Below are 72,089 nucleotides of genomic sequence, written 5' to 3'. Positions count from 1 at the left end.
TTTCTCACTTATTGTGCCATATATGACATCCTGTGTTGAGGTATGGGGAAATCCATATAAGACACATATAGGCTCTCGTTAAACTCCAGAAATGCATTATTAGTTCGGGAAGACACTAATAAACAATTAATTGAATCTTGGACCTGGAAATTCATAGATATTGTATACTTAAAAACATCAGAAATATTATTTCGAGTGAAGAACAAATTTTAATTAAAAGAAAAATAATTATAATTTCAGAGGATTATGTATGTTTGAAAGAGGTCGCGTGAGAACCTCCTTTCTGCGAGTCATTTTATGAAATGGACTTAGTGACGATTTAAAATTGTGTAAATCCCTGTTGTGCTTCAAAAAAATACACTGAAAGGTAAAATAATGAATGGTTCCAGTGAAAAATTACTCCTGTTACATTTTGTCTTGTTTTTATCTTTTGTATTACTTCTGTCATGTTTTGTTTTTTGTCTGGGTTTTTTTTTTCTTTTCTTATATCACTGGAGTCCTGGGTAACTTTATTTGCTTTTAAGGGATAGGCAAAAATAAGCCTTGGCTTCAACTTGGACCGATTTCCACTGCTGGTATTGTTAAAAAAAAAAAAAAAACAACGAAAAAACCATGTGTGTGAACCTCAAAGCGCTATAAACTGAAGGCACAAAATTCAACTTTTGCACTGAAACTGTAAATGAAATGATCCTTCATTCATTCATTCATTCATTTGATGTGAGTTCGTGTGCAGCCTGAGCTGCAGAACACTGGATTTCAAATCAGCGGAGGCAAAAGCAGTACAACAGGCTGCATGGACACGCCCCTTCCTGCCGCGCGGCGTTTCCATACCTGTACCACTGCAGTTGTGTCTCCAGCTGGCTGATCCTGGACTGGAGTTGCGGTACAGTCTGGGCCTGCTCCTGGATCAGCCGAACCCTCTGCAGCCCCAGGCTCAGGGCCTCCCTTGCCTCCTCTGCGCGCCTCCTGGGAGGAGATCAGCAGCCACAACATCCATCCCACTCCGAGAACATGGCGTAGGAAGAAGTACCGGCAACGGGTGTTCGGCCCCACCTGATATGAGCGTTCTCCTTCCTCAGCGAAGACTCCACCGCCTGCAGCCTCCTCACCTCCTGGTAGGCCCACTGCAGCTCCTCCTCCAGGCGCTGGCTGAACTTGATGGCCTCCTCCAGCTGCCCGTCCCGTCCGGAGCGGATCAGCCTCAGCTCCCTGAGAAGGGGGTCTCTGATGTCCCGCCTCCTGGCCGCCCTCCTCGCCCCGTCTGCCCCCGCACAGCTCAGCTGGCCCCTCAGTCTCTGAGTGGGCACCAGCTTCCCCTGAACCAGAGTGATGGAGGTCTTAGCGGGCGAGGAGGCGGGGCTCTGACGGGGCAAAGGGGTGGGGGTGCGGGTCTTCTCACGTCGGAGCGCCACCTGCAGGGCCAGGCAGCGAGCGTCGCTGCCCTGCAGCGCTGAGCGGAGGTCCTCCACCAGCTCCCGCAGCGCCGCAGCCTCGTCTGCGGACACAACGCAACCGTTATCAGCTCAACTCTGCCGATTAGGAGGCGTTTACATGGTATTTTGAAAACAATGCAGTGTTCCTGTCAGGCCACTGGTGGGTGCTGTTGGTGGTTTTTGTAATGAAACCACACAGACATGCAGCAAAAGAACAAAACACTATAAACCTTACGATGTGAGTACAGGGACATTTGTATGGACAGACGACCATGTTAGATTGTTATTACGATAACTGTCAAAATAAAACTATCAAGTCCCAGGAGAACACTGGGAGTCATGACACTCTGGAGGAAACATTGTTGTTATTGTCCACCTACTGAGCATGTGCAGAAGAGCTATTTACTACAGCTGTGGTAGGAATGTGCAGTAACAGCATTTCCATCGTGTACAAGGAGACAGAGCCAGACCGTTTTCAAAAAGTTGCATCTTCCCCCATTTCCGCAGAGATGGAGTTGGAGCTGGAGGGTTGTCAAAAAGTTGTCATTTCTCCCGATTCCATGGAGATAGAGCGTTTACCAAATGTGTTTTCCCCCATTTCCACGGAGACAGAGTTGGAGCATATTCAGAATGTTGTGTTTTTTTCCCCTGTTTCCATGGAGATGGAGCATTTTCGAAAAGTTCCATCTTCAGAGCCATTTTCAAAAAGCTGTGTTTTCAGTGGCCTCCAAGCACTGTTGTCGTGTAAACAGACACTCAAAACGCAAGAAAAGTAAAAAGTCAGCCAGTCAGTAAGTTAGTTAGTCAGTTAGTTAGTTAGTTGGTTTTATTTCAGCTGCATTCATACAAAGCAGCAAACAAGAACATTCTTACAAAAAAAAATGAAATGCCATTAAAATTGTTTAAATCCTACTTACAAGATCTTGGCTATTCTGTATCTGTAAGTAATCATGAATAAAAATCCCTCGTGGAGTTCCTGAGGGCTTCATCCTGCTACATGTTCCCTCAGGCTCAGGTCATAGAACAATACAACAGCTCTGAACCAACTTGTGCAGATGAAGCAGTTTTATTTATCGGTGTCAGAATCCACTTTTTACAAAAAATCTTACTTTTGGTCTATAAAGCTCTGAATGATCTCAGGCCTGAATGTATCTCAGAGTGACTTGTAGAATATAAAACCTCCCCTACAATGAAGTTCCCAGGAGGTTTACTGAGTGTTCCTAGAGTCAGAAAACACAATGTGAAGCAGCTTTAGTTCCTCCGCTCCTCACTTCTGGAACAAACCTCCCACTCACTTCTGTTAAATCAGAACTTAAAACATTATTATCAGGATTTCCACTCAACAAAAGATTTGATGTATTTTCTTACCGTTGTCTTAATGAAGCTTTTACTTTCTTAATCGCCTTATTTTAATGTATTTCTTTTATTTCTTTGTGAAGCACTGTGTATTGTGGTCTGTCAACGAGATAGACCACCTGCTCCGACCTGAGCTCTCCTCCAGTCACTGTACCTGGCTCGCGGGCGTCTGATGTCCGACCTTTCGCAGATCTGATCGCGGCTCCAGTCTTATCTTTCTCCATATCGAAGCTGACACACTTCCTCCGCCGGACGCGCGGCCACCGCAGCCGGATCTGCCGCTCCACCAGCTCCGTGTCCTCGGTAACTGGCAGCCGCCACGCGCACTCCCCGGCGCCTCCTCTGCGCGCACTGCGCACTCGGAAATACCCGCAAAGCCGCGAGTGAAAGTCTTTAAAAGAGAGTTGGCAGGGGAGCCCGCGGCAAACATCTGTAAACTCCTCATCCTCCTCTTCTTGTGCGCTCGGCGTGTTCTCGTGCGTCTCTCCTCCGGTGAGTCCCAGCACGGCGCAGAGCGCGGAGAAATCCCCCGCCGACACCGTGTCGTCCCGGTTGGGGTAGGCCAGGTGGTGGAAGACCTCCTGGAGGTACTGGTCTATCCCCGTGGCCAAGACAACGATCTCGTTCTCGGCGACGGGGTCGGGGTCGGAGCGGTGGTACTGGGCCAGTGCGCTCCGGAGCCACTCGCTTTTACGCGCGGCTCGCGGAGAGGGCAACAAGCGCGGCACGGCCAGAGCAGTGCGCTGCATGACCGAGCGTGCACCAAAGTGCGCTGTCTTCAACGCTGCTAAGCTAAATAAGCCTGTGGGGTGGGAAAAGGGTCATTCAAGTAAGGAAGCGAGGCTACAACGCATCGCGCTCTGTGTAAATCCAAAGAATCCTCGATTTGGAAGACTCCACCCTCCTGAGACCTGTGTGTGTGTGTGTGTGTGTGTGTGTGTGTGTGTGTGTGTGTGTGTGTGTGTGTGTGTGTGTGTGTGTGTGTGTGTGTGTGTGTGTGTGTGTGTGTGTGTGTGTGTGTGTGTGTGTGTGTGTGTGTGTGTGTGTGTGTGTGTGTGTGTGTCACTGTGCCAGAAGCTTAAATACGCAGGAAAGTGAGTTGTGGTTGTTTGTTGCCAAAGTGGATTAAATATCCTTTATAACCCAAAGGACTACACAGAGAGAACAAAGCAATTTTGATATCAGTGCCGAACAATGAGATGCCAGAAAACTGAGTCACTTTTCGATCTCATAACACTGGAAATGTTGCCAGTTTTGAGGGAGGTGATCTGATCTGCAAGGGTTTTTTTTCTTCTTCTTCTTCTGCCGTCTCACAACAACAGCAGCCAACAGTGAGTCACTGCAGGTTTCAGTTTGCTTCTTCAGCAGAGTCACTCTGACTCACAGCAGCAACAAAAGGATGTAAGATGATGCCTGCTCCTTCTGACACCACACACACTCACACACACCTTTCCCTCGAAGTCAAATGTTTATTTGTGAATTTGTTTCCAGGAAACAGAGCCTCTCCCCGCTGAGAGGTCTGACCTCTCCACCCATCACACAGCTGACACCAGAACAAGGAAGATTTTTGATTTCACTTTTGATTTTTGATGCACATTATTCAACTGAAACTGGTCATTGTGAGCGATTTTAAGAACTAATGAACACAGAAATTACAATTTTGATGTACCTGTAGTTTTTATGTAGTGAACAGTTGTATTTTAGTCATTTTGTGCCCCGTTTACAGAAGTAAATATATTGTTTTTGTCTTTTCATTTCAGAAGTGTGGTGCTTACATAAAAAACGACAGATGCTAATACTATGTAGTTTTCATATTGGGTCACTTGTGGGTGCTGTGGTTTTGTTTTTGTAATGAAACTACACACAAATGCTTGAAGAGAACAATGCACTATAAACATTAACAATGGCAGAACACGTGAAGTTGTATTGTTATTATGGTGACTGTCAACTATAAAACTTCACTGTCCATCTACTCACACACGAGTAAGAAAACGGAGCCCCAGTGTTTAAGAAAGTTTCATTTTCCCCATCTACTCGGAGGCCGACAGTTGAAAAGTTCCACCTTGGGAGCTGCTTTCAAAAAGTTTCGTTTTTAGGGGCTGTGTACTCAGGTTCCATTCTGTAGACTGGAGATGGAGCAACTGAGTATCAGTCTTACTTTAATAATAAAGCATGTTGCATCACTGGTGTGTGAGCCCTGAAACTCTTCAGCAGGCATCATGTAGCACAGATAGACATTATAAAGGACAGATGCTTCAGGCAGTGCTGGAGAGTGATGCAGCGCTGCCGCCATATTGGATGGGGCATCTCGCTCTCGGGCAGCACCAGAGCCGACGGGAGTTGAAAGAAGGAAGCTGAAGCGAGCCGACCAGTGGACCTTCCTCAGCCTTTTTCCGAAAGTAAACTGATGATGACTTGATATGCTGCATAAAGCTGTGAGCATCATGGATCTGCTTCTATTAAAATCTCCCTTCCTTTCCCTGTGTTTGGGCTGCACATTTGCACGTAAATGCAGCTACGCAGCTATTGTAACTGGGTATGTGTAAACATGGCCTCAGGCTCACCTGTGCAGTAATCATGCTGTCTAATCAGCATCTTGATAGGCCACACCTGTGAGGTGGGATGGATTATCTGGGCAAAGGAGAAGTGCTCACGAACACACATTTAGACAGATTGGTGAACAAGAAATAGGCCTTTTGTGTATATAGAAAGTGTTTTACATCTTTGAGCTCAGCTCATGAAAAATAGGAGCAAACACTAAAGTGTTGCATTTATATTGTTGTTCAGTGGAGTACAGTTGGACTCCACCTTGAAACCACCAGGTAGCTTAGCGGAGCCGCAGAGGCGACAGAGAGGAAGCAGTTCATTTGGCTGGAAAGGTAATAATTACAACTCATGAATGCAGCCCATTGTGCAGATCTGGAAGGAGGAACTCGGCCTCTTGAACCAACTTGTCAAACATGAGGGAATGAAGTCAGATGAAGCCCAGAGACTACTGAAGATAAGAATATCTCCAGATTCTATTTACACAGTGCAGCGGTGGGCGGCTGTTGAGTCACCTGAGCTGACAGCAGCTCCCAGAGTCAAACCTCAGACGGTGTTTTGGTCTGCAGCTCTGATCTGGATGTGTTTGAACAGCATTGACTCACCGGGCTTTTACCTCTGCTGAGGTGTGTCCCTGCACGGGCTCCTTCCTTTAAAGACCACAAATCTTCCACAGGACAAACAAATACACTCAGTGGAGGAGATGTTAAGAGTGACTTAACACTTGAGGCCTATTTTCAGGGACGTGCAGAGACAGGCACGGTGCTGCCGCTGGTAATCACCTCAGCCTCTCCAGCATGAGCTTCGAAATAGCATTTTTCCTACCAAGCTGGAGGGAGAAATTCTCTAATAAGACTGCAAAGGTAAAAGTAGGCACTGGAAATATGCAAAGCTGACTGTGGGACCTATTATCCAACAGGCCCATGCACAGAATATATATATTTTACATGCAAACTGCCTTTAAATTGCTAAATATATGGCAAATGACTTCCCTTTTAAAGCATGTTTTCACCTGCTCAATGGTCTCAAGTGTTTTGCACTGTTTCACAGTTGGGATGGATAAAAACAACACAATTGATAAATAATGGCTTTAAATCTCTTTCCTTGTCATATGGACTCAGTGTTACACACATTAAGCTTTTGTCTTGAATTCTCTGGAATCTAGGACTCGTATCGGCATTATGAGAGTATTGTATCAGTTTTATATTGATGTCACTTTGGTATCGTAGCCTTTGTATGTGGACGTCATCTGTAATTTATCAGCATCTTGCTGTTTGACATCTCCTTATGTCCCATGCTTTATTGTTCCCTTGACAGACTGCTTTAAATAAACTGTCCCTTTGTGGGATGAATAAAGTTGGAACTGAATTGTTAGTCAGTTAGTTAGTTACTGTTATTTCAGTTGCATTCATACAAAGCAGCAATCAAGAACATTATTACAAAAAAATGAACCACCCAGTAACCGACAATGGAATAAGCAGAAGCCTGTTGCTTATTTTGACCCTGAACCGTCACAGGGTTAAAGACAAAGATCAGTAATCAAATACAAAACTAAATGACATGAAATTTGAAAGGACTTTTCGGATAATAAGTAATAACAATTTCCAGTATAACTTTTATTTTTCATCTTAAACTCTTTTTGAAAACACACAGAGAATTATACCTTTTCAGTTCATCATTAAGTCTGTTGCCGGTTGAACTGGACATCGGTATGGTATTGATATTGTATCAGTATTGCATCGGCATCATATCAGTCTTGTATTAGTATCATATTAATATTGTATCGTTTCGTATTGTATCAGTATCTATGTCATATCAGTATTGTATCAATATTGGTGTATCAGCTAGAGTTTCACAGATTTTTCTTTATTTTCTATAAGAAATAGTATAACACTTTGAAGAATAAATAACTTACATTATTTCCATTTTACTTATCTTCGAGTCTGAACAATCTTTTATTTTGAAAAATGACCTCCTTGTCTCCGTTACATTTGTCTATGACTCACACTTGTGTCGGTCACGTGACACATTGGCGCTGATATTAAACCTACAAGCAGCAAAATGAGTAAAAAACAGTCATGTTTGTAAAGTTTCTTTGTAAAGGGCAAAAGACCCAGTGAGGAGACAGAAGAATTACATACAAGTAAGTCAAAAGGCACACTGTGGAGTCACGTTTATTAGTATATTTACAAAATACCACAGTTTTTGTGTTGGTCGTATGATTTTATTTTGTTATATCTGTCCGTGAAAATATTTTCTGGCATTAAACCAGTCCGTGGTGTAAAAAAGGTTGTGGACCACTGAGTTAAGGAATGGCTACGAATTATGTGGCCCCATAGGCTGTTCATATTTAACCCACTTGGGAATCAAGTAGCCCAGCCATCAACCATGTCGGGACCCACAGATGCATGTTGGCTGGACGTGATAATAACAAGATAAATAACCAGCTCGTTTGGCAGATTCTCGGTGCCATTTTCATTTCTGAGTTGAGTCGTCTAGTGTTTTTTAAATCAGGGACATCCTGGCACAGTACATACTTTAAAGTGTTCATTTTGTATGTATAGAAACAGAAATATCACCGCTACTTCGACACTAGCTTATGTCCTTCAGCGGGGACCCAGTCAAACCTGCAGCCACACATCCACTCACACCACCAAACTGAACCCGAGCTGCGAGTATCAGTCGTCACAAAAGTTTGCACAAGGACAAATGAAGCTGTAGCATGTGGGACCCTCCCTGTTCTCCTGACTGCAACAAACGCTCTCGTTTATGTGTGTGTGTGTGTGTGTGTGTGTGTGTGTGTGTGTGTGTGTGTGTGTGTGTGTGTGTGTGTGTGTGTGTGTGTGTGTGTGTGTGTGTGTGTGTGTGTGTGTGTGTACGTGCATGTTTGATGAGGTGATAATGTGCAGCCCAGTCTTACAGTCCTGCATCACCTCAGGAGAAAGTCCTCCAGCTGCTCCTGCTGCGGGTGAAAGGAGCTGAAAATGAAAGGACGAGAACTGTGAAGTCCTGCGGGGGAGGTCGAGGTCTCGAAGTCTGGAGCTGCGTGTGTGTGTGTGCGTGCCCCCGTGCACGTCCGAGTGTCCTGCTGTTCACCTCTGAGAAGAGGAGGAGGAGGAGGAGGAGGAGGAGGGAGGTGCAATCTGTATTGATAGGAGTTGGGTGAAGGCTTTGTGTTTTGTTACCATATGCTCTTCGCGGATCAACACACACACACACACACACACACACACACACACACACACACACACACACACACACACACACACACACACACACACACACACACACACACACACACACACACAGCTCTTTGAAGTGCTGACGCTGACCGATGCAGCTCTCCAGAAGGTTCGCTGTGCGACGGACCGGAGGTCTCTAAACCAGAAGACGCACGCTTAGCTCATTTTCTGGCTTTTGTCCATCCAGCCTCTCCTTTATTGACACACATGTGAGGGACTGACAAGAGGGGTTACGTCTCATTTCCTGAGCAGTTTCTGCATTCAAATGCACGGCTGTAAGGCGTGCAGGTGCAGAAGCTCCCACTGTGTTTTTCCTGGACGCTGAAAGTTTGATTAAGTTTGATTAAGGCCCCGTTCACGGGTCGTTTTCAAGTGAACACGTAAAACTTTGATTGCATTTTGGGTATCTGTTTACACGACAAAGATCGAACGGCGCCCGTGAAAATGCAACTTTGTGAAACTGGCTCCCAAGATGGAACTTTTTGAGAACACTTGGGCTCTGTCATCATCTAAACGGGGGAAATTGCAACTATTTGAAAATGCTCAAGCTCAGATTCCATGTAGATGGCAGTAACACTGCAACTGCAAACAGCAAACAACAGCCCACACGTGCGCGTGTGTGTGTGTGTGTGTGTGTGTGTGTGTGTGTGTGTGTGTGTGTGTGTGTGTGTGTGTGTGTGTGTGTGTGTGTGTGTGTGTGTGTGTGTGTGTGTGTGTGTGTGTGTGTGTGTGTGTGTGTCTGTGTGTTCCCCAGGCCTTCAGAGGTAGGGCTATGTGCTATCAAAAATGATCCCTCAACGATAAGCAATAACATCGTCGTAGTTTCAGATGAACGGAGGTTTTCATGTAAAAGTACGTCTCCAGCTAAATTAAAGTGTTTCAGTCTTTCAAAAGGGAGGAAAACTTCATCAAACAAAACAAACATTTTCAGGGTAAAAACTTAAAGTAAAGTGACGTATGTTCGCTAGCTTGCTTCCATGGCAACCAAAATAAATTTGGACGTAAATGAATAATGTAATACAATGTAGAGCATCTTTGAGTGTCTAGAAAAGCGCTATATAAAACCAATGCATTATTAAAGGTATTTATTGTTGTTTTAATGCATCATAAAGAACACATGTTTCGTTGAAATCCGCTGACCTCGACTTTCCACCCCACGGCTGATTTTCTCTTTCAGCAGCTCTTAACTAAGTTTCAGTACTCAGGATTGACGAGTAACTAAAGGTTAATGCATGTCCTTCTAAAAACAAAAAAAGTGGTATCGGTGCATCCTGAGTTGTGTTCTATCCTCAGTCGTTTCCAACCACCACGTTCTCGCTCCCGATCCCTCCGAAGACCATTCCTTTCAGTGTTGAACAACGTCATGAAGCAGATTTTGTGTCCAGTTTCCATTCTGGGAGTCCATCTCAATGGCGCTCTCTCATTCATGTCTCCCACTGTGGGAGGAATGTACCGCTCCCTCATGTCGGACTTGCAGGTTGGTTTTCCATGTAGGCTTCCTCCGTGTTCTTGGAGTGGATCCCAGTTTTTTCTGCATTCCTGTTACACAACTTGTTTTTGTTTTTTTTTTAATCTGTGAGGAGTTTTTGCAGCTTTGAAGGCAAAACTGTCAATTTGTTGTCAGTCTCTGTCCTCACACTCACCTGGGGTCGTGAACTTTGAGTCCGGACCGAAGGAGGTCGTGGATACAGGCGGATGGAATCACCTTCGTTCACGTGACTCAACGAAGTGAGGAAACTTCGGCTCCGTTTGCGTAACATTTTAAGTGAAAGCGCATTGTTTTAGCGTTTTCATTTTGAGAAAAAAGTCACGTTGACATGGCAACATTTTGAAACTGATGTCCGGCAGCGGCATAAATACTGAAACCGATGTAGTTTCATGTTGGGCCACTGGAGAGTGCTGTTGTTTTTTTTTTTTTCATGTGTGTGCAGAGAACAATACGTTCTAAACATTAACAATGGGAGTGCACGACATGAAGTGATGGTGCTTATGGTGCACCAGCAGATACCTGCAGGAACGTCCATTGGTCGCCACATAAACACGACATTCCGCATGTATTTCTGCACAACGGGCATACACAGCAATGTGCACACATAACTCATAATAAAGGTTTTAACCCTTCTTCTGAGCCACAGTATGTGAGTGAACACGTCGTCTATCTGTTCTTTGTGGACAATAACTTCTATCCAGTAGCACTGAAGCTTTTGAATGCTTTGACGGTCTCACCACATGTGTGCTCAGGTGCTTGTAATGAGTGATCTCCAACAATCGCTGACCTCAATCTCTCAATGGCGGTATAGGGCGTTACGGAACATGAGACATGCCTTACAACGCCCGGGTTTATACAACTCGTTTCAGTCTGCGGCTGCGACACAGAGGCCAAAAACAGAAGAGAATTCCAACTGTTTAACATCTCTACACAGAGCAAGCAGAGCCAGACTGACGTGGAGGTCTCCAGATGGTCCAGCCTCCTCCACCACCTCTCACTCCCTCCATCATAAACTCCCCTCATTGTTGAGCCGTTCAGAAGACATCTGTCATCTCTGGAGGCAGCTCACATTCTTTCTGAGTGTGGAAGGACGTTATGATGGTGTGTGTGTGTGTGTGTGTGTGTGTGTGTGTGTGTGTGTGCGTGCGTGCGTGCGTGCGTGCGTGTGCGTGCGTGCATGTGCATGCATGTGTGAGAAAACATGTGGAACAGGTTGAATCCCCTAAACCTGTGACTAATGAGAAGTGTGTCAACATTACCTCAATGTGTGTGTGTGTGTGTGTGTGTGTGTGTGTGTGTGTGTGTGTGTGTGTGTGTGTGTGTGTGTGTGTGTGTGTGTGTGTGTGTGTGTGTGTGTAAACAACTCTTATATGTGTGACCATGTAAACATTTCCTCATTCATCTCTTCCTTTGAGCGGTCCCACCTGAGTGCAAGGTCACCACCTGATCACACACACACACACACACACACACACACACACACACACACACACACACACACACACACACACACACACACACACACACACACACACACACACACACACACACACACACACACACACACACACACACACACACACACTCACACATTCCTGAGCGTGGAGCAGGTGAGGCGTGTGTTTACAGGTAGAGCTCACACTCCAACACTTCCTGGGTGTGACGGTGCAACATGTCCCATTGTGTCGGCAGCTGCTGCTAAATTGTAGCTATTAGTGTTTTGTAAGCTCTTAATTCGATTTTCTTATAAGCTCTCGGGCTCGGTGCATTCTTTTCTGTTTTCACATTGTCATTGAACTTCCTGATGTTCCATTACACCAGGATAAATCACCAGACTGCCCCGCGGCTACAGCGAGCTCATGACCGAGAAATGTTACAAGGCCTCATGTACAGGCAACCAGAAACGATCTGGCGTCAGCATTACAATACACTCATCGGAACGGGTTGTTATTTTATTAAGAACGACCTGAAAGACACAACTAAGGTTATTTGGTAAGTGTGGAAATAATCAACATTACGTTGGATTTTTCGACTTTTTGTTAAAAGATGAACTTTTAAAATGTCTAAAGCTTCTATCAAATGACTTCAAAAAGCTGTCGTCTCATCACCACAAGAGAAAATGTGATCTTATCCAGAAAAAGTTATGTTTGAAATTTATAATATCTAGTTTGAAAGAAACAAGACAAAGCAGGATGTGGGATGAGCAGGTAACATGCATGCCATCACACTGGAGGAAGAACATGCAAATTCATTTGAACATTTATAAAATATCCTTGATATTCATATTAAAGTCGATGTACTGGTAAGTTCTTTCTTTGCCAGCTATAAGCACAGCGGTGAATAAATCCAACTCCACACAGAAAGTCTGAAATCAAACCCACATGTTTCCATGATGAGTGCTCACCACTACATTTCATATAATTTCTCACTCTTTAGGCTAAAATTGTCCAGTTTTGGAAGATTTATGACTCTATTTGTTTGTTTGTTTCGTTATCAGATTGCTCTCATATCTCATATTCCACAGTGTTGAATGACTCAAACTCAATAATTCCTTCACAGTAAAGTAGAAGTTGTAAAGGAATGTATTCCTTCTCCATGGATTCCTAACGGTTTCAGAGTTTGCGGTAAAGTCGTATACGCTATATGCAGCGCCTTACAGCATGACTGAGTTCACTTTTTGTTGACGATTGTTGATTCAAAACGGAATCAGATGAAAGCGTCACGTGGGCATGACACAGATTTCTAATCTCGAGTCCGATCAGGGACCTTTTCTCTCAACACACCTGACAACCAGACTTCCTGCAGACAGCGTTTAAGGTAGAGTGGTGATGGCAGGTCCCCCCCCCCCCCCCCCCCCCCCACACACACACACACCCAAGGGCAGATCTCACTCTGAGCCACAGCACTTGTAGATAACTCAAATTTTCATCTTTGGAGGATTTTAATATCTTTATTCATAAAAAGAACAATACTGAGAAAAAGATTGTCTAAATTCACAAGAACCATACAAGAAAGAAAATTGTAACATTTAGACTGAAAAACTGAGTAAATCATAGAAAAGTTGACAAACTGAGGAATATTTCATTTAATATGATATTAGTTTATCAAAGTGTGTCTTCATGAGTGATTCTGAGTTCATGAGTTCAAGACAGAATAAAGGTATAAACGTACATTTATTTAGAGAATGATATAGATTAAATTGCCATGATCCAATCCACGTTTTTACAGGGAATAATCTACTTTTTATTTTATTATTATTATTATTATTGATAATAATAATAGGCTCTTTTTAATATAGTTAAAGGGGCATTGTTTATTTATTTATTTCGGTAGCTCGTTGCAGGTTATTACTACTATATTGCCACCCTGTGGCCGATAGCTGGTACAGCAGGCTTAGGTTTTATTTGTGTGTTTGTGGTCCGTATCCGTCCTGAAACCCAGAATAACTTTAAAAAACGATGATGATTTGAACTGATTTGATTCACTGGTCTGATCCTAATCTGTAATAAATTATTCATAAATGTCCGGAGTTTGACAACAGCACATTTGTCTTTGTAATATATCTGTATTTTTCTCAGTTTTGAGTATCGTTTGCGTGATGACACTCTGGATATTGCCACCGTGATGTGGCCCAGCACATAATCCTCCTTGTGGAAAACTCCAGAGGGTTTTTTTTTTTTTTTTTTTTTAATCTTCACTTGTGGATTTGTTGTTAACGATGTTCCACAAATACATGTCAAGTGAGGCACTTCTCACTCTTGTTGATGGTGTTCCTCCCTCATGGGTGATAATTATAGCTTCCCTGGGTCTTGTTAACGTTCCCCGGTGTGTTCCGGTGTTTTGCTGCGTGCTGATTTTCACCTGCTCCCATCATCATGTGACCAGTGCCTCCTTTCCAAGCTCAGTCTAGCAGAGTATTCACACATTCCGAACAAACAATGTTGAGTTAATGACAATAACAGAATACATGGAAAAAGAAAAGTGCTTTTGTTGGATTCTTACAATGTGTGTAATTGATAACACATGAATACATGTGATTTAATTTTCTCATATGTCGATGTAAACATGGACGCTAACCCATATTTACTTAATGCACATACGTTTATTTAGAAATTCTGATAAACTGTTACATTAAAAACAACGCATTTCGCCTCCTTGGGGCGCGCGCACACACACACACACACACACACACACACACACACACACACACACACACACACACACACACACACACACACAATTAGAGAGAGAGAAAAACTAAGGAATTCATTTGGTGAATATTTCATTTGTAATGAAAAACCAGGAATATTTGTGCTTTTTAAGAAATTGTTTCAACCAATGTTATTTGGACAATCCCCTTAATGCATTCAAGGTCTATTGCCTTAACGACACCTTCCTCATATTACTGAATCATTGTACCATTTTCGCATAATGCATTTTACCTTTCCAGAAGTAGGTAAACTTAGTTTGATTAATAGCTTAGATATCGTCTTTGGGAATTGATAATGAGGAGGCTGGACAATATGGAATATTATTTTGGTAATAATAATAATAATAATAATAATAATAATAATAATAATAATAATAATAATAATAATAATAATAATAATAATAATAATAATGATAATAATTAAAAAAAAAATAATAATAATAATAATAATAATGTGTATAATGGAAATGTCTCACTCTCACCAATAGTTTAGATGCGTTTTAGTTTTCTCTGGACAATTCCATATATTCCACCGTAAGTGCATTTCTTTCTGGTCTCCTTCTTTCTCGTCAAGAGAAACATGTTGAACTTCTCCTGCCCATGTCGTTCCAGACCTGAGCGGCGCTGCTTGTTCTCAGCCTCTCTCGCGCAATCGGATGATCCGAGGTGGGCGGGGCCAAAGAGGAGGATAATCTGCGGTGGGCGGGGCCAAGAAAGAGGAAACGCTCCCGTTGGCCGTCGACTCCCGAGAAGAACCGGCAAACAGGGACCAGTACCGGCACTCTTGACGGCACGCCGGCTCTCCACCTGCCACTGGACGCCTCCGTTGGAAGTGTTTCAACTCCCCCCGAGCTCACCCTGTATGCTGCGGCCTGTTCCGGGAGTTCAGCGACGGGCACGGAGATTAGCGCTGCTTGCAGGATGGAGACGCAGATACATGTGCCCGTGGGATCGCCGGCCATCAGGAGGATCCCCATCTTCGTGGACGAGCACGACGTGACGGAGGGAGCCATGGAGCTGCTGAAGCAGCTGAGACCGGCGTGGGACCAGAGCCGCGTCCAGACCAAGGTGAGGCCGCCCGGCTAGCGGGACGCGGGGAGGCTAGTGGAGGCTAGGCTAGGACTGACAGCTCGGCAGCATCACTCGGCCGGCTGGAGGGAGAGGAGGGCCGGGGAGGGGTGATCCAGCACCCGGCTGGAGGGAGGGGAGGGCCGGGGAGAGGTGATCTAGCATCCCGGCTGGAGGGAGAGCAGGGCCGGGGAGGGGTGATCCAGCACCCCGCCTGGAGGGAGAGGAGGGCCGGGGAGGGGTGATCCAGCACCCCGCCTGGAAGGAGAGCAGGGCCGGGGAGGGGTGATCCAGCACTCCGCCTGGAAGGAGAGCAGGGCCGAGGAGGGGTGATCCAGCACCCCGCCTGGAAGGAGAGCAGGGCCGGGGAGGGGTGATCCAGCACCCCGCCTGGAAGGAGAGCAGGGCCGGGGAGAGGTGATCCAGCACCTGGTTCATTCATTCTCCTCTGATCCGTTACTGGAATTGATCAGAAAACACGTGTTTTCTCGAGATAACGGAAGATAAGCGTCTGTGAGGAAGCAGCTTCATGTGAGTGGATCTTGAGCATGAAGGCCGTTTTGACTAAATACTGTAAATAATTACAGAGTAAATACAGTTTCTCTTCTGATTACCTGCAGAATCAATATTGCATAAAGAACCGGTTTGTGGGCCACATGTCCATAACATTAGCAATACATAATTTAAGCATTTACTGGACTTCCTTGTTATCAGTTGAATGCCAGTACAGACACTTGATTAATATTCATCACTCTTATTTCTATCAAAGTTAACTGACACCAGCTGTGACTCTTGTTCATTCCTTTAGTTTTTCCATCACATAAGCACCTCTTGTCCTCACCTTGGAAATTTAGAAGGCCAATCTGTTGTTTTCTGCTGCGTCTTTCTTTATTTTTGAATTCTTTTGTGATATATTATTGCGATATATGGCACATGTTGATATTGTGATAACTATAACTGCAATATATTGTGAAGAAATTGACCGTTTCAAAGAACAATAAGTCCAGTCTTGACACACAATTTGACTTTAATATAAAAACTGGATTACATTTCTTGCTTTTACACTCTAAAGTTCACGTTCTGGTCCACTGTCTGTATGTTCTATGGGTCTGGTGCAGAACAAGGAGTTGCTATCTGTTATTTCTGTCTGTTGAATGACACAGTGCCTCGTTTATTCTTTATTATGTCTCTCAGCTCGCATATCAAACATTTTTGTCACTGATAACGGGAATATCAGCCTCTGATGAAGGACTTTGCTCTCTCTGGGACAGAAGTTTGGACGTGGAGAAATACCTGGAGTTCCTGATATATCACAATGACAAATACTTTTTAAAACATTTTTTTTAATGTTTTTTCAAATATTTTTTCAAACTTTCTAAATCCCATGGTGGGGAATTTTTTAATGCAAAAATAGCTGTGAATGTTTCAGTTCTGTTCTTTGTAATTGGCTTCAAAGATGCATTAAAAAAAATCTATATGTATTCTCTTTTTATTTAGAAAGGCACATTTCCGTCACAAACATTGTTCAAAGCAACATTCACTCCAAAATATAGACGAGGATGGTTAAAATTAAATTCAGGTGATTCTGTCAATACTACCCTTCTGTGTTTTTTTTTTTTTACATATTAAACAATATTACAAGTGAACACAATGAGAAAAGAAAATAAGTGGGGAGTGCACCCACTCTTAACAATATATTCTCTCACAAAGACGGGGATGGTTAATTAAAAAATCACACGTTGCATCAAATGAAATCCGTATCTAATTGGTTTCACGTACTCAGTCCATTTCCTCCAGATCTGGAACAATACACTGATACTGGAGATATAAAATGTTATTCTGAACTCTAGATATCCGTGACTGCACCAAGCATGGAGGAAAAGTTACAAATTCAGCATTTTATAGGACAGAATTCCACAAATTTATACCTGCTTTCTACTGTCGAAGTGAACTTTGTGATCTGAACTGAAGTTTCGATCGTTCAGAACATTTTATAATTCATGAATCCTCAGCGATGGGCCTGGCTAAAGTGGAGAGGATAATAATTAAAACTCACAGTCTCTGCTCCTATGGAGGAAAAATGCCTCCAAAGGCCATTCAAGGAATTCAAGGTGTGATATTTGCCTGGCAGACGGTAAGTGAGCCTGAAATTCTTGTTGGGGGTGAACACAGTTTAGCTCTCCCGTCACAATAAAAACCTCTGTGAAGTGTTTAATATCACTGAAATTATTCAGACATGGAAATGTGGTCCCAAAAGGAACTGCAGCTGCATGTCCAGCAGTATTAGCGAACGGGAATAGGTTGTTATCTTTCCAAAGCAGAGGGAGCCATGGCCAAATCAGGACTCAGCCAACTGAAGGTCAGGACAAGACTCCAATTTTATAAGAAAAGTATGTGAATTCTTTGAAAAATTATCTCTTAGTCAGTCACAAGCACTTTTAGTGAAGGTACTGAAAAGTTCTTGATTACCCATTACCAATGACTTGTTCAATGAGTATTGAAGTTTCAAGGTAGAACAAAGATAATGACGAGTTTACATAAATCACTTTGAATTACAATTCCATTGTTTGCAAACAGTTGTGTTATAGTAATGTTACCATGACACATTTGTGGAGCTGTTTATGCTTTGGTCCAACCTGCAGAAATGAAAATGTTTCCATTTTCCAAAAAGATATCTGAACACACAAAAGTGGAACCAGAATGTCACTCGAAAATGCCGTAGCATGGATGCAAGAGTAGGTCAAGAAGCATTTGTTTATGTAAATTCCAAAGGGTTCCCATTCTTTCCTGAAGACAACAGTCAGCATTTTTAATGGTTGAGCCGTCCAGCAGCTTTTATTAGACCGAGCCGTCAGGGAAAAGAGGATGCATTATTGATGGCAGGTAAATGCATCGAGTGTCTGAGTGTCATAGTCGGGTCAGAGCTGCTGGAGTAGCACCATCAACAGCCTTCACTATGGCAGAAGCACAGTTTGTGCAAAGCTGTACAACCACACACACACACACACACACACCAGCTGATCGCCATACACTCGACACCACACCCTCTCTGCCACACACGCAGCTGAGCAAGTCTGTACCCTGATCTATGTAAGCCCAGATGGGTTCATGTTTTGAGGTTCAGCTACAGTCCAGTTGAGCTGTGCTAAAAGAAGTTTCATTAAGTTATGGAGGGCGTTTTATAGGAGTTGTTTTGATGGAACAGGACAAACGAAGGCCCTGATTGTACAGCGTTTCAAGGGAAAAACATAATTATTGGCAGAAACGCAGAAAAACAACTGTCGAAACAATTGTAGTTTTCATGTAGGGCCAGTAGTGGGTGCTGTTTTTGCACTGAAACCACACAGACACACAAACAATATGCTATAAACACTAACGACGGAAGTACACAGACATTTGTATGGACAGACGACCAAGTCGGATTGTTTTTACAGTGACTGTCAACTATAAAACCACCAAGTCCCAGTAGAATCTGGACTGGGAGCCATGACACTCTTGATGCAAGCGTTTGTTGTTGTTGTCCATCTACTGAGCATGTGCAGAAGAACCATTTACGATGGCCATGGTGCACATGTGCAGTAGCGGCATTTTCTCCGTCTCCACGGAGCCAGAGCCTTTCAAAAAGTAGCGTTTGCTCCGGTTTACATGGAAACCGAGTCGGAGCGTTTTCAAAAAAGTTCCGCCTTGGGAGCCGTTTTCAAAAAAGTTGCACTTTCAGCGGCTCTGAGCCCCATTATGGTGTAAAGTGGCGAGATGCTGAGGAGGGGCTGTTGACAGAAACACCTGACCAGCCCCACCACCTCTACAGGAAGACGTGTAAACACACAGCACTCTTTCAAAGCTTGTGGACACAGAAGACGTCTGTCCCCCGCTAAAGACACAAGAGTTCCACCAAAGGAAGCCACATCCAGACTGCTCTGTCACACCACTCAGCCACGCTTCTGGGGTTCAGAGGGTGGAGACAGAAGTCCAACAATGCCAACGTTCCAGTCCTGTGGCCCACCGCATATGGCCGAATGTTTACCTCGGTCTGGATGCGAGCTAATCGCTGTCTGGTCGATGTATTGATGGCCGGTGTTAGCGGAGCTTTGTGTGGCGGGCAGAAAGGATCAGTCATGTTGTAGAAAAAAATGCGTGTTTGCTTGTTTATGAATGGTCATAACAGGGATTCCTGCGCGCCCATCTCTGTGGTGAACCACGTGAGGAATGCCAGATATGCGTGAGTGAGCGTCTGGGCCGAGGAGAGTTGTGGGGGTTCACAGAACGCGTGTTTGTCACTCGCATATCTAAGGCCACAGACACGGCAATTTTTCCTCAGTATTTTTAAATTTTTTATTTTAATGGAGCGTTGAACACAGCCACACCAAGTGCAGTACTCCTAGAACCTTGTGTTGGAAGCTTCACATATCAAATGCCTCCCCCAACTCAAAAAGTAAAAAAAATGAAGTCTGGAGACTGAACCAGTAGAAAATGGTAAATTGGAGAGTGTTGCTTTTCAAACTTCCACCTGGATTCACAGTGGCAATATGGAGAGCCAAGAAGCTCAGGTGTCCCTTTTCCCCTAAATTTCTCCAGCTGAGGTTATCTGTCAGAGTTTCTCTGGTGAGGTCTGGATCGACCTTGCTGGCTTGGCCCAGTTTTGCCAAACCCTTTACGCCTCTAATGGGAGGTGATCACATGACGTGTCAATCAAATGCCTGATAAGAACAAAAAACGATGTATGTACATGTATCGCATGTGGGTCATGTGATCGATATTCAGATGAGACATTTGCCCCAAGATGCTTTTTTTCTCATCTCGGTTTGTGTGGCGACTCAAATGCTCAGTCTGACTCTATAATAGTTGATTTCAATCAAATCAATTGCAAGCATCCCTTAAATAATATAAAACTGAAGACATTTCAAGATGGAAATGAATATACACATACATTTTATACATAAAAATATCATTGCCTCATTGATGGTCAAATTGACCGGTCAAACTGATTTTCCCATCTCTGTTCTGGACATTTGATATCAGTATAAAAGAAAGTAAAATAACATTTTGGGATTAATTGTACAGTTGTGTATTTGGAAGTTCAGTGTTGAGGGTCTGATTTGTGTTCTTCCTCTTGCAGTTCTTCACTGATGGAACCACCAACAAGCTTGTGGGCTGCTACGTGGACGAAAGTCCAGAAGACGTGGTCCTGGTCCGAGTGTATGGGAACAAAACTGAGCTGATTGTGGACAGAGACAACGAGCTCAGAAGCTTCCAGGTAGAGTTGGACAGATCGTCTCCTATAATCAGCAGGTTCCTTTTAACTTTGTGTCCTAATGCTGGTGTGATGCCCTGTAGGTGCTGCACGCCAACGGTTGTGCTCCCCGACTCTACTGCTCTTTCCAAAATGGCATCTGCTACGAGTTCATGCAGGGAGAGGCTCTGGGAACGCAGGATGTCCGGGATCCTTCTCTACTCAGGTCAGAAAATGTTCCTGAGTTCACCAAGTTTTGCCAAGTCATGTCAAGTTGTGCTGTGTTGTGTTGTGTTGTGTTGTGTTGTGTTGTGTTGGCGTAGGCATAGTATTCTGAGTCGTTTTCAGATACACATTGAAGCAGCCCAATAAGCTAGAATGTATCAATCCACTTGAGTGTGTCCATGTTGGGCTCTTCTGTAGAGGTATCATGTGCACGGCGAGAAGGGCACGGCATGAGCCGAAAACAACCTCAACAATCGGAGTGGAGAGTACCGGACACGGTTCAACGGGTTGTACCTAATCACTCCATTAATCATGACTGTGTTGCTTGTGCGCTCCTACCAAGATCCTGCGGTAGGTTTTAAGTGGGTTTAGCTGGACACAACAGATAGGGCTTTTCCACCAGAAACAACCAGGTTCAGGGCCAGTTCTTAAATGAGCACCGCCAAAGAACTGGTTCTTTTTTCACCATTAACGCAGCCAAGTGAGAGCCATGTCATTACGTCACTCCAAAACGTGATCCGTCACTGATTTCACTGATCTGGTCTGTCCTGAACCTTGGATTCAGACCAAAGAGCGAGAAAACATTGAGTCTCCTCGTCGCTCTATTGGTGGTTTTTCACATCTGTCTTGTTTTAGTTCGGAACCCCGGAGTGGCAAGAGAGAAAAAATAATATTACATGAATGAGCTTGGGGCTTGTTTTTCAACATTTGGGCATTACATAGTGAATTCCTGCTCCTTTCACTTTAGTTCTGGACAAAAAAAACCCAAAGTACATAGTACCGTAAATGAAAGCTTGGCTTTTTTTTAACCATAAAATGAGCCTTTTAATGACTTCATGTACTTTAATCAGCATGTGTTTACGTAGGTTTCCATTATAAACGTCTGTAAAGCTGCATTCTATCATTCTACACCTCCATTCCTCCTGATGTTGAAGCATTTGATTCAGACACGTCCAGAAATAAAGTGAAAGGAGCAGAAATTCACCCAAATGTTGAAAAATAAGCCCCAAGCTCATTCAGGATATTATTTTATTTCTCGTCAGCCCTCATGCTTCATGGTACATTAACCAGTCATATCAGTGAATGCAGTGAGTACTAGCCAATCAGACGCAGAGTAGGACGGGTCATGGCTTCACGACCCGATAAGGATTAAATAGACAATCGGGCCGGTTGGTACTGCGGAGTGGTCCATCATGGCGTATTTGGAACTGGGTGTATAAACCGCTCTGTTGCATTTAGCTAAGATCTTACACTGGTTATTGGCTTCTGCTTCCTCATGATGGCACCTGATCAGGAATCATGTTTGTACTAGTTGCTCCCTAGATACTACAAAACAGGTGAGATGGAGGCCCACATTGTTTGGTCGCATCAGCTCTCATGACACCATCAAAAGAAAGTTGAATGATTTTTGTCAACCCAGCTCAAACATGGACACACTTGATGATAGTGAAGATTTGATTGTGACCAGATTTCTTGATGCCAGTGGTCTGTTTGGAAACACACATGATGTATTTTGCTTGTGTGGATTGAACTCCTTCCTACAACTTGGCAATGAGAAGTTCATTCTTAAATAATTATTTTCTTCATTTCTGTCTGGGTTGTAAAGATTCTATTTATCAGTGGAGACGGCGTACGGAGACTGACCTTGTTGCTGCTTTGTTCTCTCAGACTGATAGCCAGAGAAATGGCTCGTATCCACGCCATCCATGCGCACAATGGCTGCATCCCCAAACCCGACCTCTGGATCACCATGCAGAAGTACTTCTCCCTCGTCGCCACGGAGTTCACCGAGCAGGCCTCCAACGCCAGGTGAGTTCTTGGCTTCCTGCCGTGCTGTATGATGTCATCACTCCGGCTCAGTTCGACAATGATCCCCAGAGTTTTTGGAAGGCAGGATGGTTTGATTTAGATGGAAGCAATTTCTACTGAACATCTCGGAGCAATCAGCAGAACAGTTTTTTCAATCTTTCAATTGTGTCACCGAAATGCCCCAGTACCTCGTTCAATTATTTACATGAAGGAGAAAGAGGAAAAACTCGAGATGTGTGATAACACAGATAAGTTTTGAAGTTAAGCTGCCCATTACTATGAATAAATAATAAGAGCTCAGTTGTTTTGTTGCTTCAGAAGATCAGCGCACAGGTTTAGTTATCCACATTATCTACAGTGAGACCTTTTGAATGATGAGAAAGGCTTCACAGGAACATGAGAGCTCATGTTCTCAAGCTGGTTTAATAAGACGACTACAGACAGATTTTGGTGTTTTGGAATATTTCTCTGGTAATTCCTCGCAATAAAATGAAAAACGGAAAGGCTATCGCTGAAAAGCTGTTAAATATTAAAGCTCTGAATAGGCTGAATACTGCTCACAACCACCACCTGGTGTACAAACGTGGTATTACTTAAATCCTCCACGTTGCACTTGTAAAGCTTAATTTATACTCAAAAGATACGCAAAGACGATGCGTAGCCCCAAACCACCTCCGCAGAGCCGATCACCTCCAGAGATTTCAAGATGGGTACCGAATCGGCGGCGATTTTTCAGCGCCACTGTCAAACTTTGTGCCAAATTACTCATTGTGTCGGCAAAATGTACAGTCGCAGGGAGTTTCAGACATCTTCTGTCCTGATGGCTGTTAGATTAAGTCGGGCGTGTGGTTTACATAACTGTAACTGGATTACGGCGCCCGAGGCATGCGGCACGCCTGCAGATGTTCGCTCCGCTCGGTGGATGGGGTCACTTCACCCTCTTCCCTGGCAACGCAGGCAGCTTCTCGGGCTTCCCAATTAGAGCAAGGCCAGCCACCCAGTAAATATGTCTGCTCACACTTAACTAAACGTGCAGGGAGACAAATTGAGAGCCACAGTTAAACCACCCAGACCAGCTTTCAACTGTGACTGAGTATTATTCAGCTCTTCAAATATATATTTTGGTACAATTTTATATGTGACATCATCCTGTACTTTCATTGACGAACACCTGAGTACAATCATTGGATTGATTCAATTAATTCTGAAGTACGAGTTCTAATCTTCAGCTACTTGCCGATACGAGTACTAATTAAATGCCACGAAGCCTAATTTAGGCCCTGTTTACACGACAATGTTTCACGTGACAACACCTAATCCGTAAAAAAAAAAAAAAGGAGTGTGTTTACACTGCAGCAGCGGATACAGAGACAACGATGGCGTTAGTATGCCGGGCCATGGGAGGGCGCTGTTGCTTGATTTTGTATTGAAACTACACAGACGTGTGTGCAGAGAAGAATATGCTATAAACATGAAGAAAATGGAGAGAACCTGACATCAGTATGGACCGATGACACATCGGATGCTGTCAGGGGAGAGTCTCAACTATAAAACTACTGATATGGACGATGAAATGAGAATACGGACCGTGAGTCATACCACCATGGGTCGGGCCATGTTGGTTTACAAGTGGATGAGCGGAGGGAGGGGGAGATATCAAGAGATATCAATAACAAGCTAAATAGCCTCCAGCAGTCTCTGCAGCAGGAAGTAGCGACCATGATGGAATCTTGTTAAAATCCTTGTGGATACAGTCGATCTGCACACTGGTGCCGTTTAAACGAACCCCCGAAAAGTCCACACAGCCTCAGTGTCGACGCTCCAACAGCCTTGAAGGCTCCAGTGTACTACTGCGTCTTCAGTACTCAAACGACAGGTAATGAATGCATCAGTCAGGCTTTAAACATGGTGAGCATGTAGGATGGCTGGTACGTGAGCCCTGAACCTCTTTAGCATGTAGCATGGCTCGGAGTTGGATCCTCCACTGAGCAGTAAAACGAATGAGCAACATGGGACTAACTGTGCTGGTCCAAATGTCTCTGGCCATTAAGTTGCTGGTGTTGTAAAAAACTATGTTTCTCCTCTTCTTGACATTCTGTTAAACAAGCTGTGTGTGTGTGAGAGAAATAGTAAATGCCCTGCAAAATAAAATGCACTTTACATAGTAATGAGCGTGTGTGTGTGAATTTGCCTTGGTCCTAAATTTGTATTTTTCCCCAATTCAACAACGTTTACCTTCTGCATCGTCTTCTTTTGAGTGAAATCTGTGAACAAACTCTGGATTCAATTTAAAGTCCATTGTTGCACTTTTTTACCCCCACGATATGTTTCTGGACATTTTCATGTCCTCAGTGTTTTTGATGTGCAGGTATATAGGCGTTACAAGTCCTTCTGTACAGCCTGACTATGACGCTAAAGTTAAATTCAGGTTTGTTGGAGCACAGAGAGACATTCGGACATCGTTTATACAACGGTTTCAAGTGAGAACATAAAACTTGTGGCGTCCACACGAAGCCACTGAAAACACAACGTTTTAAAAACCTTTGGGCTCCATGGCCAACCTAAAAGGTTCTTCTGCACACGCTCAGTAGATTTGGCCTAAACCCTGCAGGATATTACACTGGAGGAGGAGACGGTGGCTCTCGGAGGCGAAGGTGTGTCGGCAGGCCGTCTCTCCTCTCCTCTCCTGCTCTGGATTAAGCCCCATAAGCCCATTAGCGTTAGCGCCGAGGGTCTCCTCCCATACCGACCCTGGACACTGGAGAGCAGCCTTGTGTGTCCATAGCAACGGTGAAACGCTGTATCGCACGATCCCGCTGTGGCCTCGTCTCTGTTCCCAGGAGCCTCCTCCCGTTTCCACCCCGCGTGTGGTCCAAAGGTTTATTTCTTGCGGTGATGAAGAGGACGGGGCGGCGTGCTGAGCCGGTGCCGGGCCCGCGGGCTTCCCGTACAGTGGAGTACGGGTGTGACTGTGAGAAAAAGCCGACCTTCCCTCTGTTTGCCTCGTCTGTCCAGAATCCAGCAGGAGGTTCCCAGCAAGGCGGCGCTGGAGCAGGAGATGGTGTGGATGAAGGAGCACCTGTCCACGCTGGGCTCCCCTGTGGTGCTCTGCCACAACGACCTGCTCTGCAAGAACATCATCCACAACAGCAAAGAGGGTACAGATACGGCAGATCTCCCTTTTTTTAGTGGCGCTAAAGTTCATCGATTGTTTATTATTATGTGTAGATTTCACTTGAGTCACTCACACACCGTAAACACGTCATCAATTCAGGTTGGGCTTGGTTAAAGTTCCAAAGGTTGAGGTGAAAGTATGTGAATATAAAAAAAAAATTATACATTAAAAAAAAAAAAAAAAACAGTTTATGAGCATGTTCTGCTTAAGTTTTTACCTCAGTTTTTACCTAATCTGTAAAACAAATAAATGGAGCAAGAAAATAGGTGTAGCCCCTCTACAAACACCTGAAAATTTTGAAAAAATTGTAAATTATAGTCATTTATAGTAAAAATATAAATGGTGCATTCTAATGCATTGTGAACTATATTGAACAAACCGAACACCAAATAATATATAAAGGAAGGAAGATGCTAATCTAAAGCACAAAACTGAACCAATATAAAGATGTATACAAAAATATGTACATTTTGTATACAAAATAAATACAAAATAAAATTTGACTTCAGGGGCCACCTACAGTCCAGTTTCATCTTGAGCGGGCTGGACTGGTAATATATTACTATAGTGACCTTTGAATTTACACTTGAAAGTTTTGCTTTGTTGTGGCTACAGTGTACGGGATGAAATTGGCTATAATTTTGCCAGATGGTAATGAAAAATGACAACAATGTCAACGTGAAGTACATTTTAATTGAAACATTCTGCTACAAAATGCAGCGAAATGTTTAAAAAAAAAAACTTCTATAAATCCTATTTAACCACATTGCTTGTCGGTTTCTCGGGCTTGATTGGAAAATACCAACTACTACCACTACTAAATGAATGTAGAGGAAACCCTGGCATGCGAGCGTAGCTCTTGGTCATTCAGGTTGCAAAGCCGTGTTCTAGATAGAGGGGAAGTTTCATTCATCTTGAGGACAGTCGATTGTGTTTCTCCTTTTTGTGTCCAGGCCACGTTCGCTTTATCGACTATGAATATTCCAGCTACAACTACCAGGCCTTCGACATCGGGAACCACTTCAATGAGTTTGCAGGTCGGTCGAGTCACTCTGGACACTTGAGGGGAGGTTGAATACCGGCTAATTGTACGCTAAATGTGTGTGTGTGTGTGTGTGTAGGCATGAGTGAGCTGGACTACGGGCTGTACCCCAGCAGGGAGATGCAGATGGACTGGCTCAAAGTTTACCTGCAGGCGTACAAACTGTTCACCAAGAAGACCGAGGAGGTCAGCCCGTCTGAGCTGGAGAGGCTCTACGTCCAGGTCAACCAGTTCGCTCTGGTGAGAGAGAGAGAGAGAGGGAGGGAGGGACACACACACACACACACACACACACACACACACACACACACACACACACACACACACACACACACACACACACACACACACACACACACCCCCGCTGACTTCAGCTCATGTAATATCACTTTTATTTCTCTTCTCAAGGCGTCACACTTCTTCTGGGGCTTCTGGGCGCTCATCCAGGCCAAATACTCCAAAATCGACTTCGACTTCCTCGGGTGAGTTACAATGTGGGAAAGTGTGTGCGTGGCCCCTCACCCCCCCCTCCCCCCTCCCCCCACTGTCCTGTGGAGGGTGTCAGAAAGACAATCTGTCAGCTGAAGTGAAGCAGGGCATTGTGAGAAAGTGAAAGCGATAACCCTCCTTGTTTGCAGTCACATCTGTAACACATACGCTTTGTCCCCCCCGCTGATGGTTCAGTGAGGACAAAGACACCCGTCTTTCTCTTTGTCTTTCTATTTTGTCTGTCTCTCTCTCTCTAGCTTGTCTTTCTCATCTATCTTTCTCTCTCTCTCTCATATCTCTCAAGTTTGTCTCATCTGTCGTTTCTCTATGGTCTTTCGTCTCTTCTTGTGTCTCTCGTTCTCACTCTCGTCCCTCTTGTCTCACTCTCGTCCCCTGCAGCTATGCCGTTCTGCGTTTCAACCAGTACTTCAAGACCAAACCTGAGGTCATGTCCCTGCAGGTCCCCGAATGAGAGCCACGTAGAGACGAGAAGATGAGATGTTGAGACGTCCTGTGGGGGGGGGGGGGGTATTGGTGGACGGACCACCACTCGGCTCCACCTGGTCTTTTTTTTTTTTTTCTTTCTTTCTAACTCTCCCCCTCCTGCAAAACGAGCACGATGACTCTTCTCATGCCTCCAACTTGTAGCTCCCGAGTCGGTCAGTCTGAGAATTTACAAATCTTGTACGTCTGAGTGTGTGTGTGAGTGTTTCTGCGCGTCTTCGTTTATATCTCATTAAAAAAAAAAAAAAAAAAAAAACGCTTTTCGACTCTGCCCCCCCCCCCCCCCGCGGGCATCGGCACAGTGGAGGTTTCATCCACGTGTGGCTCCCTGCTGTGAGAAACTATCCAGTGTGCAGGCGATTTCACCCTTTCAGCTCTAGTCTGTGGCGACTCTTGGTCCTCGCTGCTCTCGGTCCCGGCGCTGAGCGCTGGCGGCTGCTCGCCGTCCGCAGTCAAACCGCTTCGGTCGGTGCCTCCCGGACATCCTCGCTGCCGCCGCGACGACACCTCGAGCCTTCGCGGTTCTCCTCTGGGGCCCGGCTCACATCACTATTGTGTTGTAGCAATCGGTGACGGGGCGCAGCTTCATGTACTTACTCATGTATTTATTTGTGCGGGGACACTGAATTATTTCACATCTCAGGTTCACAACTCTTCGGTTTTGGTTGCTGTGCTTGACTTTCAGTAGCAGTACTGTAGAAGGATGAAGACGAGGAGGGTGTTGGTGCATTGTAAGCCCCCCCCCCCCCCCCCCTTTTTTTTTTTTTTCCAGCGGCTCGACTTTTATGGCGACATTGAGTCGCTTCGTTAACTCCCAGGCCTGTTGGAAAATCCCGACCTAGATCGCCTCCTCCCCCCCCCCCCTCCTCTTCCTCCTCCTCCTCCTCCTCATCATGTGTGTTGCTCCACGTTGTCCGGCTCGTTCTCATCCTCCATCTGTGACGTCCCAGACCCGCTGAATTGAGTGCGTCTTTCGTCCACGGCGTGCTGCCTTTTAATAATAAACATGTTGAGGGGGGTCAATGGTTTTGTCCACTCAAAGCCCCATTTGCTCTTGAATTCAGCCACTTGTCCCTGAAAAGAAGGATTCCCGGTAATCGATTATCTGAACTGAACAGTATTGGAGCTTCTTTGAAATTCTTCCGTTAGAAGTGATCGTCTGTCGCGCAGCCGTCGAGAGAAAAACCAGCAGAGGTATGATCATAATCTTCCCATTCCACAGGGCGCACAGCCCAAACCTTTGTCCCGGCTGCTGGTGTCGTGTAACCAGCAGGGTTAATAATTCACCAGCCCAGCCGCTCCACACTTCAGCTGGATGCAGTGGGAATGTGAAACGTGCCGCTGGTTTTTTTTTTTTTATCAAGTAGAGGAAAGTACCGCACCTCCTCCAGTCCTCCAGTTTAGTTTGCTGGTATGACGGCACGTACGTCGCAACGAAGGTCACTTCGTTATTCATTTAAAGCAGTTATTTTTGCGAGCTGATGCCATCGGCTTTGTGGGTGAGCAGGAAAAGGCCAAATGAGTTGCCGCTCGAACGCACAACCCCTGACACAGTGGGAGGAATTCAGCCTGGAGGTTTCCTCTCCACGGTTTCCTCCGACTCTCAATTCTCGTCGTAGTCATGTGGAGTTTTATTTTGCGTTTCGTTCGCACTTCTCTTGAGCTGCTGTTAAAATCTGAATCTTGGTCCCCTTTGCGTGACGCTTAAAAGTGAAAACGCATCAATTCTGCATCCTATTTTCGTTTCGAAAAAGATGTTCTTTTGCACTGAAACGGCAGAAACGCTGACGATGTAGTTTTCATGTTGGGCCACTAGGGGCTGCTGTTGGTTTTTGTGATGAAACCACGCGGCAAACAACAATACACTATAAACTTTACTTTTATGGATTGGGAAAACACTAGCGGCCGCCATTGTTGTTATCGGCCATCTACTGAGCATGTGCAGAAGAAATATTTACTCCAGCCGTGGTGCACATGCACTGTTACAGTATTTCCGGCCTTACCGTTTTCAAGAAATTGTGTTTTGTTTTGTTTTTTTCCCCCGTTTCCATGGAGACAGACTCTGAGCACTTTTGAAAAGTTCCATCATGGGAGCTGTTTTCAAAACGTTATTGCAGATTCCTAGCGAGTTTGTCCTAAAATCTTTGGACCCGTCACCACCTGCCCCACTCTACTTTCAAAAATTAGAGCTTATTAGAAAAATGCTACATATTTTTGTCAAAACGTGAAATTAGCGCTTTAAATGGCAATTCTCAGCATAGACTTGCTGCGCTTTTGCAGTTTTTTTCTGCCGTTGCAGAATGAGAAATCTGTAAAGTGAGCAAAGTCACAATCAAAGGGGAGAAATCTTTTAATTTGTGAAAGATTGATTTGAAATCCTTACATGTGTTAAAGGAGGTTTTTCTGTGGTCATACAGAGACATCTACTGGTCCCAGATGGTATATTGTGAGGATGGCACACTATAGCATTGGGCTCAGAGCCACGCTGTAATAGTGAGTTTGTGAAAAAAAAAAAAAAAAACATAATGCAACAGCTCAAGAAGATTTTTGGACATTCATGTTGAGATTAGTCATTTTCCAAAGTAATTGCTTGGTTTTGCAATATATTTAAATGTAAAGGTTATGATGTTTTACCGGTCCAACGATAGTTTTGATAAAAAGCAGTCTTCACTCTGTCTTTTGTGTTTTAGCTTCATCTAACATGGCTGTGCTCGTTATTAACTGCAGTTTTCTCTTCATCTGTTCGAACAGCAGCCTCGTGTTGGACGGCCTTTAATTGGACACCTTGATTTGTCGAGACACTTTAACTTTGGATCCTGCTGTTGAATTAACCGTCGGCGATTAGATGAAGTTTTACCAAACTTATTTATGTGAAGCTTTTGCACCGTTTTCCTTGTTTTTATTTGTCAACATTCCTGAACACATGCTGGGTAAGGTGGAAACCAAACTGACCGGGGATGAGACCAACCATTCAGAGGAGTTTCTGAAAATGTTCCCAACACGTGCATTTGTGTGTGTGTCTGTGTGTGTGTGTGTGTGTGTGTTGCTCTGATTGAACTCCTTCACGTTGGGCCTTTAAGCGTGTTTTCAAAGCAGTTTAATTGCGTGACTCTTCTCGATCCACTCAGACATAGTTAACGTTGCAGCGTTTGCGGTTCCTTCCACAGTAACTCTTTTCGTGTGCGAATGTACTCACCATTTTGCGCAACACTGTACAGGAAGTGGAAGGGTTATTTTTTTTTTTCTTCTTTGTATGCCAATATGGACTTTTTTTGTAATCGCTTTGACTTGAATTGTAAACAAGATGAAGACATGGAGACAGAGGATGTAAATACTGTAAGAAATACTGTGAAAAGCTGACTGCACAGGGATCCTTCACAACTCTGTAGGAGTGGCAACAAGACGTGTTTAACAGTTGTGGGTAAATATTCCTATTAAAAGATTAAATTCTGTGCATGTGCGTTCTTGTCGTCTTTGTGCGGTTGGTGGTTTTACTCTCTGTCCTCGGCCCTGAAGGGAGCCCTGCGTGGGGAATCCTGCCCCCCTCTGGAATAGAGGAGTAGTGCATTCATCTGCCCCATTTCAAAAACATACAGAATTTCTGGTTTGAGGAACCTTTTTTTTTTTATTGACCCTTGAAGAAAAAGATTCCAAGTAGTTTTGATTGAAACGCAAGAAAATGAGAATTCATGTCAAGTCAAAACCAACAACCATCATTTTGAAGAGAGATCACACAGGTTGTATTTTAATCAAATATGTTCTTTTCTGGTAGAATTTAAAATCAATACAGTCGGATCAGGTGTGTTTATTTCCCGAGCAGACGTCGGGTAACTTGAACTTGGGAACATGACTTCAGGTCGATGGAAAAGCACCTTGTCGTCAGTGTTAAAGGAGGAAAATCCCTGTGGGACACCTGCTTTCTGGAGCAAAGCAATTTCTGGACCAAGCACGGCCTCCAAGGGAGAGTCGCGTAATTATTTCAGGGACAAAAAAAAAAACACACACCAAACAGAATTAACACAACCAATTTATTGTCTTTGCAAAAACAAAACAAAACACAAAACTCTGAAAACATAGAAATGTACACCTTTAAATTACACAAGCTCTTTTAAACAAAATAAAGTCTCTTTCTATATTTACATCAGCAGGGGTAACGATGGGTGGCTCCTCAACGCGTCTCCACTACAATAAGATTAGACTTTTTCACTCTGATAACCATCTCTGTACAGCATGTGGAGGCCCTGAGCTCGCCCACGGCGCCCACTTCCCCACGTTTTGATTTATCAGCTAGTGCTTGAGCAAATAGTGGGCTGACCCCGGTGGGATTCAAACACTTTTTTTTTTTTTTTCTTTCTTTTTTTTCTCCTTAAAACTGTCCTGTCGGTCCACACAGGGTTACTGAGTGATGAGAACAAAGACACCAGAACATACAAACGTGTCCAAAACTGTTCGCCATGGAGTCCAAGGCCCCGTTTGCACGACGTTAAAATGCAAAACATTATGTTGCGCTTCGGCTGTTCCGTTTTCACGACAAAGGTACTCGGAACCACTGAAGAGTTGTAGAAAATATGCCCACTCCAGCAGGAAAAGGGAGGAAAACACAACTTTATGAAAATCTCAGGCCCCCTCTGGTGTGTTAAGATGGCAAAAAATACCAAAACTACGAATTCATTACAAAAACAACCAACAGAGTTGAGTCGACTACATCGTTTTCCGAATGCAAAACGTTTCTCAAACAAAAATTTGTTTTCACCTTGGAACGTTGTCGTGTATATGGGGCCTCGATGCTAACATGGAAGTAAGCGAAACACAGCGCAAAAAAAAAAAAGTAGCATGTCCGGCGTGTATTTACCCGCTGAGGAGGGATTGTGGGACACAGTTTACAAACTTCCAGCACGTAAGCTAAGCTCAGTAGCTTAGCTAAGTAGCTAGCATCTGTTAATCTATAGACTTATTTTACATAAATATACAAATAAGAGCTTAAAAATGATTCTTCAGCATTAGATTTTAAACAAAAGAACAAACAACATTCAGTCAATTTAAAGACCTACAGTCATTTAGTACAGTGTCTGTTGACGCGTTAGCATCATTAGCATGGATTTGTTTCGTTATAACACGTCGAAGTCAATTCAAAGAGACGTTAGGATTGCATATCAGGAAACTGAGTGACGTTTATTCACTCACCTAAGAAACATACAAACTCTGCTTTCATAATCTGGCCTTTTCAAGGAAACTTTGTGTGCTTTTGTGTTTGTCACTTATCGTGACGTTAGAATGTACGGTAATAAATGCTGTAGTTACGTGTGAATAGAACTTGAACTGAAGACTACTGTAAATCGTTGTCTTCACAACATTGCCTTTATCGGCTCTCGTGAGGCTGGTTCCAAACTACAGGGGAAAAGACAAAAATCCAACAACTGCACTACAAGACATTACTATTCAAAAATGTTCCTTGACAAAAAGACGTCTGCATGTAAAGAACATCTGTGGTTATCTTCTCCAAGCATAGCCGCAGCCATATGAATAGTGAGGCTGGTGTCCAATTACAAGAGAGATAAAAAGCCACAACAACAACCTTTTGTTTTCAAAGCTCCTCAACATTTCCAGCAACTGACATCAGCTCATTATGATATGTTTACCTGCTCCTATCCTACCTGCAGCCATCTCATCAGCAAGGCTGGTGTCAAATTACAAACAATACAGTAGCTGCACAGATTAAAAACCTAAAAAATTTTTTTAAAGCTCCTCAAAGCACTTTTTATAAAACAGACATCCACTCCTAAAACAATTATCATATGCTAACCTGCTCCAAGCATAGCTGCAGCCATCACAGCATTGAAGCTGGTGTCAAATTACAAGCAACTGATGCCAAAAGATAAGCAAGTTAAAAAAACAAAAACAAAACATTTTTTACAAGCTGAAGTTGGCTCACAAAACCATTCTAACATATTCCCTCTGCTCCGAGCTTAATTGCATCAGTCTGAATGGTGAGGCTGGTGTCAAATTACAAGCAACTGATGCTGATGGATAAAGACAACAAATCAAAACCCCTTGTCAACCATTTGTACAAGTTCACATCCATTCATTAAAAAAAAATTCCTTGTATGTTATTTTACCTTTCCTGTGGCCTTCACAAGGGTGAGGCAGGTGTCAAACTACACACAGTTGATTCTGATACATAAAACATCAACAAAATTGCTTTGAGAATGAGTTTCTATCAGCTCTTAAAGCAATTATGATACGTTCAGCTGTCCTCACAGTCGTGAGCCTGGCATCAAATTACAAATACCTCATGCTGCTTGAATGGCAGGGTGAGTAACGAAGCTCTTTGAGAAACCGATAAGCCATAAAATAAGGGGTTAAGGATGAATCTACTCAACATCAATTAAAATGACTTAAAAAGTCTTGACTTTGAACATGAAGATTTAAAAATCACTCCCAGTCGGAGTGGTAGCTTTGAACATCCCTGCATCCTGGTCACTGAAAGACTGACGGCTCCGAGGGACGTGAATGGGAGTTTGGTGTTTGTGTTCTCATTGGTGATTTGGTACGTTCACGTCAGACAATAAAACCAAGAGTGAAGCTTTTCTATTGATGCCAACAAGTGACTTCAGTCAATCCAGCTGATGCTTCAAAGGCTCCTTCTCAACAACCCATCAAAATGTGCTCCTTTCCAACTCGTTATGTGTGGAACTTCTGTATCAGATATACAGCATTGAAAATAAATCAAGGTTAATTTGCCTCTTTAATCTACGGAATTATCGTTTTAGCCTATTCACCAGACTTTGTGTAAGTCGAAAACATTTTGTCATACAGTGACTATATGAGTCACTTCTTAGAGGAGTTATATTATGCAGCTTTTCAACACTTTCACATGAGTCTCGGTCTAAAATCATTATATTCAAAGTTTATTGCCCCAAAACCAGCTTTTCCTTGATTTTTCTCCATTTGAATATTGGATCCTAGGAGCTGCGTTCAGAATCTGCTGTGTCTGTGTGACCTGGACTGGCTCCGCCCACACATGGCCATCTATGGGAAGAGGAGAAGTCTTTCCTCTCGTGGTGCCATGTGCCAGAGCAGAGCTGCCTGATTGTGGGAGGAGTCAAAGGGGAGGAGCCTACCTTGATTGTGATTGGCTAAACCCCAGGTGACACTATATAGGGTTTGATTTCTAATTTGGTTGTTGGGGCAACACACTATAAAAGAAAAAAAAATGAAAGAAGCCAGGAAGAGAGATGATAGATTTTCATCCATCATCATTCCAGGAATGGCATATTACTGTTGGAAATCCATCATTAAGTGAATTTTGCATGATAGGACTACCCGAACTAACTTTAATAAAAATATGGTGTGGCTTAAAGTCCTGAAAATACAGTAATTGAATAAAATAGTTGGATAAACTAGTTTTAACATTAATGGAGCATTTTGTCACAACATGAAAAGACAACAGCTGATTGTCGATTCCGAACCAACATATCCATCTCAACAGGTTAAAACTGATCCAGATCAGCTTCTGTGTATCAGAAATTATACTGGTTATAACAATATTAAATAACACTTTAGGAAAACGCACCAATTTTGATTGACTGCTGTCAAATGTTAAGAGTCCTGCCTCAAACTGAAAATAATGATTGAAAAAACTTTTTGTTTTCTCTCTCTCCTTCTATTACACATATTATAACTATGAGATATAAATTGATGACCACAAGTTTGTCACATGAATGCAGTTTAGCTTCTCGTTATCGTATCATGGGTGTCTGCAACGCTTCCTATGATGAAAGATGTTTTCTCGTACCAGCCTTCATATGGAGCAAAAACTGTAGATTCTGGAATTTAAAGAAGAGTTGTCATATTTGAGGGAGTACGGAAACATTTTTTAAAACCACGAGTTGCAGGCCCCGATGCTAAGCTAACATATCAATCTGAACTCCATCCTGTATAAAAAAACAACAACTCAAGTTTCCACCTCAAACAAGTTTAAAAGGATAGATTTGATTCTTTTGTGTGAGTTAAAACAGCTTCCTGGAAACGTAACAATGCAATCGAGCAAAAGAGTCTGGAGTTAAAAGGGAAACTGAGGAAACTTCAAATTTAATAAATTTCTCAAATGATTTGAAACAATAGACTTCATTTGAGTTTGGGGGGTTTGAAGTGTGTCAGTGACTGTGTGTGGCCAGCAGGAGGAGCTGTGCACAAAGTGATGTGAAAGAGCCCGTTGGAGCTGGAACAAGTGGAACAGGTGTGTGTTTGTGTGTGTGTGTTGACAAAATACTAAGCTATACAAGGAATATTCATTGTGATCGATCCACATTTACCCTTTTCCCCCTTCCCCCTTCCCCCTCCCCCCCCCCCGTCTGCCTTCAGTCCGTCAGCAGCACCAGTTCCCCCTCGCTCCGGTCCCCTCCATCGCTCTCCTCCCCCTCGCTGCACTGGGGTCTCTCCCGCTCCCTCTCCCGGGGCAGAGGGGTGGGGGCCTCCTGGCCTTCCGCTGCCCTGCGCGGGGCAGTTGGGACTTGGGGCAGGTAATGCTCCAGCAGCGCGGGGTGGAAAGTCATGGCGGCCACCGAGAGCGGGCCGCCACTAGTGCCGCCGTTCCCTCCGCCTCCTCCCCCGCCACTCCCCGGGTACTGACTGTCGCTGTGAGGGTAATGCATCTGCTGGGGGTCCGTCTGGCTGCAAACACACAACGTACACTTGTGTAAAGACCACAGCTCCATCTGGTGGACATGATGGCACAAAGCAGGGAATACAGAGGGAGGAAGATGCTCTATAATCTGGATGTCAGAGGAGGAAGACGCTCTATAATCTGGATGTCAGAGGAGGAAGATGCTCTATAATCTGGATGTCAGAGGAGGAAGACGCTCTATAATCTGGATGTCAGAGGAGGAAGAGGCTCTATAATCTGGATGTCAGAGGAGGAAGAGGCTCTATAATCTGGATGTCAGAGGAGGAAGAGGCTCTATAATCTGGATGTCAGAGGAGGAAGAGGCTCTATAATCTGGATGTCAGAGGAGGAAGAGGCTCTATAATCTGGATGTCAGAGGAGGAAGAGGCTCTATAATCTGGATGTCAGAGGAGGAAGATGCTCTATAATCTGGATGTCAGAGGAGGAAGATGCTCTATAATCTGGATGTCAGAGGAGGAAGAGGCTCTATAATCTGGATGTCAGAGGAGGAAGACGCTAGCTCACGAGCATACTCACAACACTAACCAATTGAAGTAAGCGGTGTCTCTCCCGGGACATCTTGATGTTGGGCTTGGCGCCTCCTACCTGTGCGTGTAGGTGGCGCGCTGCTCCTGCTTGCGACTCTTCATCATGGCCTTGTACTCGCCCACCCGGAGCCGTCGGCCCTCCACGATGCAGGTGCGTTTGGGGCGGGGCTTGTACTTGTAGTCGGGGTATCGCTCCAGGTGCTGTCGGCTCAGCCGGGCCTGTTCCTCGTAGTACGGCTGCTTCTCCTGGTTGGACATGGACTTCCACCTGGAGCCTGGACACATACACAGATGTCCCCTTCAGCTTTCACCCACAAACAATGTACTTCACCTTCCAAATAAAAGCTGTTTTTTTTTTGTTGTTTATTTAATCAAGTTTTTGTTTTTTTTCACCAAATCTGAGTGTCCTTGCAATAGAAATTCATTCACATTCAGTTAATGTCCAAATAGTTTTGAGATACTTCAGTGAAAAAGGAAATACAGTCCTACCTCGATTATCCAGATAAACTTTCTCGTGCGTCTCGATAACTAAAATCACGGCAACACTGTGTTGTAAATAAAAACGTTGATTTTCTTTTTCAATACTACATGCATGGTATGTTTAACAAGTGCGGTATTCCTTTTAAATCTTTAATTGAGTGAAAAGAGGTTTGTGCATGAAACAAAACATGACAAAGAGAATAAAAACACGAAAGTCAAGCATTTTTCAAAATAAAAGTGTATGTGTGTGTGTAAATCAAAGTTTACACAGCAAACAAACGTGAATGATGTACAGATATACAAACGTGTCAACATTTTGGAAATGAAAACTGAGATAGATCATAGGTCCATAGAATTACTACCACCTGTGTGGATTCTGCATCCTGTATATATAATTCCTCAACATTCAATGCTTCAACATTAGAAGGCATCAGGATGAGTCAGCGAATAACGAACCAATCAGAGGCCACCTTCTAAAAGGTATATACCAGGTGGTATCAATTCACCAATCACGCTGCTCGTTACTGAGCGTAATACAAAAACTGGAAGGCAGTTGCAAGTTGTGTATACAATTTGATAATTTGCTATATTTGAGCAAAAAAGGTGTAAAGAAAACTAGATGGTGACAAGTAGCGGTGGCCATTATACACTTGTTTTAGACGGTCCCGAGCAAGACGTCCGCTACGTTTTCAGTTGTCTTTTCTGACTGTCCAAACGACGGCTGGACGGCTCGAGGTAAGACTGTATGGGAATTCTGCGCCAGTTTCATCTGTTTCCACCTTTAAAATACATGTCTGACCGCTGCAAATATAATTTACCGTTCCCTCACAAACCAAGCTTCCAGGAAGTCGTCCAATCGAGTGCTTTTGAGAACTCTTCTCTTTGAGACTCGACAATGCTTGTTCACAATATGAAAAGACACCCTGCACAATGAACACAATGGCCCGTTTTGAACATTGGCAAACTTAGCAATGCTAATGGACAAAGCCCACGGAAAGTACCTGGTTTCTACAAGTTTTTGGTCTTTATAATTTATGGTTAGGTAACTTAGAAGCAAGGAGAGGGTGTGTTGAGAGAAGGTTGCTGGGTGTGCAATCACTTTTACATAAGTCAATGCGGTCAATGGAAGGTTTTCAGAAGTGGACATTGTCAATGGCCACAATGGCGCCTTGTAATCGCCTAATTGGCCAACACACCTCCACCAACAGGTGGGAGGTCATCTGCTGTCGAATGTGACGCCAAACACTGCTCAGTGACAATGCAGTTTGCTTTTAAGTGGATGACTTGCGCCCAATTTTCATGGGTGTGTTTCCATGTGAACAACTTCAGACAATACAATGGAATGCAAGCGTCTAAAGAAAGCGTGTGACCTACGTTTGTGAATGTGCTCTCCGGTGGATTTTCCAGTGATAAAGGTTTTTAAGATCCTTAAGCAATAAACCTTTCGCATGCTCTTCTGAACTTTCAACAAATTCAGACGTGAACTGGGTTTGATGAGAATAATTAAACCTTTTAGTCTCCATTTATTAGACTTTCAAAAATTCTCCAAAGTATCTTGAACCACTGTCAAAGCTCCCTTGCACCACTGGAGTATGTGTGTGTGTGTGTGGCTATCATTGTGGGGCCCTTTCTCCCCAGAGCATGCACACTTTTCAGGATAGCGGTGGCAAAGTTATTTTAGTTCACGGGCCTAGTAAAGCCTTATTTGATCCTAATTCAACCAGGCCTCTGAAATGGTTCCATTATGTCTTTTAAATACCAATTTATAATGTATATTGTGCTGTATGCGTTATATATAGTGTTGCGTTTTGGGGTTTTTTCACCCGTCTTTTAAGAATCCATATCTTCTGTCACACGTGGTCTAACCAAATGCTGGGATACTTATTTCACAAACAGAAATAGAGTATCCAGTGAACAGGGAAGTCAAAGACTTGAGTCGTATGGCCACTTGGTTTGGATGTAGACAATAGAAATGCTCTGGGACAGAGGCATCGAAGACTGAAGAAGACCAAGCTGCGGACTCACCGAGGATCTTGCTGATGGAGGAGTTGTGCATGTCGGGGAAGGCCTGCAGGATCCTCCTGCGCTCGTCCTTGGCCCAAACCATGAAGGCGTTCATGGGCCTCTTAATGTGGCCCGAGGACGGAGGGGGCCGGGCGTCGGCGTAGCCGCCCTGAGTGGAGACAGGCAGAGCACCTGCACAAAAAACAGTGAGAGGCTGAAGTTCTGTGGTATACCTTCGTCCAAACGTCTCCAACTATGGTCCTGGAGGGCCCCCGTCCTGCATGTTCCCGGAATCTAATGATGACGTCATCGCCAAAGTTGTGAAAAAAGCCCAATAATGAGCCCCTCATTGCAATCAGGTGTGTAACTGGGAGGAGGTGAACCGTACAGGACAGGGGCCCTCGAGGACCCAGGGTGGAGACTGTGTGTGTGTGTGTGTGTGTGTGTGTGTGTGTGTGTGCGCGTGTATGTTTTCAAAGGAGTGGCACCCAATTTACCCATAACTACTCTTAAATTGGTGATTATCTTTCAGACGGGTTATTAACCTTTTACTCACTCAATTAACATTTCGTTCTCGTCTGAAAGCTTTCAATTCACATGCATTTATGATTCACTGTCCCCGCCCACGTGCTTCATAGTGACGTTTTCACAGAAAAAAAAACAAAGAAACATCTGGGTCTAAAGGCAGCAGATTTTTTTGGGTTGTTTTTTTGACGTTTGAGGAGTACCTTCCGAGTCGCTGCTGTGGTGCTCCTCCGTGGACGGACGGCCGTGTCTGTCCTCGCCTCGCTCGCCCTGAGAAACCCTCTCGCTGCGAGGGGAATCTTTGTAGTCCTGAGGAGAAAGACAGGAGGACAGACGGCGTGACGTGTGAAGAACTGATACACAGATAGAAGTCCGATTCCAGAAAGCAAGATGATGTTGATGTCTTTGCGTTTTCAGATTTGGTCCTGAAAATAATACCAGTGCCCCGCATCATCATTTAGAATTGCAACATTTTATTTGTTCCGATTTCAAGTTTTGACAGGAAGTGCTATTTTCAAATCCATCCATCCACCTCCAATACCACTTTATCCTGTTGTGGGTTGCTTGAGACGACAACAGCCAACTGGGCAAGAGCATTTAGGGTTCCAGCGCAAGCATCTAATCCAGTTTGTATGTACATATAAGTGCTCGTTTTTAACCAAGGCCCCATTTACATGACGACGTTTCAAGTGAAAACGCATAGTTGTTTTTTAGCATTTGTTTCAAGAAAAGTTTTGCATTTAGGTACCAACATTTTGAAAATGATGTCAGTTTACATGGAGACGTCAGAAATGTTGAAAACTGTTGATTTTGTCCATCTACTGAGCATGTGCAAAAGAACGAGTTACTCGCCACAGTGAGCATGCTCAGTATCAGCATTTTAGAAAAGCAGCATTTTCTCACATGTCAAGAGTTTTTCAAAAGTTGTGTGACGATGAGCACCTTTGTCGTGTGAACAAGACCACCAAAACTATGAAAGTTTAGCCTTTTCACTTCAAAAATGTTGTCGTGTAAATGGAGCCTAAGTTTGTGCCCGCTTCTATGCGTGCAAAAAAAATAAATGTTGTTGACGTGTAAACGTCTTGGGAGCTGTGACTCGTATTCACACTCCGGCACATGGAGACGGTCGAATGTGGACCGTGTTGCACGGAGTTGCTATTTAAGGTGAAGAGACGACACGCCACTTCATATCAGCTGCCGCTCCACCGCGGCGCCGTAAATGCAAAGACGGGAAACGACGACAGCCAGAATGGTGTTTATTATCTGAGGGGAGGAGAGGTGAAGGAGACGAGTCGGACTCAGAATTTACAAAACTGTCGTCTGTGCATTATCCGCCAGCCGCTCCCAAGCTGTTAAGTTTTTATTTACGCGTCATTCCAGAATGGGAGCGTGTTGGTGAAAATTCTGAGGTGCAGCAGGAGAGTGGAAGTACGAGTGTGGACAAAGAGGGAGGGCAGGTGGCTCGGTCAATGCCACACTGAGGCCTTTGTGGCATTGTGAGGCTGCAGCAGCTGTTGCTCAGGACCAGACTGGGACCAGAGCCGCTGCTACCTTCAAGAATGAAAACCCGGCACCAAGAATAGAACAATTATTTTTACAGGAACCAAAACAAAGAAGCACTTTCCCATGGTGGTGCTTTAATTTGTTTTCCTGAACAATCCGAGCAATTTTCGGACAATTTAATAGCGTAGAATATCGTGTATTTCTGGTGTTTTCTTCTTCCAATGCGGCACGTGACTGTAGTTTGCCTAAAAGAGTGGAAGGTGGGCTGTGACAATGTGTTTATGTGCGTGAGCAAACCCAGCTGGGAACCCTCGTCCATCAGTCCAACCCTCAGGAGGAGCACGACTCCACGTAACTCTACACCAGACTCCATTAAACCCCAGCACATCGGTGCGGGGAGATGCAGACAGATGGAGGACTCGTCCTCAGTTTGTACACAGCATGTTTTTTTGGAGATCATTTACAAACCCGTCATATTGTCCAAAGTCCACCAATTTAAGATTTTCTGATAATCTGCATGACATATTTACATTTATTTAGATAGATAGATAGATAGATAAATACTTTAATGATCTCCAAGAGAAATTCACAAATTCACTCACATTTAGGCCCCATTTACAACAGTATTATTTTGGGTGTCCGTTTACATGACAACGGTGCTCGGAGACACTGAAAGTACAATCTGTGGCTCCCAAGGTGGAACTTTTTGAAAACATGCTAACGCCATTGAACTCACTACCGTGATTTCCGGACTATTGGGCGCACCGGGATACAAGTCGCACCCACCAAATTTAAAAAGTAAAAAAAAGAAATGGTGGATTTATGTGATGCACCAGAACGCATCACCCAGTATCAACAGCATGAAGCTCGCTCACCCTTAAAAAGCAGATTCGTCTGCACAGGGTTCAAAGCATGTAAAAAAAAAAAAAAAAAAGTAGCGGCTTATCATCCGGAAACTATGGTACATTGTTTTCAGCATTTCTGCCGTTTCCATGGAAACAGACATTGTTTTCAAAACGTTGCAGTGCAAACGCAGAACTTCTCTGAAACATAAATGCAAAAACATGAAACGTCGTGTAAACGGGGTCTTGTTTTTTTCCCAGCGTCACTGTTCTCAATGATTCTCGAGGAATCTGGCTGAGCGAGCAACTCGACGCTTAGCATGAAAAAACATTTGCTTCCATTTACTTTAGCTACAAGAAAAAGTCCATCCCTCAGGACTCCGGGCAGCGTTTAATCGCAGATTGATTTTTAAAGTGACGCAGTGAAGCCCTTCCTCCGCTCATGTAGAAATGTATTATTTCTATGTTGGATGTGTAGAGCAAGTCCCTTGTTTGTGAACGACTGGAACAGCATGACATGTGGGGTTCTCTGACAAGAGGACGGAATACTTGTAGGTGATTTGAGACAACAAAGACCAATATGGGAAAAGTTGATCCAGTGCAAAGGATGAGTCTGAGAAGTTTTAAAGTATTTCATGCTGTTAATCACTTGAAATAAACTTTCTTAACTGCTTGCTATAAGGTATTCCTTTTATTTCTTTACAAAGCTTTAATGGATTTATCTTTTTTCTTTTTTAAAGCTATAACCTATTTCTTTGTAAAGCTTCAATCCATTTCTTTTATTTCTATGTAAAGCACTTGTGTCTGAAGGGAGCTCTATGAATACATTTGCCTTGCCTCGGTTTACAAGCTGATAAGATATAATTTGTCTCGAGAACAGTTTCTCAATTGAGACATAACTGATGCCGAATTTGTCAGGTAATTCTTCTTCATTCTTATGGTTTAAAAATAAATGATATTCTGATAAATCAAAAAATCAATTTATCAGAATATCTCCTGAGTCAATCAAACATTTGGAGATGTAGAACATTGCTTAGCATCCAGTTATTGTGACTCTGGATTTGTGAAGGATTTGAAAGATTCATTTACTCCTACAATCTGGACAATTTACGCTCTCTTAAATGAAACAGCAGGCGCCATCCCAGCGAGTGCCGCAAGCAGTGTGAACGTCGCCTTACCATCTTGCTCGCGGCGTCTCGCTCCCTGTCCCGCTCCCTCTCTCGCCCGCCGCTGCCGTGACTCCTGAGGAGCTGCTGGGCGTCGTGGATGGCCTGAGTGACGACGTCTCCGTCCCCGAGAAAACCTGAAGGCAGGAGGGAAGGTGGCCATGAGCCCAGAAAACAACAACAACAACAACAAGCTGAAGTCATTGGAAATCCTCCTCTGGACATACACGGCAGGATAATACAATGAATCACCTTTCAAAATAAATTTACTGCATCAGCATGTGGCTTCACGCAAACTAGCCGATTAGCCAATATCGTATTGTGTTTTTGAAAAGTCTCACAAGATATAAATGAACGAGGCCGTTCAAGTCTTTTGTGTCGATGCGGTGACAGTTTGGTGCGGCATGAAGATCACCTGACAGAAAGCACTGCAGGCTACGGCTGTTAACTCACAAACTTCTTGGCACCAATGTGGGACACACCTTTTTTTTTTTGTTTTTTTTTCAGAATGTGCAGGTGCAAAGAAGGTCACACCAACGTGGATTAATGTAAACATTTGAGTTCAACTGGTTAACATGTGATGGCAAATGTTCCAGGCATTTAGCCTCCCTGTAACGTCTATTTCCCCACTTCCAGAAACTGCTTGATGTCTATAAAAACTTTATAGTTAAAAAAAAAAAAAAAGTTAATTAAAAACCAACACTTCTTATGAAAACGTGTCATGGTAAGAATCAAGACGAGCATATGTTAGCACAATGCTAAAAATTGCGATAAACAAGAACACAAGTCAACCTCTAGGAGACAGGTGTGCATGAAAACTCTTCCTTTGCACTGAACCTCAAATCAGTGACACAACGCAAACATGTCAATCATTGTGGCAAAATATTTAGCTGTATCGCTATGCTCATGTGGCGATATATATCGCAACGCTATTGTCACGGCCAATAATCCCAAACGTCGCAAATGTTTATTCCTGCTCCATGTGACTCCTCCCGTTGATGGATTATCATCAGGGATCGTCTGTAAATTAAATATGTCAAAACAACTTTCAAAAAAACAAAGTTAAAAGAAGCAAAGCCAGAATAGAAACAAAGAAATGGGGATAAGCATAACCGGGTCAGTCCTAAACCTGAATATGTTTGTTGTCGGCACACCCGGAGATGAAATACGCAATGTTGAAGTGGAGCCAAACTCTACCGAGACTACAAATAATAACCTTCACAATAGTTACAAAGGCTATTTCAAATTAAATTAGCCAACTTTGAATTATATTAAAAGGGGCTCTGTCAATTACAGTATTAGTAATTCTTATATCATAATCCAAAAAGAATATTGAAAAGTTTAATAGTAATTCTCTTTTCAACTCTTTATAGTATTCAAAAAGACAATCCTAAATAACAATGCAATGTTTAGAGAAGTGGATAAAAGTGTTAGAAAATGTTAAACTGATTAAAAAAAGGAACTTATCAAAGATATTCTGATAGGCTTAAAATCCCAGTGGATGTGTTCAAAAAGCACATACCGACAGTCTATCATAAAAATAGGAGAAAATGTGTGTCTTCTGTAATTGTTATTCATTTGCAACAGAAACCGGAAGTGAGTATTAACACAAAAAGATTCAAAATTCATATAAAGTCAAAGAAAATTGGGCATCATAGATTAAAAAAAAAAGATGAATCAGTCTTATTGCCAACGTGCCACCTCATAGAGAATATTAATTACAGTGGTTTTCTGGGACCAAAGAGGCGTCTGCAGTCTACGAATAAAGTGGATTGAACACATTGTGCGCTGGAGCTTCTTCCACAGTTAGATACTTTGTGCCATTGTCTGTGTGAGGCCTCCAGCTGTGTGCGCTACTCACTGAGGGCGGGGCGCTGCGGGCTGCGGGACATCTCTCTCTGGAGATCCCGGGCCCGGTAGGCCCCCTGCAGGGCCAACGAGCTCAGCTCCAGGCTCTGCGGGCTGGGGGTCTTCCCCAGCTCAAGCCCCTTTGGCTTGGAGGTCAGGTTCAGGGGCTGACTGGATGACTCCTGGAGGAACAACGAGAAAAAAAAAACAACACACATGCAGCAAACGATGAGAATGGGGCGCGGCCACTTGCAAACATTCATATCAAACCACAAAAGGGCGAGGGCATGCCAGTGTAGTGTTCCCATAACGCGCGGCAGCGCTCTGCGTGTTGGAGCACATCTGTCGCACCTTTACAAGCATTTATATTGGAGCGCTTTTGTTGTGGAGTTAACATCGACCTTTCCTTCCGCTTTGTTTGATTAAACTGCGCTGAACTGTCCAAACTTGAGAAGCTGCAATGCAAATACACTTGGCACAAAACACATGTGCAGCGATTCCATTGAACAAAGGGCGTGGCGTCTTCCAAAAAGCTTTTCAGCCTCGCCAAGACCAAGGAGGGATGATGTTGATTTAATTCAAAGAGATTCACTTTCGTTGACATGGTGGGAACTGCACAGTCAAGCAAAGGCATGCACACTCTTTACAACAGGGGGTCACCAACGCGGTGCCCTCGGGCACCACGTCGCCCCCCACAGGCCTGTTCTAAGAATAGCACAACTCGCAAATGAGCTGCGTCTAAAATTGAATTTTATTCTGTTGCTATTCTTTTTAAATCATACTTGAATTTATATGGGTTAAAAAATGACAATCTCTTCAAAATAAAGTCAATAAAAATGTTTTTTTTTTAATTATATACGACGTTTCGATCCCTGGCGCGCTGTGTGGAGGAACAACGCTTGACGAAGGTCCTTCACTTCTTCACCGCCCCGCCAGACGGAGGACATTATTCACTAAACGTTGAATAATCGGTATTTACACGACAACTGAATGACGCTGAAGTCACACCGCTCACGCTCACGGTTCTAAAAACCCTCAAGTCCTGCAGATATTCGCCAGTTAAATAACATTGTACGACTCGCAACACGGAGACATGCTGGTCAATTCCGGGTGGATCAGAAGTTTCTGGGTCAGAAAGGAGCTGCTGCTTTTATTTTTGATCCACCATTCCTCAGTATTTGTTCGTAGCACAGAGGTCAAAATCGATTTCTGCATTTATTTCTATGAAATGTTTTGTTGTTTTCATACAAAACAAATGTCCCATTTCCACGAGCCCAGAGGTTTTAATCCCAGCAAAAACAACGAAAACAGCTGTGAAATGTGTTCGTCATTGTTGATAATCCTTGTGAGAACTCATCAACGTGATCAGTGTCTTCACATGGATGAGTATCAATAATAATACAACTCATGGCAAATTGAGCAAAGGTGTTATTTCAGAGGAGTGTGCCAAATTGGTAGCCCTTCGTATGACTCAGCACCTATGACAAAGCTCTCCCTTTCTAAATTGGTTGATAACCCCCTGCTTTATAATAACCAACCAAAAAAAAAAAAATAATTTACGGTGACATGTACCTGTCGGAAGGAACCACTGCTCCTCTTGACGGAGGTGGGGTGAGTGTTTGGCAGCAGCTGCATGGAGTAGTCCACAGCTGGAAGGAGGGGGGGAGAGAGAAGAAGAAAGAAAGACTTTCACCTGTTGCACATCTGTTTTAGTCACCCAGATTTGACTTCACACAGTTTTATATTCCAACGGTTCCCAAAGTTCTGATGGAAACCAAGAGTTGGTGGACTGACACACACGTTACCAGGTGTTGGAGAGGGACTCACATTGAGGACAAAACCACTATACATGACTCAACACAACAATCCCTGAGTGAACGTGTTGGTTTGATTGTCGGGACAAAGAGAGGCGTGGCCCTGTGCACTCCAGGTGTACTCTGATGAACCTGGGATGACGCAGCATGATGATCCCCGCTGTACATTCAGTAGGATGAGCCAGTCACGAGGATGCCATCCCTATTAAAGTGATTAGTAGGATGGTGTGAAAGATGTTAGGGTGTTAACCTCTGAATGTCACCAGGCACTAAGGTAAAGTATCCGCGCTGCACTGCATCCCAGCATCTTAATCACCAGAGGCATTTGGACGAGCAGTTAGCTCGATGTCATTAACTGCTCAGTGGATCCAGGTGGGTTTCCCTCCGAGCTGTGCTATATGCTACATGCTAAAGAATTTCAGCAATGCCACACGATTAAAGTATGACTGATACACATGTTTGGCGGCACTAACGGCGAGCTCGGTCCCTCAGTCTACAGTCCACAGTAAACAGACGCTACCCACTGCGCTATGCATACTGTAGACGCGGTGGCATCCTGGAGCCTTCAAGGCTATAGCAACAACACATCATCAGTAGGGTAAAACAAACCTGTCTCACGACGGTCTAACAAAGAGTCTGAGCAGAGTTGCTTATAAATACAAAGAGCTTTCATATATTCATATATTGTTTGCTTATGGAGTATGAATTAGGCTTGACGTACTTAAAGTACTCCTACGTGTCAGCAACTAGCTAAAGGTTAGTACTTGTACTGGTCTTTTAAAAATGTGGTATCATATGAGTCCCTACTTTAATGCATCTGGTTGCTGTCATGTGTTGTGAGTGAGCACACAGGGTATGTCCCTCCACTGGCTTAAAATGGATACCTTGCATTTCCTGTCCTGGTTGTGTACAGCGTGATCAGATTTGGCAAAGTGAAATCTTAAATCTACAAGAAGGCTTAAGGGTCCTAATGTTCTCTGGTATAGTCTTACCTCAATTATCCAGACGGTGTTGAGCAAACGCACTGACTTGTGTCTGGATGACACTAATTGTCTGGATGGTATAACTGATGGCAACACAGCGTATTGTAAACCAAAACATACTTTTTTTTAAAATACTAAATGCATAGCATGTTCCACAACAGTGTGTTATTCCTTTTTAAACTTTTAATTGGATGGAAATAAGATTCCGCATGCAACAATACAGTGTTCCTTATATGTATAGTTTATATCGGGGGACTCCAACCACCGGGCAGGGAACGGGTACCAGTTCGTGGATAAAGTGCACCAGTCCACAAAGAGAGAATATAATTTTTTATTTAGAAAAAGGACATTTATATTTCTATTAGTATGGACTTAGTTTTATTTTGGAAAAAGTATCACTTTCATCAGGGCTTCTTTCCCGCTCAACTCTGTTACTCTTTCTTTCAATACACAGTCAAGCCCTTTATATACGACGTCCTGCCGGGCCATGGGAAAATTATGCTGCTTAAACTGGTCCATGGTGCAAAAAGGGTAGGAGGCCACTGATCTATAACATCTCGCGGCTAAAATCTGACCACAAAAGGTTATCCCGTGATGCAGATCACAGATCTGGACAACCGACGTGCAGATCTGTGACGTCCAAATTCCCCAAAACACAATGTCCGCTTGATGATGAGTTCCCATGCAAATGTGCCAACAAACTGAAAGGACTGCAGCGAAAAATGAAAGCTTCCCTCTCTGTGTGCATCTTCAAACAGCTTCCTGGGTACAGATGACCTCTATCGCACTCCAGTCCTTCAACATTTTCCACATTCATCCATCTGAACATTCAGAGGCACTCACGCACATTACCAACACATTTCTTGAAATAAAGAAAAGCAAATGAATGGCCATCCTTAAATTTCGCCCACACTGTTTTAAAGGCTGGCCTCGTGCCTTTTGAGTTTGAAAAGACGAAGAAGACAAGGTCACCCACGAGCGCTGCTTTTAAGACGCGTGAAAGCAGGACCGCATAAAGCCGTGGCTTTCTAAGACGTGCCCTCTATAGCCTGCTAACTGTACAAGCTTACCTGAGTGAAAGGTACTATCAACCATATTGTTCAGCTGAAGTATCGCAAATGTCTTTCCACTTTCTTTGAAATAAGAGCAGAGCATAAATATGCTAGAGTTTCTCTTCAAAAATGCACACAAACGACAACTCGAGGACCTGTGCCAATGGAGATATCTTTTCAGCACCAAGTTTCTGGCCATCAAAGCTCCACAATCATTGTCTGACAAGCAGAGTGTTCATTCTTCCCTCACAACAGGGAGGGCAAGAATAGGCTTTGAAAGAGCTGACAAAACCCTCAGTGTTCCCAACACTATAAAGGCCCGGTGGAGAGAGACCTTGGAGGGTTATTAAAAGATCACAGCGTTAACTGAAGACAGACGAAACCGCATCCAGAACATCACTGAACCCTCCGCAGAGCTTCTGTCTACTGCATTGAATCCATTCACATTGACTGGGCAAGTGAAGTCATTTTAAATAAATGCTAAATGTACTGTTGCCATGGCATTTTTCCAGAGTCGTAACATTCTGCCACTGATGAAAGTCATCTAAAGTCTCTCATTGAATGTCACAAATCATTCAAAAAGAGACAGATCTGTTCCTCAAACATATCTTGTTGTGTCATCGGTTCTCGAGACAACGAACCTGCATCCACTAAAGGAAAGCTTTGTTCAAAAGCGAGGCTCCGTTTCCACAACACCGTTTTGAGTGAAAACGCATGGCTTTTGCGTATTCGTTTCAGAAAGGTCTTATGTTCAAATGGCAATGTTTTGAGAAAGATGTCCATTTACACTGCGACAACAGCAACACTGAAAATTATGGAGTTTCCATATCAGGCCATTAGTGGGTGCTGCTGTTACCCGAGCCAACGAAATTGGCCAAAAAGGTTGTTTTCATCTGCATGTATTTATTTATTTATTGGTTTGAATGGATTTTCTTTTCTTCTTTCTTTTCACAAAAAAAAATCCCCATCCAAATTGGATGACATTTTCAGGGATGATGTGTCATCATCCAAGGACCAATCGACAACATTTTGGGATGTTTATGGCTAACCATTTCTGAATAAATCTAAAAAAAAATTAAAAAACGTGAACAAATTTCTCATACCAAGCGGATGAGAGAGGCACCTAATAGAGGACATCAACGGAGATCAGCGTCTGTTGCCATGGAGACGCTCCCTGCTTAGTGTTTCACATAGTGATGTTGCTACCTGACCTACCTCGTTAGCACTGATATGAGCCAACAGCTATCATGCTCGCGATGCTAACTCAGTTCCACCAACAAATGTGTCGTTGACCAAGGCATGAGATCTACCGAGTGTAGATCTCGATTGTATTTGTAATGAAACCACGCAAACACAACAGAGAACTACAACGGGTACTTGGTAGAGCACATACCTTTACCAACGCCACATTTCTTTGCTGAACTGAGTTAGCATTGCTTTCATGTTAGCCGTTAGCTTATATGAATGCTCACGAGCCTATAGCAACATCACTGTACGAAACACTGAGTGGGGGCACACAGTTAAACCCCTACCCACGTCAATGCGCTTACACCGGTGTTTCTGGATACTTGCTGGAACCTAGATATTAGCTCTGAGCTCTGGAGCGGCGTTAGCACTGTGCGAGCAGGCGGCTTATGGCAGCTTCTGACGGCTCATCACGCAACTCCAGTGTGTCCACAAGGGAGGAAATATCTAACCTCTCCATGAGCATCTGCGTCTGAAACTAATCGATTGGTTCTTGGATGATGACAAATCTAATTCGGGTCAATAGTTTTTGCGAAAAGTTGTTAAAATACTTACAAATACAAACAAAAATAAATAAATACACTTAGCCAAAAACATAACCTTCGCCACCATTATGGTTGGCAAACGTAACAATAGACTATCAACAAAATGAACATTGTGCGTTTTCGCTTGAAATCCAATAAGATCGTCATGAAAAAATTAAAGACCTGCTTTTAAGTGGAAAGAACTGTGTATAAATCCAATCTTCACCCCCCTGAAAGAGTGAACCCCCTGTGCATTGTGACTTACTGGGCTTGCAAGGAATGGGCTGCAGCGGCAGGGTCATCTGGGGTTCGGAGGTGACGGGGAGGGGCTGTGTGTTGGGGTGGAATGCCGGTATCATCACGTAGGGCATGTTCACCTGCTGGGGCAGAGCAGAACGAGCACACCGTGCATAAAAGCGCTCCACTCAGTTGTCTGACGGTTGCCGAGAAGATGAGGACTGTGTGGAAGGTGTGGAGGAGCTGACCTGGATCTGCTGCTGGAGCAGGTTGATCTTGTGCTGCTGCTGGATCAACTGCTGCTGCTGTTTGGCGATCTGAGAGAAAGAGACATGCTTGTTAGCTGATTCTGTCGAAGCTTGCCAAAACTTGTTCTTACCAGCATCGGTAGACAGTTGAGTTTTGGTATCTTGCCTGAAAACATTTAACACATGATGAGGTGAAGCTCAGAAGCCAATGTTGGGATTGGAACCTGCCACAGCCACCTGTATTGACCATTTTCCATTACGGAGAGCTTTCACTGCTGTTGGCTTCCATGTGTGGGTGTTCACACTGGCTGCTTCCTCTACATACTTCGACTACATGCTCGTGTGGCTCACTATAACATTATGTGGTTCAAAGTGGCCGGCTGGTTGGCGAGGACCCATAGAATACAGTAAGAGGAAAATTGGAATCACATTGCCAACTTTGAGAGTGACAAATTCGCTGGTCTACATTTGAGCCTCAGCGGAAGTGCAGCAGTGGATGCGGAGATCCCCGATTCAGCTCCTCTCATTCTAATGATCATGTCATTACCAAGCTCTGAACAATTCCAAATAAGGAGCAGTGAGAGGGGCTCTCCAGGACCAGGGAGACCCCTGATCTATGAGGAATTTTATACTGAAAGGTAGACTATGTGAGATTTGAGCAATGGCGTTGGATGGCTCCAGGGTTTGTTTTACCATCATCTGAAGCTTCAGCCATTGATAACTTCTTGGATTCATGAACCAGTGCTCATTGGCAACACCATCTTGTAGCACAAAGTTTAAACTGAGAACAATCATTCACGGCATCAAACGTTCAGAGATCACAATGTCATACAGTGAATTTCCAAGAATCGTTCCAGCATGAAATCTCTCAAACAAACGTTCGGTTTGAAAGTTCACCTGACAGCTTTGCCGACTCTTCCTGTCGAGTTAAAATATAAACCCTAATGCACAGAGAGGCTTTGGAAAGGTTGCCATAAGCAGAGAAGTGTGGAGGTGTTTGCATGTTGCCTGGAATGTGACGGCCGAGGTGTATATCCGGGCTGTTACCTGCTCCTGCTGCTGTCGAGCCAGCTCCATCTGCTGCTGCTGCTTCTCCAGCAGCAGAGCCGCCATATTCCTCTGCTCCGAGTGGGCTCCCAGGAGCTGCTCCCTCAGTCCGCTCAGCTGATTGATCATCATCAACAGCTGCAGCTCCTTCTCCGCCAGAGACTCGGGGGTACCTGCCGGGGGATCCCAGGATCACAGAGTTAATGCAACATTAAGTCCGTCACGGCTCCTTCCCACCAATTAAAGCACAACACTTCTTATGAGATTCAAGCCCTGTCCACACAATCTATTTTCTCCCCATTGTTCTTAAAAAGTTTCCCATCCCCATGGCACCATGAAAATTACTCAAAATAATGTAGTACATATGCCCGCCCTGTAGGGGGTACTGTAATTCTGCCTTAAAAAAAACCCCACCAAAAATGGACAAGAAGACAGAGCGTGCAAAAATGCTCATATAAAAAAAAAAAAATCAATCTTGCATTATTAATCCAAACAGCGTCAGTAGCTCCTGCAGCTCCATCTGGAGCATGGAGTCCGCCATTGTTGTTTTTGTTGTTGTTATTTGACGTCACAGAGAGGGTGGCAAAAACGGTGTGGATACATGTGGACAGCGCCTTAAAGTTGCGAGCCTGATCACACAATGATGCTAGAATCAACGTTCCTTTGTGGAACGAAAGGCTTCATTTACATGACAATGTTTTAAAGTGAAATCGCAAAGTTTTCACTGCGTTTTGAATATCCATTGCTCAGAGTCACTGAAAACACACCTTTTTGAAAATGGCCCTGCTACTGGTCATATGCATCATGACCGGAGTAAATTGTTTGTCGATGGACAACAACAACAATGTTTGCCTCCAGAGTGTCCATATTATCCAAGGACTTGGTGGTTTTATAGTTTAAAGTCACCGCAACAACGATCCAACAAAAACAATCAACAGCACCCACTGGAGGCCAAACATGCTAACAACCGCTTTACAATATTCCTACCTTTTGGGTGAGAACGTAAACCGTTTGTGAAACAAAAGCGAAACGGCTTAACTTGAAACGTTGGCGTATAAATGGGGCCATAAAGATGAAGCTGTCCTGATCACGCGTTAGCTAAACAAACATTATTCTGCGGGACAAAAGATTAAGACGATCATTGGATCCAAGTGATGCTTTTGAAGCAAGTTAACCTTATATAACACCCGTCAATGAAAGAAACAGACTGACATTTCTGCGGTGTGGTGGTATATGAATTGGACTTGGATGGAAGAAATGTGTTGGTCATGTCTGAAAGCTGACCTTTGAGTTGTCCTGCCCCCACTGTGCTTTTATCCAGAAGTTTCTCCTTCCAGTCAGCATTCAACAGCTTCTCAATGGTCGGCATTACTGTGAACAGACACAACAGGTCCTCAGCAGAGCCGCTCAGACTGTGAAATGTATTTCATCCAAAAAAGAAAAAAAGAAAAAAAAAATTACATCTCACGCCAAACTACTTTCTCTTCTGCCTTTCTAATGGCATTGATTGAAGAAGACGTCGGAGGGGTCGGAGGGCAGAGGTGGTTTTGTGCATCAGGGAGAAGTTTGGAGTGTTTTGAGTGGATCAATATTTGGACGCAGAACAAACCAAGGTCGGCCGGTGGAGCGAATTTAAGAAGAATTTACGATGAGCAGCCCTCGAGTCTTTCACGGCCCGGTGAAAGACTCGGGGGGGGCACGGAGAGTCTTGCGAGCGGCTGTGAGAGAAACCTTTCACTCCGTGTGCCAAGGATTGAATGAAATCATACAAAAAAAACAAAAAACAAAAAAAACAACAAAAAAAAAAAGAGAGAAGAAAACCCAGTTATCTCCCCCCTCTGAACTCAGCCAGGAACAAAAACAACTCCCTCACTTTCCCAGACGAGCCGTCACTTCTGCACATCGATTTTCAGCCGCCCGCATTGTTTACCACTGAATGGCGGCAGAACGTAGTGCACTTAAACACATAAGATTAGAGTCATCAGAGTGAGGTCGGTGGGAGAGTTGTATGGACCCGCGTATATGTGAGTAACAGAGAAATGCTCCCATAGAGGGAAATGAAGCCGAGGTATCACATCTCATAGAGACTGATGGAGCTGGTCGACATGAAGTAAACTTTGAAGCAGACGCAGTGTTTTCCTCATATTTCTGTCAGACGGCAGCTGGTCGGCTCCAGAAGACGCTTTATCTAAAGTTCAAGATAGAAATCTTCTAAATCGATGCATTATAAAGCAAAAGCGGGAGTTTAGATTAAGACCCGTTTGCACAACAACGCTTTCAAGTGAATCCAGAAAACTTTCATAGCGTTCTCGGTGTATGTTTACGTGACATTACACACCGTATAAAAGGTGACACATTAGAGTTAAAATGTTGGTTAGGAGAGGCGACGTTCTTTTACTAGACCCGGACGTTCGGACAAGCCTTAATGTCGAGCTCTGAATTAAGATCTTTTCCCCACCTAATTTTTATATAAATAAATTGTTTATCAGATGAAATGATTACAATTGTAATGTGGTCCACATGGCACTTGAAACTTGAGGTAAAAACCCGTAAATGTTTTTAAAAACCTTTTTTTTTTCATTATTATAAAATATAAAAATAAAGAAGTGCAAAATAAACTGTGCTTTTTTTAAGTTCCTAGATTTTCAGTCATTAATAAATATGAGCTTATCTAAACATTTCTTAACATTAACAAACCTGGACACGTTTGCAAAACTCTGAACACATTTCTGTTTGTGTGCATTTAAAAATAACTATGTTGAACCTGACCTGCAGCTTTTCAGCCACATTTCTTCTTTCAAACCGATAAATTAGAAGAGAAGTGACAGTTAATAATCAGAGACTCACTGCTTGTTGTCTTCATCTCAACACCTTGTAAAAACACGCAAGAACAAACCAGAACGGACTTTAAGCCAATCACTGAGCAGGTCTGGCGATGGCATTTAAATAATGCTGATTGGTTTAATTTTTTGTCAGTCACTCTGACGTTCATAAGTAACTGGTGAAACCGCAAAATATTGTGGAACACAATTTAAATTGAAATCGGTTTTCCCCATCAATGCGTGGCAGCCATGGCAGGAATGGAAAGAATTTTGTCAGTAGATCATTAAGGCGTTTCTATTCTCCAAGATTGTCAAGTACAGGGAAGAGTAAATCTTATATTTGGTCTGAACGGCCTCGCTGGGTCGGGTGCAAGCCTTGAATGTGCTTCCTTCAACAGTTTATATGGGGTCACACTGTAAAGAACCGATCGGTTCCATCTGAAGGAACTATCACTCTATACATGACCAATCACATAATGATGAATTTCCTTCACAATGATCACCGTCCATCAAATTATTGAGCCTCTCGACACATTGAAAGTATGAACAGTTATGAAATAACGTCACTGTTATTTCTTTCTATTAGACCATACCATAGTGCATTAACAGAAGAAAAACAGCAGGGAAGGAGTCGGACAGTAAATGCAACTACTTACCAGCAACACACACTGCGAGACAAACTGATCACAGGTTGGACACAGGCAACTCAACACCAACACACAAAAGTGACATTACTCATTTTTTAACTGTTGCACAATTGGTAATACCACGTCGAAAAGGCAGAGTCAGACATCACACTGTATGTCTTCAATCCTTATCAGACCAGTATATAAAAAAAAAAAGTTAACCCATAAACAAAACAAAAAAAAGTGCATTATAGCTTCTTCGCTGGATCACGTGCGAAAAGTTGTCAAGAAATCTAGCTCAAAGTGAAAAAAAAAAAAGTCATAAAAATGTATTTGTCGTTGAAATTTTTCAAAGAGAATTACCACTGAACTGAAGAGATTCAACTGTACGTTATCATTCAGATACTTATTGACATTAAATATCAAGTCTGGTAAAAGTTCACTCAAGAGAGTTTAGGTAAAATAGCAAAATACTCATTTAAGGTCTTCAGATGAAAATAGTATCTTATCTTAAACGTGAAGCTTCATTTTTCAGAGTAAAGTCTTAAAAAAGGCATGACTTCTGTCATAACCTGAAACAAAGTGCATCTCGTGTGATGTGCAGTCCGTTTACTGTGACGTCTGACTGCAGAACACAAAGCAGCAAACGGTCGGACTTGAAACCCTTTTATTTCACAGGTCTCGTTGATTTTTTTTACGTGATATATATTGCTGCATTTAGCTGATCATGTTTTTAGCACTTTGAGATGAATGAATGTAAAGTGCAATACAAATAAAATGCTTTACCATCATAAATATTATTAGAATGATCATTAGTTGAGACGGACCTTCCTTGAAGTTGGATTGTCCCTCTGATCGACCGTGCATCCTGACCTCCTTCAGTCCCATGGGGCTTTGTCTGTGAGGCAGTTCTTTGCCTGGTGATCCCTCCTGTGAGAACACAGAAGAAGAAGGGAAAAAAAAGAAAAACAGTCAGCTTATATCAGACTGGGAGCCGACAAAAAGCACCTGTTCCATTTCCACATACCAATCTGTGACACATCCGACACCGAAGTGTCTCGTCACACCTTCAGAACCTACCGAAGGAGAGCGTGACAGCGGGGGCGTCAGCTGACGGGCCTCCAACGGCTGCATCCCCGACCAATCGCGGGAGGGAGACGTCTTGGGAGGCTCGCCGTACGGGCCGACTCCGCCCCCTCCGCCAGACTCCTCCTGCTCCACTTTGACGCCCAGCATGCTGACATCGCCGGCGTAGACGAGCTGCAGAGCTGGAGGGCTGGGCTCAACCATCCTGCTGCAAGACAAACAACACACAATACCAAATGTCACTGAGGTGTGGCCAGTCTGACAACCTGCCACAATCGCATGTCAACTCCGTAACGGTTTGCCGGTGTCACAACTTGAAAGAGCAGAGATCAAGGGGAGCTCAGAGATCAACAAATGCGTTATAGCAGAGAAAGTCCTGGCGCAAAAATGGTAAAACAGAAGTATTCCTGCAGATGTGAGTCAAGATGGGTGACAAGATTCCTAACAGAGATCAAGTTAATGTGAACGTGTCACTTTAGCATTTGTTGGCTGAAGCAACAATTGAGGTTTGGGATTTCCACATTTGACTGTAGTGGAAGGACAATGCAACAGTGTTGTGGTTAGAGAATCATCCAAACATTAAGGCCCCGTTTACACAACTGCTCTACTGAGCTTGTGCAGAACGACTATTTACTACAGCCATGGTGCGCATGACCAGTAGCAGCGTTTCTGCCATTTACAAGATGACAGAGTTTGGAAGTTTTTTAAAAAGTTGCATTTCTAGTGGCTCGGAGCACCACTGTGTCAATGGTTATTTGTTAGTGATTCCACTTGCCATCACTCTGTGTATTTTTGTACTACATTTAATTTATTCCCATTATTATTATTTATGAGTCTGTATAATATGTAGTCACTGTTTTACTTTGTTGCTTTCTATAATGATTAAGTTAAATGTTCAGTTCTCGGTGGGCACTCGAACGTCACATGAATGAGGCGAGAGACTGCCTGTGTGTGTGTGTGTGTGTGTGTGTGTGTGTGTGTGTGTGTGTGTGTGTGTGTGTGTGTGTGTGTGTGTGTGTGTGTGTGTGTGTGTGTGTGTGTGTGTGTGTGTGTGTGTGTGTGTGTGTGTGTGTGTGTGTGTGTGTGTGTGTGTGTGTGTGTGTGTGTGTGTGTGTGTGTGTGTGTGTGTGTGTCAATGAAGGGGCACTCAGTTAATCGAATACAGAGAAGAGACTTGTCCTGCAGGACGCTGCAGTAGTAATGCACAATCACTTATATAATAAGTAACTTTAATTTGAGTACTGGCTTGGAAATAGTAACGTGGTATTACTTGTTACTGAAAAAAGCGGTCATATTTGCTCATGTTATATGGTGACGGAAGACGCACTGTGTCTTGCAGTTAGCTTGTGGCTAATGCTAGCATCATGGCCTTTGACATTAAGTGCCTCCTGATGATTTAGTTACATTATGTTGGTGGACTGTGGCTGAGACCTGTGATGAACCTCTTATCTTGTGTTTTTCATATCAGGTACCTGGAAATTTGTTTTTTGTTCAATCGTCATTTTAGTTTTCTTCATGTGTGTTTTCTAAACCAGTCTGCTATCGGGAAGACTCGTGTTCATTCGTGGACTGTGGCCGTGAGATGTGTGATGAACCTGTTTTTTCACATCGCTGTCCATAAAGGAGCATCGTCATATGTAACTCAACACAATGCGAGAGTACCAGACCTCTACATAAACATAAATCCAAGATGCAATGAAAGTGTTGCATTTTTACCTTAAATGGGCCTTAGAAACAATCCAATAAAACATATAGAAAACGTTCTCAAATATCAACCTCAAGCTAAAAATGAACATGAAGAACTGACCAGTCATTCGGTTCCACCCAAAAGAAACCCATGAAACTTTACACGAAACTGTTCAAAAGTGGCGATAAAGTCGTGGCACGTGAGCGTGAAACTAACAGTCAACTCAGAGAAACAGTTAGCACACACAATGAACGGTTTGACTCAATTAAAAAAGCACACAATTAAAGTTTCTGCCCTAATAAACATACACGATTAAAGCTATCATACAAGAAAAAGCCCAACAATTTAAGTCTTGGTTCAAACAAAGACCAACAATTAAAAGTATTTCCTCAAGCATGTTCCAACAATGAAAGGCAGGGCTCCAACCAAAGTCTAATGAAAACACAGTGGCAGCAAGTACAACCTGTACTACTGTAGGCTCACGTTATAATTCCAGGCGTTTACAGTCAGTTATGCCCCATTAGGCTCTTTTACCGTGGGAGGAATTATAATTAATTACATTGTAATTGTTTTCTGAACGTTGCTACCAAGCAACCATCAATAAAAAAGAAGGTCAATCGTGAAAGTTTACAACATCTCACTGACTTCAGGTCCTAAAACTTTATTTCACAGCTAATATCTACAATGTGATCAAAGTAGAGGAGTATGTCGAGAGTCTTGGAATAAAAACGCTTTAATATGAAGGAGAGTTCATGCAGAGGCAAAATAATGAGTCATAGGGATGCACCGGTACCAGTATCGGGTTTGATACGTAAGCCTACTGGGGGGAAAAAACCTGTTGCAAATTTTTTGTTTTATTTCCATTGCGATATCCACATATTGCGAAAGACTGACTGGACGGAGATAAATTGTAGGTTTCCATGTTCGGTGCGTTCATGTTCCACAGGTCAAGGTGTTTGTGGACTCAGATGGAGTCATTCCAGTCTAGATTATCTCAACAAGTTGTATTTCACCTCAAGAGGGCCAAGGGATGGAAAGCAGAGGCACAAAAAGGTTTCAATAATCTGTCTGATAGATTATTTTATCTTTTATTAAAAACCAGTGAAAACAATGCTGCAAATGAAGACTGAAGACAAATGAGTCAGTGAAATGTCCCACAATGCAACAGCGATATTTTTTTTGAGATTTCACTTTGCACCAGAAGGTTTCATTAAAATTAGCTTCATGCTGCTTTATGTTACATTTTAGAAATTGAAGTTGCAAAGTATTTGTCGCATTTCGGGTGTTTGTTTACACACGATATTCAGAATCACTCCAAACAACTTTCAGAAAATGATCCGACTCCGTGTGACGGGTAGAAATGCTACAACTGCTCATATGCACTATGGCCAAAGTTAATAGTCCTTCTGCACATGCTCAGTAGATGGACAATCAGAACTGTTTCCTCCAGAGTGTCATGACTCACAGTCCATGTTCTGCTGGGACTTGGTGGTTTTATGGTTTACAGTCACTGGATGAACAACCCCACGTGGTCGCAGTGTTCTCCCATTGTTAATGTTCATAACATGTTGTTCTTCGAAAACATGTATGTTTGTTTTCATTACAAAAATAACCAACGGCACACACTCGTGGCCAAAAATGGAAACTTTATGATGTTCAGCGTTTTTGCCATTTCCACTTAAAATGGACATCATTTTCAAAACTTTTGCCTTGTAAATGCAACACTGTTCTGAAACAAAGTGAAAAACGATGCCTTTTCAGTTGAAACGTCGGGCGTACGGCTCCTAATTAAGACCCTGCGTGGAGAAAAGGCCTGTCGGGTGGTCGAGGGCCTCAGGTGCCTGACATGTGTCTTTCAGGCTCTGCTTCACAGCAACAATTGAAATCCACCGTTTTAAGTGACTCCCGGGGGCAAGGTCAAAGATCAGACACTGGGTGTGTTGAAGCCAAGGAGTGAGAGAGAGAGAGAGAGAAAGAGCGAGAGAGAGAGAGAGAGAGAGAGAGAGAGAGAGAAAGAGCGAGAGAGAGAGAGAGCAAATAATATGAGGTTAGATGGGAGGGGTACGGGGAAGAAAACAGGAAGAGAGGACAGGTTGAATGAGAGAGGCTTGCACCACAGTGAACTTGAACAAATCAACTCAGGCAGGGGTGTGTGTGTGTGTGTGTGTGTGTGTGTGTGTGTGTGTGTGTGTGTGTGTGTGTGTGTGTGTGTGTGTGTGTGTGTGTGTGTGTGTGTGTGTGTGTGTGTGTGTCATTTCCCAGCTCTGCACCAGAAGGAAAGAAAAACACGGCAGACAGCCGAACAAAACAAACAGAACACACAAGGGCAAAAAGTGCACATATATATAAAGAGGCAGAGAAAAAAAGCCATTGTTGGAGCCGTGGAACAAAGGAAGCCGGGACAATGGGGGAGAAGCTGACAAAAGCCGCCGGCCGCAGGAAACAGGCCGGATAACAATGCCAGCGGAATGTGCCGACCAACTCGGGAACACGGCAAGAAGAAAAAAAAAAAAAGAGAAAGAGAGAGAGAGAGAGAGAGCTACTGATCGACTGAAAGCATAATAATGATTACCCTCCCCTCCTCCACTCCCCCTCCCCCCCCCCCCCCCCCGCAGCTCATGTTCCCGAACAAAGCCACCTGTCTACCAGGGTCCGAGGCTAAAAACCTCCATGATGGATCTTGCATGTGCTTGTGTTTACCGCTGCGACACAGCAGTAACGTTCACTCTGAAACGTTCACGACAACAAGAAGTGACGGAGCAAAACCCAGACAATGGAGCTCCGAAAAAACAAAGAGTGACTCAACGAGCCGGCAGGTCACACAAGTTAACACACTCCCCTTGATTGTTGTTTTACGGTTCCGGCTGGACACAATCGACCTATTGTTCTTTTGTGCTGAATGGAAGGTGCAGACTTTTTGCTGTTTTTTGTATTTACATTTACATTAGTTTAGTGCTTCTCCCTTCTTTAATTTAAACCTGCATTGTTTATGTTCGTGCATGCAGAAGCTACTGTAAGAGAGTTGTACTTTGTGGTTCCAACAAACTGGGGTTATTATCTTAATAAAAAAAAATAAAAACAAGTTGAATAAATCAAAATACATTGTTTCAGTGAAATGTAATGTGAAAACCATGAATATTAAAGTAGATGATGACAGGTGCAACTCGGGATGCACAGATATCAATAACGGTATCGGGTCCGACGCAACCAGGAGAGGACTATGAGACGTCAAGTGTTAACAGGTAACGCAGGTAGAGAAGAGGACTCTGTGGACTCTATTTTATTGACATACTCATCATTATTATAGTATTTTGTTTTAGGGATGCACCGATACCAGTTTCAGGTATTGGGTTTGATTACAGAATTACATATGATCTGCTTTTTAGTAGCTTTATTTTTTGTTGTTTTGTCTTTTTTTTTTTTTAATAAATGATACTTATACACTTGAAAGCAGGTGATGGTGCACCAATAAAACCAAGATGGCCGCTCATAAATGAACAATACAATACAGAGGTCTTCCATAATTCCATATTATCGTGTATTTGACCGGCTCACACAATACGATCAATATGAGCAGGTCGGGTGTCAAACAAATTACAATCTACACAAATCCAGCTCACGCTCCCGATGTACAATGTGACGTTCACCCAAATTAACCATCAGTTTTTTTCCATCGGAGGCCTAATGTTGGGACAACCTTTGTCTGCGGCCAAGACATTGCCATGTGGATACACTGAAACAGCTTAAACCGGTCCGCTCGGTTTATTTAAAAATGGCATCATATTGTGTAACCTTTAAAACTCATCTTATCACAATATGTCTAAGGTACAAAAATAACATGAGATGCAAGTTCCTGATGGAAGATCAAATCAATACTAAAATCTTCAATGACTTTAACATTTCAATCTGCAAGCAAAATTGCATCAAAGAGATTCACAATAAACTTTTTTTTTTCTAGTTTTCCTGCATTGAACAAATTAGCAGGAATTAGATTGGGCTAATTTGCTTTTAATATTAGCATTGTGAAGGTTCCCGCTTCCGTTGATCTGTAAGTTTTAGGTGTTTGTCTTGACAGTAAAGTTTGACGCTTCGTCAAAGGGAATGTTTGGGGACTTCAAGTCAAAAGTATATCATTTATAAGAGTAGGAACTTGGAATGCACAGTACTGATGCCAGTATCGGGTCCGTGGATGAACATTTTTCACAGCGACTGCGGATAATTCACGACTATACGCAACATTTAGAAGAACAAAACCAGACACGACGGACAGAAATATACCCTGAAGAATGCTAATTATTCAAAGTGAAATTCGACAAAAAGCCACCGGCCCGCTCCGGCTGCAGAACCTGTGTGCATATTTTGAACTGGTGTGTGTGTGTTGGAATCATAAAAATGATAAAACAGATCTCACTTACACAGCTGATGGAGAGCAAAACGCCCCGGAGCGCAGCAGACCCGGCTGGAAACACTCAGACTCATCTGATGCCACCTGCTCGGCTGCTGTTGACTTTGAACGTGATCCTCACCGTTAAAAGAAACAGATCCGCCGTTTTTGACGCGATGACAAACACACGTATGTGAAAAGTGTGGTCTGACCGCGACCGTCAGGTGGATGTTTGTTTTATTGGCTGCAGGAAGAGTGAGTTTTAGGGAGGATTTGGGGGGTGAAGGAGGAGAGGTGGGGAAGTGTTGAGCCAACAGCACAGCGGTGGCCGGCTGGGTCGGCGAGGGGTTGATTGTGCGACATACCGACTTCAGTCCCACGCTGCAAGTTATTCCTGGGTCTCCCCCCTCCCCCCTCTCCCCCCCCTCCTCCTCCTCCTCCTCCTCGTTCCACAGAACCACAGAGCTGCCACAGGTGGCTCTCACACGCCTCTCCACACACAGCCTGGGTCGGTGTGTGTGTGTGTGTGTGTCGCGCTTCGCAGAGGTATGCTCAGAATCTCAGTCTCCTACACAGGAATGCATGTTAAGGTGCGTGCATTTTTTGTTTTTTCTGGCTTGTTTGTTTTGTTCCTTTACACGCAGCGTCTCCACAAGAACAATGACGAACCAGTTGAGGTTGCCGCTTCCTGCAAACGCAACGCCGACCTGCGACTGGACGCGTCCATGGAAGAACCGGGCGGAGGAACCCGACACAGGCCTGCTTTCAGACCACCTACAGGGTTGTTTGGCTTTAACAGGCGCTCGCCACATGCTGCTAAAAGCATCGCATTAAATAAAAAAACAAAACACCTCGGAGCAGCTGCTGAGCTAAACAAAGCACAACAAAGTCACCAGAATCTTCAATTACAGCCTAACTACGTTCTTCTGTTTAGGAAATATATAAGTAGGCAAATTACTGCCTGTAGCAGCGAGTTGGGGGGGAAAAAAAAAAAAAACAACCCCACACACACTTGAACTGGCTTTTTGTTCGTTTTTTTTTATTAGTTTTAATACCAATTCCCATTTATTTCTATAGTGCCAAACAGAACATCATCTCAAGCATCTTTTAACAGAGAAAAACCAAACCATTCCACTTGAGCCAGTAGAGGAGAGGATGGAAAGAAAAAAAAACAAAACTGTTTTGACAGGAAGAAACCTGCAGAACCAGACTCAGAGTTGGATAGATTGTGTGAAGGGATTAGAACCCTGATTCGGATCCAGGGTAACAATTGTTTGTTTTGTTTAGTTTTTCTGTTGTGCACTTAAAAGCAAATTAATTAAAAAAAATAAATCAATAACCGATTGACAGCCCTGATGATTTGCTATCCGGTGACTCACTGGATCGTATGAACAAAAGCAGGCGGTGGAAATTAGCAGCAGGTGAAAGAGCACAAACAAATCTGAAGGAGGTGTCTCCTATAAAGAATCAACATCCTGCTCAGAGAAATGTCCCGGCAAAGTGACTGGACCGCTGCTGTGGTTGAAGGGTGACAGCGGTCTCTGCCCTCAGACAATCATCAGATCCTCTCCTTTGAGCACCGGCAACGCTGAAACCTTACACTTCCCACAACACAAGAAACACTTCACACAAAACCTTCAGTTACCCAACATGTTGCAACATGTAAAACCGAACATTTCCCCTCCGGAGAACTGGCAACACTAATCCCTTCTGTTGTTCTCTCTTTTCTTTTCTTCCTTTGTTCCTTCATTCTTTCTCTAACTGCTTCTTACTTTAGTGTCGTTTTTTTTTTTTTCTTTCTTTCTCCATTCTCTCCACCTCCCTTCCCCCTCCTGACAGCAGCAGCTTGTTGGGTTTATGTCGTCCTTGTCGTCTTTCCAACTCGCGCCTGAGGCGGAATAGCAGCGAGTGCACAGTAGAGAGACAGAGACGGTGCCAGGAGCCAGTCTCAGCAGTTGAGAGTGTTAGACATCTAAAGCGGAGCACTCCATGGTAAACAAATAAAGACGTTCTCATTGTCGGCCCTGAGACTGACAGCTGTAACGGCAGAAGGTTCCCCGCCCGCAGGAACGCGACAAAAACATGCAAACCCACAACGAGGCTCCGGTGGCTGGCCGCAGCGCGACACGCTGTCAAAAACACGCCCGGCCGCAGCAAAACTCACACACATATTTGCATGTTTCACACTCCCATCAGGGACGCCTCTCTCGCGCATTGTTCCGATTGTCGGCGGAGCCTGGCGACGGGGCTCTCACAGCAAGTTTCCAACCTGCTGTGTGGTCGCGTTAAGACAAGTGCGAACCGACGTATAAACAAATGTTTGGGGGGGGGGGGGCGGCTGGCGGTACGCAGCGTTTGCTCAGGGATGATAAAACGATGCGGAGCTGCCGTTTCCACAGCACAACTGCCAAGTTCCTTTAAAGCGTCTTTCTGTGTCGTGTGGGTCCACTCAGTGTCCGCCGCTTGTGAGACGTGGATCACCACACCACGTACGCAGATGATGGTCGAGTAACTATAAGGCCCCGTTTACACAATAACGTTATAAAGACCGGTCCCTCTTGAGGATGCTGAGGTTCCTGCAACTCTTGAAGGTCGCACATTGCTAGTGGGTCAGAGGGCAGAGGGAGTGAATCTCAACTGTAAAACTAGAATACAGCCCGGAGGGAGCTGCCATGTTAGGTACTTGTGCATTAACAAAAGAACTATGTACCACCGCGGAGGTGCGAATGTACAGAAACAGCCCCCTATAGCCAGAAAAAGTTTTGACAGTGGCGTGAGATTAACGCCCCGGGTTCTCCGTACGGAGACGTGATCCCTCTCATTCGCCAGCCCTGCGGTCACCGCCGACACCCCCACACTATAAACAACTCGCTCCTCTCTGCTCTCACAAAGGGTCTCTTCAAACCTTCATTTGCATGATCCGCCGCCATCCAGGTAAAACCTCAACCTGCCAACAGGCGTGACGGCGACACAATAACGTTCTGTCCCCGGCTTCATGCTCTCTGGAACAAAATTTGCTTTATGTCCCCATCTTGATTTCCTGGAGATTTGACTGAAACGGTGCCATGGTGAGGTCACCGTGATGTCCAAGAGGTTCCACAGAGGTCAGGAAATGCGGGAACGTCTCGGAATACGATGGGGAAGGGCCTCGTTTCCACAGTTTAGGTCAAACTTCCAGATGTCGTCAACTTTTACCGCTTAAACTGAAATAATCCAGTTGCTAAATCATGAAAATCTAAAATATAGCATCTCAATTTGGAATATTTCCCCAATTTTTTAAACTGTAGGCAGTAATTGTCTGAACTACGTTTTGTTTAAAAAAAAACAAAAAAAAAAACTTAGAACTGCATTGTTTGCATTGTAGATGAGAAAAGAACAAAAAAAATCATTGATGTTCTCATTTTCTTAGTTGCACAGTATCATTTTAAACAGATGTGAGGAACTGCTGCAATGCTGAACTAGATAACGTGGTATAGAAGACGGATGGATGAAGAAACCTCTCCATCTCTACTCCATTCAACTGAAACAGTTGACAATTCTTACAATTGGAAGGAAAAATACTGCTAAATAGGCCAAAGTTTAGCAATACCCAGACATCTAAACCTCCAACATCCCAATAACAGTACTACGTAATGACAACTACAAAGATCCATAGAGCTTCTGCAACTTAAACTGGCTTTAACAGCAAAATATAGTTAATTTGTTCAGGCTGTTCCACCAAAACGGGCCCAGAAAAAGCACATTTCTAGTGTTGGACAATATACAACACTTAAGACCCGAGCTGAGATATCAGTGATGGTGCTGACCAACGAGCCTGGAAGCCATGCTGTCGGGGCGAGTTTCTATATCAGCCATAAGGCAACAGGTACAGACGGAGTTTTTGGGACATTCCACTGTATCTTGTACCAGAAGGTTTTATTAAAATTGACTTTATATTGAAATTGGAGTAATTTTCTGCAATAATTGCTTGTTTTTTTGTGTGTGTGTGTGTGAAAATAGACATTTTCATTACATATACTCTGTACAACAACAGAGAAAAACCTGAAAGTTTAAATTTAAAGGCCATATCGGCACCATTTTCCCAGCCCGGCTCACTCGAGATGAAAGTGTTCCGTATGTGACCTCTGATCTAGATTCACACCAAAATAAACGTCTATTTACCTCTTCATGCACATTTCATCCCGTCGTTTCTGTCTGCTTCTAGTTTTATTCTAATTCACCTTTAAAAGATTTTCCAAAAGCAGCTTCCTTTTTTTTTAAAAATACATCAGAAGGATCTTTCCACTGAACGTTTGCGGCAAACACTTTTAAGATCACACCAACAGATGAGGTCTCAGAACTGCGCGTGTGGGTTTTTTGGTCCCAACATTTTTTATTATTAATATTAGCTGTTGCTTTTCTTCAATATTGAAGAGGATGGCGTGACACACACACGCATACGCACACACACACCTTGAACAAAGCTTCCTTGCAGTACTGACTGGGTCTCATTAGAGAATGAGCTTTCAGGACTGGAGACACAAAAGCTTTGCTCTCTTCTCCTTTCCTTCCCCTCTTACTCTGTTCTTGTGGCCTTTTGATGTCAAGGGTACTGAACCAGTGTGCACAGTCCAAAGAATAAGCTCATCAAGAATACACATGCAGCTTTTATCCCCTTTGGTTTTTCAGTGTGTGTGTGCATGTGTGTGTGTGTGTGTGTGTGTGCGTGTGTGTGTGTGTGTGGTCCTGATAAGGTGCTGTTGTTCTGTGGTCAGTTCATCACACAAAGAGCAGTGTTGGGAACTCCAGCACAGCGATGGACTGATAGAGTCGTCACACAAAGACTACATTTCAACTCCCGTGTTCCTCTCGGAGTTCGGAGGCTGCCCCCTGGGGCGGCCTGCCCACTGTGAACACACACACACACACTTAGTAATTCCCCTCAAACCTACTGATGCACAAAGTGAAGGTACTAGACTATTTAACGCGCCGTCGGAGTCTTAGAAACGAGCACTTTTAAGTCGAGTTCACACAACGACGTCTTAATGCGGCTCGCGCAACAGCGGTAAAGTTCGGCTGGTTTGGGATGTTTGTTGACGTGAAAATATTTGATCAACATATTCAAAAACGTACAAGAGCTGTCAGTCTGTGTTAGAGATGGGGAATTGGTAAGATTTTTATGATTCCATTTTCGATTCTGCCGAACGATTCGGTTCTTTATCGATTCTCTTCTCAATTCCCAGAACAAACAGGTCGATAATATCAACATTGTTTAGTTTAGAAGTACCATGACCGTACAAACTCAACTGTGAGGTGTTAAGAAGACCAAAGCCTTAATGACAACTTTAATACCAGAGGACGTGCTAACGGAGCCGCTAAGTTCAGATTCACATCTGTACCGATTGAAACCGTAAAAGTTTCAGCATATTGGTCGTATTTCCTCCCGTTGATGAATAATCCACTTTGCAAGTATTTCAAGATGCCTTGTTGTTATATTTTGTCCCGAAATGGAAACAAACTTTCGAGCATTTTGCTACGCAACTTACGCGGTGACGTCATTCACCCCCACTGGAATCAATGAAGGAATCGTTTGCAAAATGGACAAATGGTTGCCGATTCCCATCACCAGTCTGTGTGTAAACAGATCAAATGCAACTTTTCTTAAACAGTGTACTGTAAATTCAAGGTCAATAGTTTTTCTTCACACTGGAGGATTTCAGAGTGTTTGTGCTGCTCACACGTTTCAATTTGACATGAACAGATACGATGCCATCATCTGCATACAGGGATTCATTCTGGTGATTGTATTCAAACACACAAACTAGTGGCCTCACTGTGACTTTGATGTCTGGAACTTTTCTAAATCTCAAACACAACTGTCAATCGTGCAAACTGAGCCTGAACCCAAAACAAATGATAAAATCCAGTTAATCAATAAGATGAACAGAGATATCATCATCATCATTCTTATCTACATGCCCACATTATGCTACTTTCCTCTCAGATGCTGACTTTTTCACATTCATTCTTTTTAAATGACATTATTTCGATAATTTTAGTTTAGGATAAGACCAATTCTTGTCTGACTAGTTACAGTAGAAGCACATTTGTGTGTCATTAGGACGGCTTTTTTTCTGCCACCAGGCAGTCAGGAGACTCAACTCCCTCCCTGCTCTGCCCCCCCCCCCCCCCCTGCCTCTGCCCCCTGCCCCCTGCCACAGCCACCCTTACACCCCCCCTCCCCTCCAGCATCTGACATCATGCCCACCCCCCACTCCCCCACTCACAAATGAACATTCTCTACCTCAAAAGAGACATTGTGTACATGCCACTTTACTGTTTATAGGATTATATGGTGTATATATTTTTAAATCTTTAAATTGTTATTTTTTTTAATATATTGTTACATGCCTTTTGCACTGTGGGTCTGAGAGGACTGAAAGTTCATCTGTGCTGTATGTCATGCATATTAGCACACTTGACAATAAAGCTGACTTTGACCTTTTGACCTTTTCTTCGATACGGAATCACACTGAAGAGACGATTTATCATAACGGATTGCTTTTTTTGTCTCTAAAACTCTTTTTTTTTTTAAACTGCATTTTGTTTTTATCTTGATCTTTATTTTATCTTATCTTTTTACTTACCCTTCCTGCAATACTTGTGACTGGCGGAACATTGATCACTTGTTTGATTTTCTTTTGTCACTCCATAAAGCATCTTCCTGTCAGGTTCAAGGCGTGTTTTGTTTCTTATGGCATACCAAATGCAATCGCTCTCTGCAAAACTAATCTACACATGGGTATGAATAAAGTAACTTGATAATGTTCTTAATCCATCCTCCATTATTTTTTTTAAATAAAATTTGAGTGTGACGGCTCGTATGTAGAAAAGTTCAAATGAGGCATTGGATTCTTCTACTGATTTCGTAATGAATTTATTGTGGTGAATTATGAGCTCAAAGTGACTTTTTATAGTCTTTACAGTCCATCAACAAAATTAATATCACAATACTTGAGAGGATAAATAAAACCCCGCACATATTTAATGACATTAAAGCTATTTTTATATCACCAAATTTAAACCACTATGCTATTGCTATTATGAAGACAATATATAGTATGACTGAAAACTTTAATAGTTACTGATCATTCAACCTAATGTGGACGATTTCAGACTCCATCAAAAAATAAAAAATTAGCATGTTGATTTCCCTCCTTTGTAAAACATTCTACATACAAGTAGGGACGCACCGATACCACAGCTTGAGTACAAGTACTTATTCCAGTATAGAACCCAAACCCGATACTGGCATCACTATGTGTGTGTATATATACACATATACCTCAAATTAAGATTTCAAGTTATTTATAACTGAAAGGACAAAGGCACAAACAGGAGATATGTGTTTACCAGATGTGACACGAACAAATCCAATGACAGAAATAGGATCAGCATTCATTCAAAAGTACTATTACAAACAGCAGTTTCACCTAAATTTCCACGTTTGAGGCACTGAGGTTGTGTGAAAAACACACGTTCGCAGAGGTCCAGCGTTGTTTACAAGGATTTTAGTGCCACATCCTGCCGCAGCCGGCACGCACATGAGCCGAGACGTCATTGATGGACCGACCACATGTCGCATCTGAACAGTGTTTGCAGACGAGACACATTTAACGTATTAAACTTTAGCCAGCCAGTTTAAAAACACAGCTGCAACGGATATTTCAATGGTTTCCGAAATTTGGTGTCATTGCTGTCATCATGAGCCCCTTACAGGGTAAAATACTTTTAAAAGGGTATTTCATTTATCATTTCTATGCGCAAAGTGACAAAAACCACAGATTATCATTGTGAACCCTTTTCTTTAATAATACATTCAATGAGAAATGCAGAAAACTGCATAAACTTAACTTGTAATTATGTTATGACATCCTTTTCAAGGTGAAGGTGAGGTGTATTATCTCTGAGGGGCAATTTGTTGTACAAACGGCAGTAAAACATACAAAAACATCAATATTCACATTGATCTATTTGTAGTTATTGAGACGACCAAAGGCAGTTGGGGTAACTGGCTAATCATACTTTATTAAACCTCTTCGGGAAATTACACCAATCCTATTTGTAGGTTTTCTGAGGTGTGGCCACAGAACATATAAAAATCTTGTTTGCTTTTTATAAAGTGCTCAAAGGACAGCGTGTTGTCGACGGTAACGCCGAGGTTCTTCCATACTTGTATCACGTTGATCATCTGGTTGTTTAAGATTGCAGGAGAGAGCAGATGGCTCCTGCCTGAAATTTATACAGATTTCTTTTGTTTGTCACATTTATATTGAAGAAGGACTCAGTGCAGCTGTGACTGAAGTCTTCTGGACTCGCCCCGTGATTGATATCCTCATTTCAAGACCAAGACCTCACGCCACCAGAACAACTCGCCCCAGATGATACACCTTCCACCCACAAACATGGAATATTATCAGCAAAATATTAAAAACATTAGCTTTTGTGTGCACACGTTTGATTGAGGACTGCCTCCCTCCTGACCCTTTGCACTTTTTGCTTTTCTGTTCACCTTTGTTTTGTGTGTTGTGCTGCACCTCGCATGAAAACAAACAAACAAAAAAAAACTTGCACTGTGAAAATGTTAAATTTTTTGTAGTGCCTGGTGATAAAAAGGCTTAATTCTGATCCGAAAGGGACAAAAACTGCCATTGGCAAATGTAATGATATGAAAATTTTTGTTTTTTTTACCTTTATTTAACCAGGAAAATAAAAAGTAATTGAGATCAAGATCTCTTTTACAAGGCGGCCCGGCCAAGAGGTCCGCAGCACATGTCACATCATTAGATTTAAGACATATAAAACTGATACGACACAATTAATATTATACAATAGTTAAAGGGATAGTGCAGATTTCCATAGAAAAAAATGTAAAAGATAAAATGCAGATTTTAGGGC

The 72,089-nt window shown here is 43.3% G+C and overlaps 3 protein-coding genes across 5 annotated transcripts in view; 1 reads left to right on the top strand and 2 right to left on the bottom strand.

Moving 5' to 3' along the window:
- LOC308128841 (EF-hand and coiled-coil domain-containing protein 1) overlaps positions 1-3,626 on the bottom strand; it is a gene marked incomplete at its 3' end in the record, with an annotated part of 8,026 nt that extends 4,400 nt beyond the window's left edge. Inside the window, exons 1-3 of the mRNA XM_080494522.1 lie at positions 2,944-3,626; positions 1,054-1,495; positions 832-966 (exon numbers count right to left, since the gene is read on the bottom strand). Coding sequence (XP_080350648.1) covers positions 832-966; positions 1,054-1,495; positions 2,944-3,538 — 1,172 coding nt within the window. The 5' untranslated portion in view covers positions 3,539-3,626. The remainder of the gene's footprint in view (positions 1-831; positions 967-1,053; positions 1,496-2,943) is intronic.
- An 11,569-nt stretch (positions 3,627-15,195) lies between these two features.
- On the top strand, positions 15,196-27,784 carry etnk2 (ethanolamine kinase 2; the record flags this gene model as incomplete). Its single annotated transcript, XM_080495911.1, has 9 exons — positions 15,196-15,342; positions 20,459-20,596; positions 20,677-20,798; positions 22,466-22,606; positions 25,622-25,764; positions 26,735-26,818; positions 26,903-27,063; positions 27,232-27,305; positions 27,712-27,784. 9 exons carry the CDS (start codon positions 15,196-15,198, stop codon positions 27,782-27,784), a joined length of 1,083 nt encoding a protein of 360 aa, XP_080352037.1.
- Positions 27,785-36,176: 8,392 nt separating this feature from the next.
- sox13 (SRY-box transcription factor 13) lies at positions 36,177-57,285 on the bottom strand (the record flags this gene model as incomplete). 3 transcript variants are annotated; one of them, XM_080494530.1, is made up of 13 exons in its annotated part: positions 36,177-36,489; positions 37,088-37,304; positions 39,535-39,705; positions 40,242-40,347; positions 43,562-43,686; positions 45,411-45,579; positions 46,970-47,046; positions 51,281-51,395; positions 51,501-51,569; positions 52,548-52,720; positions 53,832-53,918; positions 56,823-56,925; positions 57,076-57,285. In XM_080494530.1, 13 exons carry the CDS (start codon positions 57,283-57,285, stop codon positions 36,177-36,179), a joined length of 1,935 nt encoding a protein of 644 aa, XP_080350656.1. The 3 variants fall into 3 exon arrangements, with proteins under 3 accessions (XP_080350656.1, XP_080350657.1, XP_080350658.1); XM_080494531.1 differs by having other exon boundaries at positions 51,281-51,392; XM_080494532.1 differs by lacking the exon at positions 57,076-57,285 and adding an exon at positions 57,023-57,052.
- Positions 57,286-72,089: the final 14,804 nt, after the last annotated feature.

This window comes from Blennius ocellaris, assembly GCF_963422515.1.
Source record: "Blennius ocellaris genome assembly, chromosome: 4".
Lineage (NCBI taxonomy): Eukaryota > Metazoa > Chordata > Actinopteri > Blenniiformes > Blenniidae > Blennius > Blennius ocellaris.
This window is presented reverse-complemented; position numbering and strand designations above follow the sequence as displayed.